This window comes from Colobus angolensis, unplaced genomic scaffold (assembly GCF_000951035.1).
Source record: "Colobus angolensis palliatus isolate OR3802 unplaced genomic scaffold, Cang.pa_1.0 Scaffold369, whole genome shotgun sequence".
NCBI lineage: Eukaryota > Metazoa > Chordata > Mammalia > Primates > Cercopithecidae > Colobus > Colobus angolensis.
In genome coordinates this window covers 420843-492931 of record NW_012117032.1, presented here as the reverse complement: position 1 = coordinate 492931, position 72089 = coordinate 420843, and the positions used below count along the sequence as shown (strand labels likewise).

General features: G+C 38.9%; 1 protein-coding gene across 3 annotated transcripts; it reads left to right on the top strand.

Annotated features, from left to right (window-relative positions):
• Positions 1 to 36097: 36097 nt before the first annotated feature.
• Positions 36098 to 57673, top strand: SERPINB11 (serpin peptidase inhibitor, clade B (ovalbumin), member 11). Of its 3 annotated transcripts, XM_011953580.1 has the most exons (9): positions 36098 to 36171; positions 36638 to 36793; positions 43978 to 44163; positions 45113 to 45172; positions 46345 to 46473; positions 49792 to 49909; positions 53810 to 53952; positions 54641 to 54796; positions 56783 to 57673. In XM_011953580.1, the coding sequence occupies exons 3-9, from the start codon at positions 43996 to 43998 to the stop codon at positions 57185 to 57187; spliced, it is 1179 nt and encodes a 392-aa protein (XP_011808970.1). In that variant the 5' UTR covers positions 36098 to 36171; positions 36638 to 36793; positions 43978 to 43995; the 3' UTR covers positions 57188 to 57673. The 3 variants fall into 3 exon arrangements, with proteins under 3 accessions (XP_011808970.1, XP_011808972.1, XP_011808971.1); XM_011953582.1 differs by lacking the exons at positions 36098 to 36171; positions 49792 to 49909 and having other exon boundaries at positions 36746 to 36793; XM_011953581.1 differs by lacking the exons at positions 36098 to 36171; positions 49792 to 49909; positions 53810 to 53952 and having other exon boundaries at positions 36752 to 36793.
• The last annotated feature ends 14416 nt before the right edge of the window (positions 57674 to 72089 follow it).

Here is a 72089-nt window from a genome sequence, read left to right as displayed (position 1 = left end):
GCCGGACTCGGGGTCCCTGCCGGGTGATGTGGGGCTGGTTTCCCCAACACCTCTTCCCATCATCTATGCTGCTCCTTCATAGTCACTAGGTAATCTGTTGCCTCTCCACTCTTTATTCGAACTGCTTCAATTATTCTCAGTGACTTCAAAGCTTTCATTTGATTGACAACAGATAGCCAATGTTATTTTACTTCTCTTTTCTAGTTGAATTTTCTTTTTTGTGAATTGTCTTTCTTTTAACCTTTTGTTCATTGGAATCCTGGTGTTTCGTGTACTTGAATTTTTTTTTACATAAAATATTTAATTATTGTTGATGCTTGTCTCTGGAGTACCAATGGAGGTGTGAAGTTCTAGAGACATAAAGAAATTTGCCCTCATGGGGATGTGGCTGTGCTGGGTATCTTATTTTGCTTCTTCAGTTACATCTTTCATTCTTCTCTACCTCCTGTGAGTTCCAAGAAGCTGAGTTGGACAGAGACATAATAAGGCTCCTGTGCCCTCTGGCATCCAGTTAGATTTGGTCAATGACAGGCACCAAGAGTAGGTCAGCATCTAGGTGAAGACAGGGTGCTTAGCCAACTGACTGCCTCTCTGTGAGGGTCAAAAGAGATGTTTGCATTACTTTACCAAAGGCTACAGAGCTTATTGGGCTACATTTTCCAAAACTACATCTACTTTCTCTGGGGTTTGGTAATGACTTCACCATTTGCCTTCAGGAGCAGGGTTAGAATAGTCTCTTCTCTGTTGCTAGATCTTGGATATTTCACCATCCTTTGTACTTCCTCTTAGTCTGAATCCTACTGTTGTAAATAGTCTCTCTACTTCATTACAGATTTGATGGAGCCCTTTGTTTTCTCTAGTGACCCCGATTAATAGCAAGTACTTGGTATCAGGAATAGCTCTAGAAAACAGTTGTGCAAATGGAATTATGAGACTGAGTTGTTCACATGCTGAGAAACACACCGTGGAAGGAAATGGGACTCTTGTATATGGCATATGGTAGCATCAAAATATCACTGATGGAGACAAAACATGAAGGGCAAGTGCAAGCCAAGGTGTTAAGATTGTGGTGTTTAGTTGCTATTGTGACAAATGTGATTGTAAAGATTATGAGCTCAGCCGCTTTGTTTTCATGCCTTGAGAAATTCACTTCCATTCAAAATCCCCAAGGCATTTTTCATAGACCTTGACAAGTAAATCCTAAAGCAATATGGAAGTTTACAGTGGAAAGATTTTTACTCTTTTTAGGTTGGGAAAATACATTTAAAAAAACAGAGAGGTTCACACCAGTAATACTAACTATTGTTTTTTAAATTTTATTTTTAATTTTACTTTAAGTTCTGGGGATACAAATGCAGAAAGTGTAGGTTTGTTACATGTGTATACATATGCCATGGTGGTTTGCTGCACCGACCAACCCATCATCTAGGTTTTATGCCCTGCATGCATTAGCTATTTGTCCTAATGCTCTCCCTTCCCTTGCCCCCCATCCCCCAACTGGCCCCAGTATGTGTTGTTCCCCTCCCTGTATCCATGTTCTCATTGTTCAACTCCCACTTGTGTGCAAGAACATGCAGTGTTTAGATTTCTGTTAATGTGTTAGTTTGCTGAGGATGATGGCTTTCAGCTTCATCCATGTCCCTGCAAAGGACATGATCTCATTCCTTTTCATGGCTGCATGGTATTCTGTGGTGTATGTGTACCACATTTTCTTTATCCAGTCTGTCATTGATGGGCATTTGCGTTGGTTCTATGTCTTTGTTATTGTAACTAATACTAACTATTCTTAAATATTTAGGGCTGGTGTGATGTGGACAACTAAAATTGATAAATATGTTGCTGAAAATGTTTATTGGTACAACTATTTTGGAAAAACTTGGCAATATCTGGTTATTTTGGTAATTCTATGTTTAAATACATACCCTAGGCCACGTGCAGTGGATGTTGCCTATAATCCCAACAATTTGGGAGGTTGAGAGGGCAGATCACTTGAGGTCAGGAGTTTGAGACCAGCCTGGCCAACATGGTGAAACCCTGTCTCTACTAAAATTACAAAAAACAAAAATAAAAATAAATTAGCCAGGCATGGCGGTGCATGCCTGTAATCCTAGCTACTCAGGAGGCTGAGGTGGGGGGATCCCTTGAACCTGGGAGGTAGAGGTTGCAGTGGGCTGAGATTGTGCCACTGTCCTCCAGCCTGGCTGACTGAGACTCTGTCTCAAAGAAAAAAACCTCTTTCTTTCTATACATAGTCTAGATGAACCCATCTACTATGTTGCACAGGACACGTATAAAGGCATGAATTGCAACATTCTTGACAATGGAGAAGAGTTAGAAACAGCTTAAATGTATATCAAAAGAAGAATGAGGAAAAATTAAGTTATGTTTATACAGTGGACTATTCTACAGCAGTGAATATAAATGAGGTGGATAATCATGTCAAAGAGAATAAATCTCTAGACATAATAGCAAGGAACTGGAAATCAAATGGAAAAGAATGTGTAAATATCACTTATGAAACATTTTAAAAGCACCTATTACATATATCTGTAATGTATTGTGTTTTAACATAGGAATGACAACATATTAACTTGTGTCAAATTTAGGTAGTAGGCATATGAAGTTCTTAAATTGTTTTCAAAACCTTTTTTTTAACAGTTAATTTAAAAAAATGGTAAATAAAAATTGTATATATCAATGGTATGCAACATAAAGTTTTGACATATGCACACATTGTAGAAAGGCTAAATTAAGCTAATGAACATATCCATTACCTCATATAATTATCATTTTTGTAGCTGGAACACTTAAAATCTACTTCCTCAGCAATTTTCAAGTATACAATATAACAGTATTAAATATAGTCATGATGATGTAAAATAGATGCCTTGTACTTACTCCTCTTGTTTAACTGAAATTTCATATCCTTTACCAACATCTTCCCAACCCCTCCACCCCACCACCCTCATGTAACCACCATTCTACTCTCTGTTTCTATGAGTTCAACGTTTTTAGATTTCACATATAATTGAGGTTATTTAGTATTTGTCTTTCTGTGTCTTGCTTACTTCACTTAACACAATATCCTACAGATTCATCCATGTTGTTGCGAATGACAGAACTGTCTTTTTTTTTATGGTGGAATAGTATTTCATTGTGTACATATATCATATTTTCTTTATTTATTCATTCGTTGGTGGACACAGGCTGATTTCATGTCTTGGCTATTGTGAATAATGCTGCAATGAACATGAGATACAAATAATTCTTTGACACACAGATTTCATACCCTTTGGATATATTCCAAGAAGTGGGATTGCTGAGTCATATGTTAGATCTGTTCTTAAAATTCTGAGGAATCTCCATAAGGTTTTCTAAATGGCTGTACAAATTTTATTCCCACCAACAATGTACCAGGGTTCCCTTTTCTCCACATCCTCACAAACACTTGTTATCTTTTGACTCTTTGATAATAGCCATCCTATTGGGTGTAAGATGGTATCTCATTGTGGTTCTGATTTGCATTTCCCTGAGGATTAGTGAAGTTAAGCAGTTTTCTATGTAACTGTTGGTAATTTGTATATCTTCTTTTGAAAAATGTCTATTCAGTTCCTTTGCTCATTTTAAATATGTATATGTATATGTATATATTTTGCTGTTCCAGATCATTTTTTCCCATTTGGTAGGTCACCTCATCTCTCTGTTGATTGTGAATTCTTCACTTCTTGGCTGTGCAGAAGCTTTTCAGTTTTATGTAATCACATTTGTCTATTTTTACTTTTGTGGCCTGTGCTTTTGGAATCATATCTAAAAAATCATTGTCCGGACCAATGTCATGAAGCTTTCCTCTATGTTTTCTTTTAGTAGTTCTACATTTTCATTTCTTACATTTAAGCCTTCAATCTGTTTTCAGTTGATTTTTGTGTATGGTGTGAGATGAGGATCTAATTTCCTTTTTATCCATATGGATATCCAATTTGTTTTCAACACCCTTTATTGAAAAGACTGTCCTTTCTTGATTGTGTGTCCTTGGCATCTTTGTTGAAAATCAATTCACTGTATATGCATGGATTTATTTCTGAGTCTTCTGTTTCCTTGGTCTATATGTCTGTTTTTAGACAGTACCATGCTGTTTGATTCCTATAGCTTTGTAGAATATTTTGCAGTCAGGTAGGGTGATGCCTCCCGCTATTTTTCAAGGTTGCTTTGGCCACTGGGGGTCTTTTTTCATTCCATGAACATTTTAGGATTTTTTCTTATATTTATAGGAATTGGATTGAAATGAATCTGTGGATCCCTTTTGGTGGTGTGGACATGTTAACAATATTAATTCCTCCAAACCGTGAACACAAGATATCTTTTATTTATCTGTGTTTTCTTCAGTTTCTTTCATCAATGTTTTGGTTTTCAGTGTGTAGATCTTTCACTTCATTGGTTAAATTTATTTCCAAGTATTTCACTTTTTAGTGGCCATTGCAAATGGGAGTGTTTTCTTGATTTCTTTTTTATATAGTTAATTGTTAGTACATAAAAACAGTAGTAATTTTTGTATGTTGGTTTTGTATCCTGCAGCTTTGTAGAATTCATTTATTAGTTCTAACATATTTTTGGTAGCTGCTTTAGGGTTTTCTATACATAAGATCATGTCATCTCAAACAGATTGTTTAACTCTTCCTTTCTGATTTGAATATCTTTTATCTTTTTCTGTTGCCTAATTGCTCTGGCTAGAACCTCCAGTGCTATGTTGAACACAAGCGATGAGAGTAAGCATCCTTGTCTTGTTTCTGATTTTAGAGGAAAAAGTTTCAAAATCTCATCATTGAATATAATTTTAGCTGTGCATTGGGCTTTATTTTGTTGAGGTATGTATTTTTTGTGCCTAATATCTTGCAAATTTTTATCATGAAAAAATGTTAAATGTTTTCAAATGCTGTTTCTGTATCTGTTGAGATGGTTACATGGTTTTTGCCCTTCATTCTGTTAATGTGGTATATCAAATTTATTGATTTGCATATATTGAACCACCCTTGCATCCCCGGGATAAATTCCACTTCATGATGTTGAATGATCCTTTTGATATGCTGTTGAATTTGGTTTGCTAGTACTTTTTTGAAGATTTTTGCATCTATGTTCATCAGCGATATTGGCCTGTAATTTTCTTTTCTTATAGTGTCCTTGTGTGATATTGGTATCATGGTAATTCTTGCTTCCTAAAATAAGTTTGGAAGGATTCCTCACTCTTTGTTTATTTGGAAGAGTTTGAGAAGAATTGGTATTACTTCTTCTTTAAATGCTTAGCAGAATTAAACTATGTTTGTGAATTAAAAGACTTAATATTGTTAAGATGACAATATCACCCAAAGCTACCTACAGATTTTTTTGTAAAGATAGAAAAACTCATCCTAAAATTAATATGGAATTTCAACACACCTTAAATAGCCAAAACCATCTTGAAAAAGAAAAAAATTTGGAGGTTTCACATTTCCTGTTTTCAAAACCTATTACAAAGTTACAGTAATCCAAATGATGTGGTATTGGCAAAAGACAGATATATAGACCAATGGAATAGAATAGAGATCCCATAAATTAACGCTTCTATAAATGGTCAAAAGATTTTGACGAGCGTTTCAAGACCATTCAATGGGGGAAATTACAGTCTTTTCAACAAATGGTGCTGGAAAATCTAGAATCTACATGCCAGTGAACGAATTTGGACCCTTACCTTAAAGCATATATAAAAGTTAACTCAAAAGGATTAAAGACCTAATTGTTAGAATCAAAATGATAACTTTAGAAATAAAGATAGGCAAGAGGCTTCATAATATTGGACTTAACAATGACTTCTTGAATATGACACCAAAAGCACCATTACCAAAAGAGAAAATAGATTAATTTGACTTCATTAAGATTAATAACTCTTGTGCATCAAAGGACACTATCAAGACATAGTTAAAAAGTAACATACAGAATGAGAGAAAATACTTACAAATAATAATTTGATATATAATTCATATCCAAAATATATAAAGCACTCAACTCTACAACAACAAACAACCCAATTTAATAGAGAGAAAAAGGACTTTAATAGGCATTTTTCCAAAGATACAGGTGTCCAGTGATTACATGAAAAGATGCTGAACTTCAAAACCACATTGAGAATCAGAAAACAGCAAGCGATGGTGATGATGTAGAGAAATTGGAACTCTAGAAATTGCATTGCTGGTGGGAATGTAAATTGGTGAAGTAGCTGTGGACATCAATACAGCAGCTCCTCAAATAATTAAATATAGAATTAATGTATAATCCAGCAATCCTACTTCCAGGTGCATACACAAAAGAATTGAAAACGGGCGTTCGAATATATATTTGCACACCAATGTTCATTGTGACGCTGTTCAAAATAAACAAAAGGTGTAAACAACCCAAACGTCCATGGTATATACTATGGTATATACTGATAATAGAATACTATTCAGCCTTAAAAAGAAATAACATCCTGATACATGCTACAACAGGGACTAACCCTCAAAACGTTATGCTGAGTGAAATAAGCCAGAAACAGAAGGACACATATTGCCCGAAACAAAAGGACACATGATTCCACTTATGTGAGGGACCTAGAATAGAAAAATTTACGGACACATAAAGTAAAATAGTGGTTATCATGGTCTGGGGGAATGGGAGAATAGGAAGATGCTGTGTAATGGATACAGAGATTCTATTATTATTATTATTAATACAAAGAGTTAGGGTCTCACTACGATGCCCAGGCTGGTCTCGAACTTGTGGCCTCAGGCGATCCTCCTGGCTCGGACTTCCAAAGTGCTGGGATTACAGGAGTGGGCCACCACATCCAGATGATACAGAGTTTCAGTTTGAGACAATAAAGAAGTTCAGGAGATGGATGGTGGTGATGGTTACACAACATGTGTATGTACTTAAGACCACACTGAATGTACACTTAAAAATGGTTAAAAGGTGAATTTTATGTTCTGCATATGTTACCAAAATTTTAAAAACTTATGGAAGACAATCTCTTTGGTGACTTACTAATAGCCTCCTAATAATAACTTCTGTGCATCAAAAGTTATTGTCCCTCACTGAATTTTTGAACTTATTTGTCTCTGTTGGGCCCTCTTCCTCGGAATTCTGTATTTTGCTCTCCTGCACATCTCTGACTTTCGGTCTTCAATTCCTTCTCCACTGCCACTCCTTACTTGCCGACATTTCCCAGGCATCTATCCCAGACATTCTCCTCTCATTCTCCTTGGATGATCTAATGGCTTCAACCTGGAAGTTCTGTCATCTGTTTCTCTCAGCTTTGCCCTCTTCCCTTCCGTCTCTCCCAGCTCTGTGCTGAAACCCTTCTCTGACATCTCCCATTTCCATTCCCTTGATTCAACCTTTCTCTTCCATTTGCTTTGGATCGATATTTAACATTTTTAAATTGATTGATATTTTACATTATTTTTATCAATCCTTAGTGAAAAACGTATTCTGTAACTTTTTATCATATCAGAACAATTACCCTGCCTCCTCCCTCTTCTGTTACATGGCTCTGCGAATATTTCTGTAGAACAAGTGCTGTTCTTTGGAACGCCTTCACGTAACCACAGAGCTACATTATCCTCTATGCATCAAGTCCAGATGCAACCAGGAATCATTTTTGGCTGCTTGACGTTTTGATGAATGCTTCTTGAGGACGAAATGGGATCCAGAGATGGTTACATACTATGTTTGATTGTCTATTTTCAAGGGCTCTTCAGTGATTTTTTCTTTATAAAATGGATTCTTAGTTATTGTCCATGCCTAAATGGTGGGCTAAGTGAGAAGTCTCTAGCACCTTGCCTGAAGTAGGGACTTACTGATAAAAGAGGTTTACCAAGGTCCATTTTAGGTGAGAGGTGACTTGTTAAGCACCATCCGCTGAGCCAAATTTCCAAGCCAATCCCCTCATCACACCCTTCCCATCTCATTGCCTCTAGAACCAGCCTCTGCTTTCCTGGAAATGGTCATGCCTTTAACATACCTTTCTCCAGGACTTCCAGGAGAAGTCACCGTTACCCACTTCTTCAGTCCTCAGTTGCCCAAGCCAGGTGAAACCTACTCCTGTACTTACAAGTACTTCTCTGTTGCTGCACAAGAAAACTCCTGTCCTTGACCTTGCCCCGGGGTGTCGTCTCTAACATCATGTACATTAATTATAATTTATGTTAAAAAATTGTTCCGGAAAACCACTGCATTAAAATGAATATTTGATCAATATTTGTTTTGATTTATAATATTACTCCAGGGATGCTTAGCTTTGCTTCTTTAAAAGTTACTATTTAAAAAAAATTACCAAAATACTAGAAGCTTACCATAGTAAACTAAAACTGCAGAAAAGTATGTAGGAAAATGTGAGAGGGGAATCCTCTCCAACAGGGCAGTGGTGGGAGTAATGACAGTTTTCCATTCATACCTCAGCCTCCTCCAAGCCTTGACTTTTGTCAAATTTCATTTCTCCGCAAACCAAAGCAAAAGTACATCTGCAAGAGTTACTGAATACATGGTGTTTTTTTTTTTTTTTTTTGCCAATGAATTCCTTTCTACTCTTCTTAATACTTAACCCTAGTGTAAGAAAAATACCCAATCAGATAAAGCAGTATATGTTATGTGACTGATTATTTTAAATTTAACTGGAATGTTTTAATGAGTATATATTTTTAAGCTACATTGAATAAAACTCATTACATTCTGTAATTTCTTTCAAGTGTGCTGTGTATTATTTAATAAATATATAAGAACTATTTTATCAAATAAGATAGTTTTTATTCATTTATTTATTATTATTTTTATTTTACTTTAAGTTCTGGACTACATGTACAGAACATGCAGGTTTGTTACACAGGTATACATGTGCCATGGTGGTTTGCTGCACCTATCAACCCATCATCTAGGTTTTAAGACCTGCCTACATTAGGTATTTGTCCTAATGCTCAGGTAAGATAGTTTTTACCATGAAATGTTTACTCCTATCACAGGCCATCTTCATTCTATTTTATCTTATATAAAATGATTAATGTTTTAATCTCCTATTATTAAGATCTGAGTCTAAGATGCAGAGTCAATACATTTTAAAAATTATTTTGCCTACCAAATTGTTGTCCTGAATGAAAGACCACAGAAAATTTTTGTTCTCATCCATTAAGAGATGCAACTACAGTAAAAATTAGTTTTTATGTTTAATGATTACTTACCAAAAGTTAAGTATGTATATTTTCAACTGTATACTAACAACAAGTTATTATACAATAACTGAATCCAGATGAAACTTTTTAAACATTTAGAACAATGACCATGGGCCATAAGAACATTTTGTATTTTAAATGCATGTACATGCTTTCATTTCAGAGAAATATGGCAAGGTTATCAATAAAGTACTTTCAAATGTAAAAGTATATTAAATTAGGAGAAAATTCTTTGGAGGAAATGAAGTGGAAATATAACACCAAGGTAAAAGGAATGATGTAAAATATCTGAAAGTTCAAGAGGTTTTTCATGTGTATTTCATAGGTTTTTCATGTGTATTTATTAGTGATGGTGGATCTCACATGGTTAGATTTCACTGCATGCATGTAAAGAATGATGGAACTGTTTTATTTTAAAACAACAGCGTTCACAATTTGCCTGAATTAAATCATCTGCAATTATTTAGATTACGGGCAACATTTTAGCTATCAGCTTGGAAATGTGCAAGGAATATATACTTTTTTAAAAAAAGAAAAAAGTTATAGCATGTTCCTGGGCAAAGGTTTCAGAGATCACCGGTACCTTGTTGGTGTTGTGCAGCACATTGCCGGCCACACCACCTGTGACACCGTGTGGCAGTGGCTGCAATAGCACTTCAACAGCACAAGACTTCTGGGGACAAGAAAGGCTTTTTCACTTTAATGCAACAGCAAGGCCGAAGATGCCTCTCCTCATCCCTAAAGTTATTAAGGGGGAGAAGATCATGGGAGAGAGAATAACATCGTTCCTCAATAGGATGGGGAAGGAAGCGATGTCATGAGATTATGAAAAAGGATGTGGACTTATTTAGTGATACAGTTTTTGCGTAAGTTCTCCCTCTTTCCGATCAGAGATTCTCCATGTGTGATCTGTGGATCCCTAAGAGTTTCTGAGACCACAAGATCACAACCAATTTTATAATAATACTAAAACACTTTTGCCTTTTCCACTGTGTTGCGATTTGTGCTGATGGTGCAAAAGTGATGGATAGGACTACTGTAATTTAGCATGAGGTAGGCTCCAAACTGGGCTGGTAGTCATGGATTCCTCACTGCCACACATACAGGAAAATGTTATTTTTCACTTCTGAATGTCTTGATGAAGCAATAAGTATCGTAGATTTTATTACATTTCAACACTTGAATACACATCTTCTAATATTTGGTGTGATAAACTGGTAAGTATCTATAAAGCATCTTTACAAAAACTTGGAAATACTTGTAAGTTTGCAGGAAATTGCCAAAAAATGTATAAGGAAATTTTCTACCAGTTTTCCCCAATAACAATATTTTGCACAACTATATACAAACAGAAACACCAGGAACTGACATTGGTGCAATCCAAAAGACTCTTCAGAGGAAGAGAAGACCTTCTCAGGGTTTAAAGGATGAATCAACAAGTGGCTCAACAAGTGGCTAAGTCTGAGATGGCGTGCATTACAGCAAAGGGAGGAGAGACACAAATTGTGTTAGGGGAAAAACAAATAACTGCGTTTTGTTAAAGTAAGAAACGCGGGAAGAGACACAAGGGTGATGAGACTGGGAAGGAAGAATTGCCTAATGATGAAGGCCTCTTGTGTCATGATGAAAGACCTGAGTTTTTTTCTGAAGGCCCTGGGGAACTATTGAAGGGTTTTAAGCATGTGGGTGGTATGACTAGATTTCAGGACAGTGTCTATGGGCTTTTTTTTGAGAAATGAAGGACCAGTAACAGGAAGTAATAGGAAGCCCATTAGGAAGGTTTACAATAATGTATCTAGGTCATGAGATTTTGAGCTAACTTAATCCACGGAGGGGGAAATACTTAGGAAGTAAAAACTACAAGGCTTGGTAGTAGATGAGGGAGGTAGGGGCAAAAGGAATCTAGGATGACTCACAGATCTCTGACTTACATGGCAGGATTTAATGATGGTACTATTCACTCACACGCTCAGTTTGGGAATATTTGAGTTTAGCTTTTTAAGAAACATCAAGATGTAGATAGCTGGTTTTGCTGGCACAGAGTATGGTAAAATAATCAGGTTACAGATACATATTTGGATGTCATCTATTTGGGACGTTGTTAAAATAATGTGAGTGGTTGAGGTCATCCAGAGAGAGAGAGAGAAGACATAATATAATAATAAGGAAGCAAAGGATGAAAACTAGGGGAAAACCAGATGGTGGAAAGAGGAAAATAAGTTGGAATGGTGCACTGAGGAAGACGAGAGAAGAGAAATGAAAGCTAGAAGAGAATGTTCAGCATACTAAATGCAGCAGAAATGTATGGTACAGTGCATACCCAGACATTTTGGTTTCAGGACCACTTTAAACTCTTCTGAATTATTAAGGAAATCTCAAAGAACTTTTGTTTATGCGCATTTTTCTAATGATATTTACTACATCAGAAATTTAAATGGAAAAAGTTTAAACATAAAATTATAAAATAACATCTTAGTATTAAAAAATAATACAACCGTTGCATGTTAATATAAATGACACATTTTTATTTTAAAAAGTTATGTTTTCCAGTATACAAAAAATAGTGATAAAAAAGGCATTGTTTTACATTTTTACGAATCTTTTCAATGTTTGATTTAGTGTAATTATGTCTGGTTAGATTTATGTACCTGCATGTGCATTCAATCTGTTGCAATACGTTGTTTTGGTTGAAGAATATATGGCTTCATATAGATATGTGGTTTCAAAATAAAGGAGTTTTTTTTTTTTTTTTTTTTTTTGAGACGGAGTCTTGCTCTGTTGCCATGCTGGAGTGCAGTGGCACGATCATGGCTCACTGCAACCTCCACCTCCCAGGTTAAAGCAATTCTCCTGCCTCAGCCTCCTGAATAGCTGGTACTATAGGCACAAAACAGAGACAAAACGTGCCAACACGCCAAGCTAATTTTTGTATTTTTCATAGAGATGTGGTTTCACCATGTTGGCCAGCATGGTCTCAATCTCTTGTCCTTGTGATCTGCCTGCCTCAGCCTCCCAAAATGCTGGGATTACAGGTGTGAGCCACTGCACTGGGCCTAAAGGAGAATGTTCATAGCCTCTTCAATTAAATGTGATTCTTTCTTTCTTCCTTCCTTCCTTCCTTCCTTCCTTCCTTCCTTCCTTCCTTCCTTCCTTCCTTCCTTCTTTCCTCTTTCCTTTTTTTTTTTTAATGACAGAGTCTCACTCTGGTGCTGAGGCTGGAGTGCAGTGGTGTGATCTGGGTTCACTGCAATCTCTGCCTCCTGGGCTCAAGTGATCTACCCGCCTCAGCCTCCTAAGTAGCTGGGACTACAGGTGTGCGCCACCACACCCAGCTAATTTTTGTATTATTATTATTTGTAGAGACAAGATTTCACTGTGTTGCCCAGGCTGGTCTCTAACTTATGAGCTCAAGTGATCTACCTGCTTCAGTCTCCCAAAGTACTGGGATTACAGGTGTAAGCCACTGTGCCTTGCAGATATTTCTTTTTTATACCACACCAAAATTCAAAAAGTGGTCTATGAGGTGAATTGTTGGAACAGAGAAACTGCATGATACTGGACCCTTTAATGAGCAACATGCTTGGTGAAATGTTGGATTAGGAAAATAATTTAACCACATGGAAGAAAGATTTAAAGAGCACACTATTATCTTGGCCTGGCCTTTAAATTAATAATAATAATAATAATAAATTACATCTATGGGCCTGTAATATCATGGTTTTCAATTTATATTACTGAGTTAATCTGAGAACTGCCAAGCTAAGAAACTGACATAAAAAACAGTATGATATACCCCCCGAGTTCCTGACAAAAACAGAGACAAAACTCCTCCGAAGAGCATTTCCTCAGGCTGGATTGCACAGAATTCTTCCTCTGAAGATAAGCTTCCAAAAGTAATACTGCAAAACACTGGAGGAGGCAACCTCCCAAGACTTAGAGTCAGTAAGCAGAGCAAAGAGAAAGATTCAACTTTCCCACAGCTTCAGATAAAAGAATGTAATATTTTCATTCACGTAAGTAACAGGGCTAGAGTTAACAAAATGATTAAACATGTAAAAGACATTAATGATTAAGTAACTAAATATAGAAAAGGTAGAATCAAAACCACAAGAAACTCCAAGACTGGGTAGCAGGAAGCACAGTGATGGATGCCCAGTGAAGAGGAGACTGAAGGTGAAAGGCGAGCAGGAGGGGAGCAAGTAGGTAATTTACCCTATTGAGTCCTCATCTGTGTGAGAACCGGCAGCAGAAGGATGAGAGGGCAAAGGTGCCTCATTGCACATGGCCCCATATGTCTTAACTGTGCTTGAGAGTGCATGGACAGTCTAGTCCAGAGATGAGTCCAAACTTAATCCACAGTTTATCTGTATCCAACAGAAAATAACCTTCCTGAGACTTGTCCTTCCCATCCTGAGTCAGCCTGTCTTTATATAGCTATTGAAAGTGGAGGTGGTATATCCTCTGAAGAGCAGTCTTAAACCAAAATATTCAAAAGTTTGACCTAAGAAAAGATCAGCTTGCAATATCAGAACATACTGAAATATACTTGATTCTTTGAATGACGGATGAGAAAAGGCTTCTGAGTCACCTCCTTTGAAGTTTCCCAAATGAAGAAAGCATTCAGGTTTGAGTGCAAGAAAAGCCAGAAGGGAAGGCTTATGTAACACTCTTTTCATTTGTGTTAGTTAAAATTTTTGCTTTGGTGAATACTTGTCCAAAAGAAGGAAATCAGTGCATCAAAGAGATGTCTACACACCTGTATTATTGCAGCACTATTCACAATAGCTAAGATGCGTAATCACCCTAATCGTCCATCAATAGATGAATGGATAAAGAAAATGTGGTAACTGTACACAATGGAATACTATTCAGCCTTAAAAAAGAATATTCACAGCAACATGGATGAACCTGGAGGATGTTATGTTAAGTGAAATAAGTCAGGCACTGAAAGACAAACGCCACATGTTTTCACTTGTGTGTGAGAGCTAAAAAAATGGAGGTCAGTGAAGTAGAGAGTAGAATTGTGATTATTAGAGGCTGAGAAGGATAGGAGATAGGCGAGGATAGGGAGAGGTTGGTTAACAGGTACAAAATATCAGCTAGATGGGTAGAATAAGTCTAGTGTTCTATAGCACTGTAGAGTGAATATGGTCACCAATCATTTAGTGCATATTTTTAAAAAGCTAGAGGAGAGGATTTTGAATGTTCTCAACACAAAGAAATGACAAAGGTTGGAGGTGACGAATGTTAGCCAGAATGGATCATTACACATTGTACACATGTATTAAAGTATCACTAATTAATCAAGTCTGTTTTGTACACTACCCTATACCAGTACAGTTCTAGGGTATGTAAAAGATAAAAAGTAAAATGAGGCCAGATTCCATGCTCATGGTGCTCAGCCACTTATTTGGTAATATCTCCCAATACATACACATTAAATAAGTAAATTCAGAGGCCAAGACATCAAGTATGTTTAGTCAATGTGCAAATATCAACATTGATTCTGTGTGAAGGTGCCCAGGAAATCTGAGACTATTATTTAAACACAATAAATCTCAAAACCTTGGCAGTCTTTGCATTATTTTGCCTCCATGGGCAAATTCCAGTGATTCTGTGAGCTTTTGTTCTTTAATAAATTGAGCAAATATGAACTACAAATGCTGTCATCTTGTCTCTATTCATTGTGCTATGTAATTGGAAGAAGAAATTCTGTTTGTTTCTTCCCTGTGAAACAGACGAGCAACAGACCAGTCTTCTGACATTTGTACCTGGGACAGTTGCAGAATCTCATGATTCAATGCTTTATAGACTCTTGCTTGCTTAATAGCACAGTGTCTCATTTCCTGCAGTCTATGGGCTGACATTAAAAGCTGTGAGAAGCAGGTAATCAGATAGCTGTTGGTTCCAGAATCACAGACTCTTGGACCCAAAAAGGACCTCAGAAGAAAAAGCAGCAAGCGTAAATTACAAAATATACTTTGAGGGAGAAAAAAAAAAGCTAATTAATTATATAGCAGAACAAACAGCAGTATAAGTGCTCTCATGGGTCTGCTAAAGTTTGGGCACTCACAGGGCCACCTTTAGGCCTCACAGATGGGGCAAGGCCAGGTCAGAGAAGTGACTCCAGCAAATCGTTAGATACAACTGCCTTGATTTGCAGCTGAAAAATATGAGGCCAGGAGGATTTTCCCAAAATTGCCCAGAAAACAGGACTAGTGTTCTGGCCTCGATAAAATCAATCATGGAGGACATGCTTGATCTCCCACAACCCTGCTCCTGCTGGAGCCTGTTGTTCGACACACTTTTTCTTTCCTGTTAGCTCTTGCATCTTCATTTCCTCTGCCTTCGTCCTTCTCCTCCCTCCCTGCCCATCTCTTTATGCTTCCATTTTGATCCCTCCACATTGATTTCTTTCCTCTTCCTTCTTTGGTATATTATATACATTTTTAGTATTTCTATATTTATTAAATCAAGTACTCTGTTTTGAATTATTTTTATGAATGGATTTGTTAAATATTTTATATTTATCTCTCTAAACAAGAGAACACTAATAGTTGTGTCACCCAGCATTTACTCTGTGATCTGGATACCACCTCACTACCCCGCCAAAATAAGAAATAACAAAAACTAACATTTTTTTTCCCTCCCTGTTCCAGATTCTCCCTCTTGCATCTCAGCATTGGAAAAGTCCTCCTTCCCTCTCTCCCTCCCTCCCTGCCTTTCTCCCTCCCTGCCTTCCTTCCTGCCTGCCTGCCTGTCTTCCTTCCTGCCTTCCTGCCTTCCTCCCTCCCTCCCTCTTTCTCTCCCTTCCTCCCTCTCTTCCTTCCTTCCTCCTCTCCTTCCTTTCTTTCTTCCTTCCTTTCTTTCTTTCTTTCTTTCTCTTTTCTTTCTCTTTCTTTCTTTCTTTTCTTCCTTTCTTTCTTTCTTTCTTTCTTTCTTTCTTTCTTTCTTTCTTTCTCTTTTCTTTCTCTTTCTTTCTTTCTTTTCTTCCTTTCTTCTTTCTTTTCTTTCTTTTTCTTTCTCCCTTCCTTCCTTCCCTCCCTCCTTCTCTCCCTTCTTTCTCTCTCTCTTTCTTTTTTCTTTCTTTTTCTCTCTTTCTTTCTTTCTTTCCTTTCTTTCTTTCTTTTCCTTCTCTTTTTTCTTTCTTCTTTCTCTCTCTCTCTTTTCTTTTTCTCTCAATTAAATTCTCCAGATAAGACTCTATTGTACACACAAACCTCAGATAATAGCAACATATCATGTTCACTATTTACTGTTCTCAGCATTATTCAGTACACAGGTTGTAAAAACAACAAGGCAAATGGATAGGAACTCCCAACAGTTGATCTGTGCATTCTCTGAGTAAGCCTTTCTTTGAGAGGCTGAACCTTGCCTCTCCACCCCATTAATGCAAACACTGTGGAATGCAGTCTTTAAGGAGCATGGGAACACAGAGGGTGGTGCCAGGCTAGGGTGGAGAGGTGGTGATTTTTTGCAAGATTGAGAAACCCAGGAAGCTGATCAGCCTTGGTAAGTCAAACCAGCAAGGCTGTTTTAAAACCCAGGATCTGTGGCTATTAGAGGAGGAGTCTAATGGGGTTCCATTTATCAGAGATGCCTAATTTGGGCACACGGGCTTTCCATTTCATTACAGACTCAATCTCCTGCTGCCTAGCCAATATATAGGCAAAAAGGCAGCGGAGTGAGAAACTGTTTCCCAGATAGAAGCTTCAGGGTCTGTAGGTGACAAGAGAACGGTTTCCTAGGACAAAGGGTAACTAGCCGTAGAGATTGGACAGCTGTGGAAGACAGTTTAGGGAGACACTGTATTAAAAATCTGAATTGCAGACAGAAACTCAGAATTTTCTATAATAAATGAGTAATATGGACTTCTCAATTTTAATTTTTATTATTTAGTTATTTTTATAACAGCAGCATTAGGACCCCTCTGAAACTGAGGCAAAAGAGGGTTTATAAAGCCTGCATGTCACAAAATCGATCTGATCCAGCCCAGCCCAGCCCAGCCCACCACTTCCCACATGATCCATGCAGGGAAGATCCCAATGGTGGGGACTTTGCTGTATTCCTTGCTGTATGCACCATGCTAGTGCAAAGCAGTCACTCACTGCTTGCAGAGTCCAGCGCACAAGAACAAGGTCTGGTATAAAGAACATGACTTTTTATTCCAAAGCTAGCTTAGGGGAAGAAGTATAGGCTTCCTGCCTTAAGGGTACTGCTTCACTTTTGGAGCAGAAAGCAGGGGCTTTTAAAAAGGAATGTGGCATGAATGGCATGCAGGGGAGGGAATGAGCTGGTGCAGAGTCCGCGTGACTTGCTTTGGTGTTTGACCTACTGGGTGGTTGAGCTGGCACCATCATGGTCAGAACTAGATTGTAGAGTGGTCTTGTCTCCAGATTCTGTCCAGGTGGGACAGAATTTTGTAGCAGGCATACTTTTGGTTATAAATTGACTGTTGTCTCTCAAGGCAATCTCCTGGTGGGAGAGATTTCTGCCCTGGAGCTTTTAAGAAAGCACACAGTTAGATAATTTTGCCTGTCGAAGGGAAGATAAGTGGTTTCAATTGCATTTCTAAAGAGCTAAGTAAGAAGTGGGGGAATGGGGAAAAGGGAGGAAAGAGAAAAGAAGAGAACAAAAACTTCATTCTATATCTCTTAGAAAAATTGGGATACTCAGTTACACTAGAACAGTAGCTTGCGTGTTATAGATGATCAATTAATATTGGTTGGCTACCGAACTAAGGCTTTTGATGAATTTATAGTAAGAAAGAATTAGGAATGAAGGCTGGAAACCACTATGTATCATCCCTTGTTTCTTGTGCACAGGTATGTTGTCAACTAAACATGCTCATTCCACAGAATGAGATCAGCTAATCCTTGATTTCCCTCATAAAGTTCTAATGTAGGATTTTTCTTCTTGGTTGCTTTGCAAGCTGAAGATCTCTGGCTGGCAATGCTCCACATGGGCCCCACTCGGCCATGCTGGCATGTCCCAGCTTGCCTGTGTTATAGCTTGTACCCACATTCAGTGATCCCTGAGCTCTTGTACCATACTCAAGAAGAATGAGGATACACAGGACATTGAAGAGTGAGGAGGATGGAAAATAATCTTATTGAGCGATGAAACAGCTTTCAGTGGAGAGGGAACGTGGGGGTGGTCTCCCTACCTCAAGGTGTGAAAGTCCCTCTGTGACTGGGTCCGGGGCCTTTCGTGGACTCAGAATGGGGAATGCATGCTGATTGGTTTGTGAGTATGCAAAAATGTTTAAAGTGAAGACACCACTCAAAGGTGGCCATGACAATGTAGAAAATCAATTAGGAAAGGGTAGGTATATGTAAAATAGGTTAAGGGTGGGGACCAATCAGAGGAAAGCATGCCAAATAGGAAGACAAGTTCTCAATCTGGTCTGAGGATTTAACTTGTAGCTTGGCTTTCGGGCTTTAAACTGTCTTTGGCTTGGACGTGGAGTTTCAGCAGGGACCTGTCCCTATCTGCCTAGGCATTTGACTGCCTGCTGCCACCCTCTGTTCCATATTAAAAGATTTTATAAGAGTACTTATCTCAACTAGGTACACCTTTCCTAATGAATTCGGTTAAAATTCTGGCAGAATGGACAGAACACAGAAGCGCACACCTTTTTTCCACTTGCATAGAGCCAAACATTATAGGGAAGAGAAACAAAAGGAAATGTCAGCTTTTCTTGAACATTTAAAAAAATTGACTTGGTGTTTCACATACCGGCTGCTGCATAATAAACAACGTTAACACTAAATAGCTTAAAAATAACAACCATTTTACTTGTATGCAATTCCGTGGGTCAGGGATTCAAAAGGAACAGTGGAGATGGCTCGTTTCTGCCCTGCGTTGTGTCTGCTAGGGCTAGAAGGTCCAAGAAGGCTCCTTCACTCACTTACATGCCTGTTGCCTCTACTAGAATGTCTGGAATAGTTTAGGGCTGGCTGCAATGACTCAACTGGGAAAATGAGCGGGCTCTACTTCTCCCTATCGACTTGTTTCTTTGACTCTTCTCTGTTGTATCAGGACCTCTTCCTTTCCACTTGCTCCCTCCTTGTGGTTTTTTCACATGCTTTCCCCAGCGAGACTCAAATGGTGACTATAGACTCCTAAGAGCCTGAGTTGAAATGATCAGATCTTCTTAAGACTTAGGTTCAGATGGCCAGGTGTGGTGGCTCACGCCTGTAATCCCAGCACTTTGGGAGGCTGAGGCAGGCAGATCACCTGACATCAGGAGCTTGAGACCAACCTAACCAACATGGTGAAACCCTGTCTCTACTGAAAATACAAAAATTAGCCAAGTGTGGTGGTGCATGCCTGTAGTCCTGGCTACTTGAGAGGCTGAGGCAGAAGAATTGCTTGAACCTGGGTGGTGGAAGCCGCAGTGAGCTGAGATCCTGCCACTGTACTCCAGCCTGAGCGATGAAGAAAGACGCTGTTTCAAAAAAATAAAAAATATTAAAAAAATAAAAAAACTTAAGCCCAGAAAAAAGCACAGCATTATTATTATTTTTAAACTAAGCTGTTTAAGTTTATAGAACAGTGGAATAGAAAGTATAGAGCATTCCTATACCGTACCTCCACCCTGCCCAGCCACAGTTTTCTCTATTATTAACATCTTGCATTATAGTGGTACATTTGTTACATCCATATGATATCTGATTATTAACTAAAGTCCATAGTTTACATTAAATTCACTCCTTGTGTCATACACTCCTATGGGCTTTGATACGTGCAAAATGACTTCTATCCACCATTAATTATAGTGTCACACAGAAAAGTTTCACTGCCCTAAATGTTCCCTGTGCTCCACCTGTTTATCCCTTCCCAATCCATTTCCGTTCCTTTGTGAACGTTGCAGATACCAGAAAGAAATCACTTTCTTTTTTTTTTGAGACGGAGTCTCGCTCTGTCGCCCAGGCTGGAGCACAGTGGCCGGATCTCAGCTCACTGCAAGCTCCGCCTCCCGGGTTTACGCCATTCTCCTGCCTCAGCCTCCCGAGTAGCTGGGGCTACAGGCGCCCGCCACCGCGCCCGGCTAGGTTTTTGGTATTTTTAGTAGAGACGGGGTTTCACCGTGTTAGCCAGGATGGTCTCGATCTCCTGACCTCGTGATCCGCCCGTCTCAGCCTCCCAAAGTGCTGGGATTACAGGCTTGAGCCAGCGTGCCTGGCCAGAAATCACTTTCGTCAGATCCGGACAAATCAGATCTGGGAAGACCCAAAAGAGGGGAGACTCATGCTGACACATCTGAGAGAAGAACTGTTTCCAAGGACTTTCTAAAAACTCTTTCTCATCCTTCATACATCTCCTGCTTTGATAAGGTTTATCACTAGAAATTCTTTATGATGCACTAATTCAGGCAAGATGTTCTTAAAGGAACACTTTCCCAGCATCTCCAACAATGAACTGACAACAACTCCAGCTTTGAACCTCTGGAACAAATGAACCCTATTTCTAAGTGGCTTATGTAAATCTCTTTTCGCTAAAAAGCTTCTCTTAACCTTCCCCCTTTGAAGGCACTGGTGGCTTGCCGTTCCATGCATTCCAGGCTATAATCTTTATTTCTTTCCCCAAGTAAACCCAACATATTTAAAGAATAATTTTCTCTAGCATGTGTGTGTTTCTTTTTTAGGCTGACACTTTAAACCCTTGGCAACTACTGATCTTTGTACTCTCTCTATAGTTTTGCTTTTTCCAAAATGTTACATAGTTTGAATCACACAGTATGCAGCCACAGGTTGGCTTCTTTCACTTAACAATATGCATTTAAGGTTTCTCCATATCTTTTCATGCCTTGACGGATCATTTTTGTAGTGCCGAATAATACTCCATTGTGTGGATGTACCACAGTTTGTGTACCCGTTCAACTATTAAAGGACATTTTTGTTAGTTCCAATTTTTGACAATAAATAAAGCTTCCATAAATACTTGTGTGCAGGTATTTGTGTGGCATAAATTTAAACTTATTTGAGTGGACATGAATTTCAGCCTATTCAGATAAATACCTAGGAATGCAATTGCTGGATTGCATAGTAACACTATGGTTGGGTTCGTTAAAGAGATCAGCAAACTGGGGCCAAGTTGGCTGAATAGAAACTGCTCTGGCCTTCAGCTCCCAGCGAGACCAGTGTAGAATGTGGGTGACTTCTGCATTTCCAGCTGAGGTGCACAGTTCATCTCATCGGGACTGGCTAGGCGGTGGGTGCAACCCACTGAGAGCAAGCCCAAGCAGGGTGGAGCATTGCTTCACCTGGGAAGTGCACGAAGTTGGGGGCCTTGCTCCCCCAGCCAAGGGAAGTGGTGAGGGGCTGTGCTACCCACAAGAAGTATGAAGCTTTTCCCATGGATTTTTGCAATCTATGAATCAAGAGATTCCCTTGTGAGCCTACACCACTAGGGCCCTGGGTTTCAAGTACAAAACAGGGTGACTGTTTGGGCAGGTACTGAGCTGCAGGAGTTTTTACATACTCTAGCGGTGCCTAGAACTCCAGTGGGACAGGAGAACTGTCCACTCCCATGGAAAGGGGGCTGAAGCCAGGGAGCCAAGCAGTCTCGCTCAGTGGATCCCACTCCCATGGAGCCCAGCAAGCTAAGCACCCTGGCCTGAAATTCCCATGATCAGAGCAGCAGTCTGGAATCTGCCTAGGATGATAGAGTTCCCAGGGGGTAGGGGAAGGGGAAGGGGCGACCACTATTACTGTGGCTTTAGTAGGTGATTTTCCCCTGACATTGCTAAGGAGACTGGGAGGTTTGGACTTGGTGGACTTTCCCACAGCATAGCAAAGTGGCTGTGGCCAGACTGCTTCTCTAGATCCCTCCTCACCAGGCAGGGCCTCCCTGCAGGAAGTCTACCAGCTCCAATAAGGAGCTTACAGACAGAACTCTCATCTCCCTGGGACAGAGCACCTGTGGGGAGGGGTGGCCATGGTCCCAGGTTCAGCAGACTTAATCTTTCCTACCTGCTGACTCTGAAGAGATTGGCTGAATCTGACGAGGGACACTCCTCCAGCACAGAACACTAGCTCTGCTAAGGGACAGAATTATTCCTCAAGAGGGTTGCTGACCCCATGCCTCCTGTCTGGGTGAGACCTCCCAACAGGGGTTGGCAGACACCTCATACAAGATAGCTCTGTCTGGCTTCAGGTTGGTGTCTCTCTGAGACGAAGCTTCCAGAGGAAGGAGCAGGCAGGAATCTTTGCCATTCTGAAAGCTCTGCTGGTGATACCCAGGCCAACAGGGTCTGGAGTGGACCCCCAGCAAACTGCAGCAGAGCTGCATAAGAGGGGCCTGACTGTTAGAAGAAAAAACAAACAGAAAGCAACAACAACAATATCAACAAAAAAGATCCCACAAAAGCTCCATCCAAAGGCCATCAGCCTCAGAGATCAAAGGTAGATAAATCCATGAAGAGGAGGAAAAACCAACACAAAAACGATGAAAATCCCAAAAACCAGAATGCCTCTCCTCCTCCAAATGATTGCAACACATCTCCAGCAGGGATACAGAAGAGGCCTGAAGCCGAGACGGAGAAACTGACAGAAGCAGGGTTTAGAAAGTGGGTAATAATGAATTTCACTGAGCTAAAAGATTATGTTCTAACCCAATGCAAAGAAACTAAGAACTATAGTAAAAGATTACAGGAGCTGGTTAACCAGAATAACCAGTCTAGAGAGGAACATAAATGACCTCATGGAACTGAAAAACACAGCATGAGAACTTCATGAGGCAAACACGAAGTACCAATAGCCAAATCAATCAAGTAGAAGAGGGAATATCAGTGCTTGAAGACTATCTTGCTGAAATAAGGCAGGCAGATAAGATTAGAGAAAAAAAGAATGAAAAATAATGAACAAAATCTTCAAGAATTATGAGACTATGTAGAAAGACCGAACTGGTGACTGATTGGAGTACCTGAAAGATGGGGAGAATGGAACCAAATTGGAAAACACACTTCAGGATATCATCCAGGAGAATTTCCCCAACCTAGAAAGACAGGACAATATTCAAATTCAGAAAATCTAGAGAACCCCAATAAGATACTCCATGAAAAGATCTATCCCAAGACACAAAATCATCAGATTCTCTGAGGTTGAAATGAAGGAAAAAATGTTAAGGGGAGCAAGAGAGAAAGGCCAGGTCACCTATGAAGGGAAGCCCATCAGACTAACAGTGGACCTCTCAGTAGAAACTCTGCAAGCCAGAAGAGATTGGGGACTAATGTCCAACATTCTTAAATAAAATAAATTCCAACCCAGAGTTTCATATCTGGCCAAATTGAGCTTCATAAGTGAAGGAGAAATAAATTATTTTTCAGACAAGCAAATGCTGAGGGATTTTTGTCACCACCAGGCCTGCCTTGCAAGAGCGCCTGAAGGAAGCACTAAACATGGATGGGAAAAACTGTTACCAGCCACTACAAAAACACACTGAAGTACACAGACCAATGACACTATGAAGCAACTACATTAACAAGTCTGTAAAATTAACTGGCCAGCATCATGATGACAGGATCAAATTCAAGCATAACAATATGAACTTTAGGCCGGGCGCGGTGGCTCAAGCCTGTAATCCCAGCACTTTGGGAGGCCGAGACGGGCGGATCACGAGGTCAGGAGATCGAGACCATCCTGGCTAACACAGTGAAACCCCGTCTCTACTAAAAAAAAAAAACACAAAAAACTAGCCGGGTGAGGTGGCGGGCGCCTGTAGTCCCAGCTACTTGGGAGGCTGAGGCAGGAGAATGGCTAAACCCAGGAGGCGGAGCTTGCAGTGAGCTGAGATCCGGCCACTGCACTCCAGCCTGGGTGACAGAGCGAGACTCCATCTCAAAAAAAAAAAAAAAAAAAATATGAACTTTAAATGTAGATGGGCTAAATGCTCCAATTAAAAGACACAGAATGGCAAGCTGGATACAAAGACAACATTCATTGGTGTACTGTATTCACGAGACACATCTCATGTGCAAAGATGCACATAGACTCAAATAAAGGGTTGGTGGCAAATTTACCAAGCAAATGGGAAGCAGGAAAAAGCAAGATTTGCAATCCTAGTTTCTGACAAAATAGACTTTAAACCAACAAGGTCAAAAAAGACAAAGAAGGGCCTTACATAATGTTAAAGGGTTCAATTCAACAAGAAAAGCTAAATATCCTTGATATATATGCACCTAATACAGGAACACCCAGATTCATAAAACAAGTTCTTAGAGACCTACAGAGAGACTTATACTCCCACACAATAATAGTTGAAGACTTAAAACCCCATTGCCAGTATTAGACAAATCATTGAGAGAGAAAGTTAGCAAATATATTCAGGACTTGAACTTAGTTCTAGACCAAGTGGACCTGATAGATACCTACAGAACTCTCCACCCAAAAACAATAGAATATACATTGTTTTGGTGCCCTGTGACACTTACTCTAAAATGGATCACATAATTGGAAGTAAAACACTCCTCAGCAAATGCAAAAGAACTGAAATCTTAACAGTCTCTCAGACGACAGTGCAATCAAATTAGATCTCAAGATTTAACAGTCCACTCAAAACCACACAACTACATGGAAATTGAGCAAGCTGCTCCTGAATCACTCCTGGGTAAATAGTGAAATTAAGGCAGAAATCAATAAGTTATTTGAAACCAATGAAAACAAAGAGACAATGTATTAGAATCTCTGGGATGCAGCTAAGGCAGTGCTAAGAGGGAAATTTATAGCACTAAATGACCATATCAAAAAGCTAGAAAGATCTCAAATTGACACCTTAACATCTCAAGTAAAAGAACTAGAGAACCAAGAGCAAATAAACCCCAGAGCTAGCAGAAGACAGGAAATAACCAAGGTCAGAATGGAACTGAAGGAGATAGAGACACGAGCAACCCTTCAAAAAAATCATTGAATCTGGGAGCTGGTTTTTTGAAAAAATCAATAAAATAGACAGACCATTAACAAGACTAATAAAGAAGAAAAGAGAGAAGACTCAAACAAACACAGTCAGAAGCCATAAGGGGGATAGCACCACTAACCCCACAGAAATACAAACCATCAGATAATACTATAAACACATCTATGCAAATAAACTGAAAAATCTAGAAGAAATAGAAAAATTCCTGGACAAATACACTCTCCCAAGACTGAACCAGGAAGAGGTTGAATCCCTGAATAGATTAGTAACAAGTTCTGAAATTGAGGCAGAAATCAAGAAGCCTATCAACCATAAAAAGCTCAGGTCCAGATGGATTTATCACTGCATTCTACCAGAGGTGCAAAGAGGAGCTGGTACCATTTCTTCTGAAACTATTTCATACAATTGAAAAGGAGGGACTCCTCTCTACCTTATTTTATAAGGCCAGCATAATCCTGATACCAAAACCTGGCAGAGATACAACAACAAAAAGGGAAACTTCAGGCCAATATCCCTGATGAACATCAGTGCAAAAATCCTCAATAAAATACTGGCAAACCAAATCCAGCAGCACATCAAAAAGCTTATCCACCATGATCAAGTTTGCTTCATCCCCAGGATGCAAGGCTGGTTCAACATATGCAAATGTAATTCATCACATAAGCAGACCTAAAGACAAAAATCACATGATTATCAATAGATGCAGAAAAGGCCTTTGATAAAATTCAACATCCCTTCATGTTAAAAACTCTCAATAAACTAGCTATTAAAGGAACATACCTCAAAATAATAAGAGCCTTTTATGACAAACCCACAGCCAATATCATGGCTAACGAATGGGCAAAAGCTAGAGGCAAGCTCCTTGAAAACTGGCACAAGGCAAGGATGCCCTCTCACTACTTTTATTCAACCTATTGTCAGAAGTTCTGGCCAAGGCAATCAGGAAAGAGAAAGAAATAAAGGTTATTCAAATAGGAAGAGAGGAAGTCAAATTGTCTTTGTTTGCAGAAGACATGATCCTATATCTAGAATACCCCATCATCTCAGCCCAAAAGCTTCTTATGCTGGATAAGCAACTTTAGCAAAGTCTCAGGATACAAAATCACTGTGCATAAATCACAAGCATTCCAATACACCAACAACAGACAAGCAGAAACCGAAATCATGAATGAACTCCCATTCACAATTGCCACAAAGAGAATAAAATACCTAGGAATACAGATAACAAGGGAAGTGAAGGACCTCTTTAAGAAGAAATATAAACCACTGCTCAAGGAAATCAGAAGGGACACAAGCAGATTAAAAACATTCCATGCTCATGGATAGGAAGAATCAATATTGTGAAAATTGTCATACTGCCCAAAGCAATTTATAGATTCAATGCTATTCCCATCAGACTACCATTGACATTCTTCACAGTACTAGAAAAAACTATTTTAAAGTTTATATGAAACCAAAAAAGAGCTTGCATAGCCAAGACAATCCTAAGCAAAATCAACAAAGCTGGAGCTCATGGTACCTGACTTCAAGCTGCACTACAAGGCCACAGTAACCAAACAGCATAGTACTGGTACAAAAACAGACACATAGACCAATGGAACAAAATAGAGAACTCAGAAATAAAACTGCACATCTGCAACCATCTGATCTTCAATAAACCCAACAAAAACAAGCAATGTAGAAAAGATTCCCTGTTTAATAAATGGTACTGGGAGAACAGGTTAGCTATATGCAGAAAATTGAAACTGGATCCCTTTCTTACACCTTATACAAAAATTAACTCAAGATAGATTAAAGATTTAAATGTAAAACCCAAAACTATAAAACCCTGGAAGAAAATCTAGGCAATGCTATTCAGGACATAGGCATGGGTGAAGACTTTATGATGAAATCACCAAAAGCAATAGCAACAAAAGCAAAACGGGATCTAATCAAACGAAAGAGCTTCTGCACAGTGAACAAAACTATCAGCAGAATGAGCAGACAACCTGAGTGGGGAGAAGATTTTTGCAACCTGTCCATCTGACAAAGGTCTGATATCCAGAATCTATGAGGAACTTAAGCAAATTTACAAGAAAAAAACAAACAACCCCATTAAAAAGTGGGCAAAACATACGAACAGACACTTTTCAAAAAAAAAAAAAAAAAAGACATACATGTGGTCAACAAACACAAAAATAGCTCAACATCAGTGATCATTAGAGAAATGCAAATCAAAATCACAATTAGAAACCATTTCACGTCAGTCAGAATGGCAATTATTAAAAAGTCAGAAAACAACAGATGCTGGCAAAGTTGTGGAGAAATAGGAATGCTTTTACACTGCTGGTGGTAATGTAAATTAGTTCAACCATTGTGGAAGACAGGGTGGTGATTCCTCAAAGATTTAGAACCATAAATACCATTTGACCCAGAAATCCCCTTACTGGGTATATATCCAAAGGAATATAAATCATTCTATTATGAAGATACATGCACATGTATGTTCATTGCAGCACTACTCACAATAGCAAAGACTTGGAATCAACCCGAATGCCCATCAATGATAGACTGGATAAAGAAAATGTGGTGCATATACACCATGGGATACTATGCAACCATAAAAAGGAATAAGATCATTTCCTTTTCAGGGACGTGGTTGAAGCTGGAAGCCATTATCCTCAGCAAATTAATGCAGGAACAGAAAACCAAAGACCTCATGTTTTCACTTCTAAGTGGGAGCTGAACAATGAGAACACAGTAACACAGGGAGGGGAACAACACTTACTGGGGCCTGTTGGGGGAGGGCAGGAGTGGGAGAGCATTAGGGAAAAAAGCTGATGAGTGCTGGGCTTAATACCTAGCTGATAAGTTGATAGGTTTAGCAAACGGTATGGCATATGTTTACCTATGTAACAAACCTGCACTTCCTGCACATATAGCTCAGAACTAAAAGCCAATAAAAAATATAAAAAATTACGTAAAAAGCTAATAAAATATAAAAAACCAATAAACATAAAAAATCCATTAAAAACCAATAAAACATCAATAAAACAATAAAAAAAGAGATTGCCAAACTGTCTTTCAAAGTGGCAATATTATTTTGCATCCCTCCCAATAACACCCCAATAACAAGTGAGAGTTCATGTTGCTTTGTATCCTCAGCAGCATTTGGTATTGTCAGAGCTTTGGATTTTAGCCAATTCAAACAGACATAAAGGTATCTCAGCGTTGTCTTAATTTGAAACTCCCTAAGGATATATAATGTTTAACACCTTTTCATATGCTTACTTTCCATTCATATGTCTTTTTTGGTGAGGTGTCTCTTCAGATGTTTTGCTTACTTTTTTTTTATTGGGTTGTTTGATTTCTTATTGTTGAATTTTGAGAGTTTCTTCCTTGTTTTGGATACAAATCCTCTATGTGATGTGTATTGTGCAAATATTTTCTCCTAGTCTGTGGCATTGTCTTTTCATTCTCTCAACAGTGTCTTTTGTAGCATAGAAGTTTGCAATTTTAATTAAGTCTAACATCAACTTTTTCTTTCTTGGATCATTCTTTGGGTATTGTATCTAAAAACTCATCAAGAAACCTAAAGTCACCTAGATTTTTTCATGGATCGTTTTCTAGAAATTTTATAGCTTTGGATTTGACATTCAAGTCCATGGTCATTTTTGAGTTAATTTTTGTAAAAGGTATAAGGTTAGTGCCTAGATTGATTTTTTTTTTTTGTATGTGGTTGTCCAGTTGTTCCAGAATTATTTGTTGAAAAGACTATCCTTTCTTCAGTGAGTTTGCTCTTTGTCAAAGATCAGCTGTCTATACTTGTTAAGGTCTCGTATTAGTCTGTTCTCACACTGCTGTAAAGAACTACCTGAGACTGGTAATTGATGAAGAAAAAAAGGTTTAATTGGCTCACAATCCTGTGGACTGTACAGAAAACATGATTGGGAGGCCTCAGGAAATTTCCAATCATGGTGGAAGGTGAAGGGGAAGTAAGCATGTCTTATCATGGCAGAGCAGGAGAGACAGTGCAAAGACAGAAGTGATACACACTAAAAAACAAAACAAAACAAAACAAAACAGATTTCATGAGAATTCTATCATGAGATGGTGCTAGGGGAATGGTGCTACGCCATTAGAAAACACCCCCACGATCCAATCACCTCCCTCTAGGCTTCACCTCTAATAATGAAGGATTACAGTTCAACACGAGATTTGGGTGGAGACACAAGCCAAACCATATCAGGTCTGTTTCTGGGATTGTTTTTTTCTATTCTATTGATCCACTTGTCCATTCCTTCACCAATAACACACGTCTTGATTAATATAGCTTTACAGTATGTTTTGAAGTCAGGTAGTATCTGCCCTCAACCAAAAAATACTTTTCTTTTTTCTATAATATTATATCAGTTAATCTGAGTATTTTGCTCTTCTATATAAATTTTAGAATTAGCTCTCAGATATCCATGAAGCAATTTGCTGGGACTCTGATTGGGAAAATGTTGAATCTACAAACCAAGTTGGAAAGAAATGACATTGTAACATGATTGAATGTTCTTATCCATGAACATAAAACATAATTCCATTTATTTAGATCTTTGATTTCTTTGATCAAAATTTTGCGATTTTCTTCATCTAGGTCTTATACATACTTTGTTAGATTTATATCTAAGTATTTCTTTTTGGGGATACTGATATAAACAATGCTATGTTTTCAATTTCAAATTCCAAGTGTACATTGCTAGTATATAGGAAAGCAATTGACTTTTGTATGTTGACAAAACATCATTTTTGACACATTCTAGTGTTTAAAACAGGTAAGAACACTGCACAAGGTGTAAATACTCAGAGGTTCATTGGGATCAACAAATGTAGGAGACCACCACATTGGAGAGGTAATTTATACACACAAAACTATTAAAGAACCACAAGAACCTCCTTCCATTCATTGTCTAACTGTGTGGTGCTGACCTCAGTCCTACAAGAAATCTTTTAAGTAACTTTTAGTGTGAGCAGAGGGAGACTTTGTGGATGAAATCTAAAAAGACTAGTGCCAACCTCCAAATCCTCCCCATGCTCAGAGAGCTAAGACTCGCAAGCTTTTCCCCAGGAGCTTCTTGACTGTGTATCTTGACTTTGTTAATGTCAATATCCTGGTTGTGACTATGTACTATAGTTTTGCAGTACGTTACCATTGTGAGAAGTTGACTAAACAGTACACAGCATCTCTGTATTAATTTTCACAATGGCACCTGAGTGCATCTTCAATTTTACCTCAAAATAAAAAGCTTAATTTAAAATAAAACACCTTTCTCTATAAGATCCTCTGGAAAAAAAGGACAAAAACCCCACCATATTGATATATAATTGATTGAAATGCTCAAATCAATCAGTTCAGTCAATTTTGACACTGATACATGCATGCATGTAACCCATTCCCCTACCAGAAAATGAAACATTTCTATTGCTACAGAAAGCTTCTTCTAACCATTTCCAGTCAACCCTCCCCCAAGAGCAACTACCACCAATCTGGTTTTCATATTCATGTATTATTTTTGCTAAAAAGTATCTACTTGTTTGTGTCCTGGCTTCTTTCACTCAGCATGATGCTTTTTATATTTGTCTATGCTGTTGTGTGTATCAGTAGTCTGGGGCTTTTTAATGTTCTGTATGTTCCATTGTATGGATATGATGGAGTTTATTCACGCTTTTTCCTCTTGGTGGATATCCAGTGTGTGGCCCTTACGTCTATCATCATTCTTGTAGAAGACTTATTGTGGACATATGCCATTTCTCTTAGCCTGTGACTTGCTTAGTTTCTTAACTGCATCTCTTGATGAGTTTTATAGTTTTTTAAAAAATAAATAGCCCTTTTTCTTTTAGTTTATTTCAACTAGAAGATTCCTCTTGACTTATTTGAGGAAAATTCTCCAAGTGTGTAGATGAAAGTAATGAGGGCTATGCAAGTCTTGAAACACCCACGCTTCCTGTACTTAGAAATGTTCATCGTAGTTGAAAGACTCTTTGAAGGAATTGTTAGTTCATAGAGTAGATGTATATTTCACTTTTTTAAAGAATCTGGCAGTTTTCCAAAGTGGTTGAACACTGCAGTGGTATTCTCGTTGCTCCATATCTTTGTCTACATTTGGTGTAGTCAGTCTTTCTTCTTTCCTCATTCTAATTGGTGTGAAGTGGAAAGTGTGTGTGTTTTTAATTCGCACTTCTCTGCTGACTAATGATGTTGGACACATTGTTATGTGCTTATTGACTATTCACATGTATTCTTTAGTGAAGTGCCTATACAAATATTTTGCCTACTTATATTTAACTTTTCGAGTTGTAATTTTTGTGTATTCTGTATACAAATACATTTTTTAGGCCTGCATTGTGAATATTTTCTCCCAGCCTGTGGCTTGCTTAGTTTCTTAACTGCATCTCTTGATGACTTTTATAGTTTTTTTTTTTTAAATAAATAGCCCTTTTTCTTTTAGTTTGTTTCAAGTAGCAGATTCCTCTTGACTTACCTGAGGAAAATTTTCCAAGTGTATAGACTAAAGTAAAGAGGCCTATGCAAGACTTGGAGCATCCACGCTTCCTGTACTTAGAATTGTTCATTATAGTTGAAAGGCTCTCTCTCTACCTCCTGAAAAGTAAAAGAGAATCATTGTTGATGGTTTTTCTTGGGTCTGTGCTTCACGTTTTCCATTTCATTGCATATCTGGGTCTCTATCAAGAGCTAGTCTGACCAATGGAAAGTGCTCTGGGTGTTGTTTGAAAAATTCTTGGTATTCACATGACGTGACTGCTTTTGGAAGAATTGCTTTATGTCTGGGAAAGTAAGAATTACGGCTTCTTATTGAAAAATGCTGTGTTTTTGAAAATGTGCTGTCAGAAAATTGTGAAAGTTTTGCAAAAAATGGAAGTTGGTTGTAGCGACCACATTCCAAGGATCTGAGAATCCTGGTAGGTGGGAATGTTGCAAACTACAGCAAAATGCAGTTGCTAGCATATCCTTCTCACTTTACATTACTGATAATGCGTGGCTCCAGCCTTTGCAGGTAGTCAGTGAGGAAGCCTTTCGTCTGTTCTTGATCAGTTCCTTTTGAATTTTCAAATTGCCATTCTAAATCTTCATCTCTTGCCTCATTCCAACCTAAAACACAACCCCAACCTCATAAAAAGATGCTCAGTTCAGTTTAGCAAATGGCAATTGAGTGCTTACTAAATGCCAGAAACTTAGCAAAAAGCACAATACTTGTCCATGAGAAATTGATTATCCAGGGAAAACTTTGAAATCTCCTATATAAAAATGTATTTAAATATGTATCCAAACTTCTCTACTCTTATGTTTGGAAAGAGTTATCTTTCATTTTGGGGAAAGTTGGTTCTTCCACCTGCATTGTTCTTGCTCCCTTAATCTCTTAGGGAAACTTTTCTCCATCAATTGTCCCATTTCTTACCTATAACACCAGGCACCTGTGGTCCATTTTCTTCCTTTCCGCATATAAATTTAGCATACAGCTTAATGTTGAGCTGCTTTATAGACTTTTCTTAATTCTTGTGTTTGGATCAAAGAAATGTAAGCAAATATAAGTATTTACCACAATCTCTCAAGAAAATGCCAAAGAGGTAAGGTTGTCAGATAAAATACAGAACACCCAGTTAAATTTGAATTTCAGATAAACAATGAATACTTTCTTCATATAAATATGCTCCTTATACAGTATAAATCTGTCTCATACAATATTTGGGATATATTTATCCATATATGCCAGTAAAAACTCCTGAAAGTCATCATTCTCTACCCTTTTCAATCTCCCACTCATAGGGCAGATGCTTCCAGAGTCTTCTTTATCCCCACTCCCACCCCAAGCTCCCAAGAACAGCTAATGCTGTCTAAACAGATTTCTCTTTGTCCAATTCTATTCTTAAAAAATCTGCTAGAATATCTTGATTCTACAGTAAATTTTTTTCTTTTCCCTTTTGTACGCACACCTTCCCTTTACTCATCACCCCTAATTGTATTAGTTCATTTTCATACCGCCATAAAGAATACCACCTGAGACTTGGTAATTTACAAAGGAAAGAAGTTTAATTGACTCACATTTCCACATGGCTGGGGAGACCTCAGGAAACACAATTATGGCAGAAAGGGAAGCAGGAACATCTCACATGGAGGCAGATTAGAAAGAGAGAGAGAGTGAAGCGAGAAGAGCCCCTTATAAAACCGTCAGATCTCATGAGAACTCACTCACTATTGCGATAACAGCACAGGGGAAACCATGCCCATGATCCAATCACCTCCCACCTGGTCCCTTCCTCAACATATGGGGATTATGGGGATTACAATTCGAGAGGAGATTTGGGTGGGGACACAGCGCCAAACAATATCACTAATGAAACCACAGAGGTGGTCTTGGATCTTCAGCTCTTGTGATCTCCTTCCTCTGAGAGGGCAGGGGAAGTGGTCACATTGTGAATACACATTGTCCATTGCTTTTCCCTGTAAGAGTAAAGTCATGCTTAACAGGATTCTTCAACTTGGCTTCCTCTAACATCATCTATGTCACGACTTTACTGGCAAACTCTGGGAAAGGGTTTGTTCTTCTGTAGTGTGTTCTATGATGCACTGTAGTCTAGATTTTTCCCTCAGTACCCCACTAAAGCAACTTCTGCTAAGATTACTTATTCGCCCAGATTGCCTCCAGGTTCTTCCTTGAAATCCTCCTCCTCCTCTAACTTGTGACAAGGGCCATCAGTTACAGGTGATGTAAGTGTCCTACCCAAGACAAGGTGGGTGGCTAGGGGCAGTAATTAGTGCATCCTCTGCTCTCCAGCCCATGATCACTGTCCTAGGTTATGAAGTCCCTAATAAATAACTCCCCTCACCTCACCTGAGTCCTGAAAAAATGAAGATAAAATCAAATAAATCAGACAGATAGAGAATACAAATATATATTACATAACGATAGATTGGAGTCTGGGGATTAGGCATGAGCCAATAATAGGTTTTCTAATTCTTTGATGTACAACCTAGTCACAGGGATTACTGGAGTTTCAAAATCAGGCTTGGCCCTGGGAAAACTTAAGGCATAAGGAATAGATGAGAATCCATACTTCCTTTGGACGCTTGGCTGCCTATAAAAACAAAACAAAACAAGACAAGACAAAACAAGACAAAACAAAACAAAACTTGAGGGCATTTCTTCTCCAAACCCACCAACACAGGTTAGATGTGTTAGATGCCTTTTGTTAGTCACTTCATGTTCTGCCACCCTACCTCTTCATCTAGCTGCTGCTGAGGCCACCACCAGTTCTGCATAGGCTTTAAACAACTTTGTGCATTGCAATCCGGCAGCACTTCCTCTCACACCTTGCTTCCAGCTCCAGGGCTTTGTGATGATGCTTTGGTGTGAATGTGCATACTTGACACTCAGGTGCCATCTGAGTTAACACCCATGGGACCTTCCTTGACTAATGGGGATACAAGCCTGGAGATACATGCTTCCCCTCTTCTTCCTCTGGGTGGATAGCTCTGAGGTACATTTTGTAAGATTCTCCCAAAAGTCCATGGATTCAGGTACCAGTGGCCAATTTTGTAAGAATCGTGTTAACTTTCTTTCCATCTCTGTTCCACTCCTCTGTCTCTTCTGCTTTTTTTCCCTGATACCACTTCCTGAATAAACTACATGCATGTGAACCTTTATCCAGGGCTCTGCTTTCAGGGAATCCAGGCTAAGACACTGGGGAGCAGGAGTAAATTCGAGGGTGAAGACAGGCAGAGTGTTATGCTAACGGATGTCCTTCCAACTGGAAGGAAACACCAGAAATAAGTACTTCCTCTCCGACAGGGAAAATAACAGGAATACAATCTAGATCAAAGGCATAAAAATACCTTCTTTGATTACCCCAATGCTTAGACAGAAATAAAGAAAAAAAAAAGCTACGAAATTCAACTCCCTTTTCACGGAATCTAAAGAGAGATGAAAACAAAGTTGAAAGGTGGAAGATCAGCCCTAATGGTAGATACGAGGTTTTTAAGCCCTGAAAGCCCCCAGCTGGAATTGATTCATGTCAGAAAACATGTGCTCTGAGCAGAAAAAGACTGGACAGATTTGGGATCCCTTTTAGTTCTGTATGATTGGTTGTGTACAGTTATTTTTATGAGAGCCTTGTGGGCAAAATGGGTATTAGGACTATAATTTTAGAACCATGTGTTTTGGTTCTCTTGTCTTGTAGAACGGTTTAGTCTGAAATAAGAGAAGAAATATTCTGTGCTGAAAATGAAGAGAAAATCACTGGCCATAAAGGAATTTCTTCTATCGTAAGTGTGGTGTAGTCTGCCATCATTAATTGGCAGGGATATCAACCTGGGGAGGCTGGGCTGTGGATTGCATGGTCAAGACTGGTCTTTGGGAAGCTGGGCTTTTCTCAGAATACTGATTCTGCCTACTACACACCCCATACATGATCTGTCTCTAACTCTCATTCCTACTGCTAATCTGTAATTTTTCTTCCCCACTCCTGAATCATAACTCGGCCTCTGAATTCACTTTGAGTAGGGCTGGCTTGTTGCTCCCACCAAGCTTTTAAACTGAAACCACAGAATAACTCTTGCTTGAGTTATTACTAACTCAATAACTCTTGTGTTTTTTTATGGGACAGGATTTACCTGCTAGTAGATTGCTGAAGTTCCACATAAAAACATATGCTCCATGCAAGAGAGCCCAGAAGATCTTAGGATGAGTCTTCCTCAGGCCAGGAAGCATCTGCCACAGCTGGGATCTTTCCTATTGAGTAGCTTTGCACCATGTACACGGACACTGGAGATCCCTGGAATTTTGCATATGGCACTGCCAACTTGTTGGGTTGATGGCAATCTCTTTGATAGACAGCTTGTTCTTCTTGAATAGAGGCCAGGCTTGTCAATGCTTTCCCTTAGTAAAACAGAAGGAGGTTAAGAACTGGGTGCAGGGTCAGGCATGGTGGTTCACGCCTGTAATCCCAGCACTTTGGGAGGTTGAGGCAGGGAGATCATGAGGTCAGGAGTTCGAGACCAGCCTGACCAACATGGTGAAACCCTGTCTCCACTATAAATACAAAAATTGCCTATGTGCTTGCCTATAATCCTAGCTACTCAGGAGGCGGAGGTTGCTGTGAGCCGAGATAGCGCCACTGCACTCCAGCCTGTGAGACTCCATCTCAAGATAAATAAATAAATAAATAAATAAATAAATAAATAAATAAATAGAAAAAGAACTGGGTGCTTCTCTAAAAAGCACTGGCCATCTTGGGAGTCTCTGGGGGATCTCATTAAAAATTTTATTTTTATTTTTTAATTTTTAAAATAGAGATCAGGGTCTCACTATGTTGCCCAGGCTGGCCTCAAACTCCTAGACTCAAGAAACCCTCCCACCTCGGCCTTCCAAAGTGCTGGGATTACAGGAATGAGCCACCATGCTGGGCTCTGGGGATTTAAAGAAGCTCTTGATGGACTTCCTTTTCAGGGCTGTACTTTCCAACCAGCAGGTGAAGAGCTGAATCACTAAGGACACAAATGAAAAGGGAGGGGCAAAATATGAAGGCTTTATATTTCCTTTTGAGGGACGCAGCTCCAGTCTAACTTGCCACACTGTGAACTTCACCACTGGAAAGTAACAAAGGTAAGAGAAATGTTTCTGTACTTTATTATCTCAACTGTGCTTGTTGTCAAAGGGGACAATAAATAAGAGTAAACCATAGCATTTGGACAGGTTGCGTAATGAACCAAATGAAGGGGCAACTAACTTATTATTTAATTGAGTATGACTTTTGCTGATCCCTTGATAAATACATTAGCATATTTTGATGTCATTGATAGTGTGCATTTAAAAATCTTGAGGCAGGCTGACTTGATTTCAGATCTTTGTTTAGTAAAATGGAACTCTGTTGATATTTTCTACTTACTAATCTTCATTCAAAACACAAGCTAGTTATGCATGCTGTGGCCTCTGTGTATTGAAACACTTCTTAGCTCCTTAGAAGCTCCTTAGAAGATCTTTTTTTTTTTTTTTTTTTTTCAGACGGAGTCTCACTCTGTCGCCCAGGCTGAACAGTGGCGCGATCTTGGCTCACTGCAAGCTCCGCCTCCCGGGTTTACGCCATTCTCCTGCCTCAGCCTTCCGAGTAGCTGGGACTACAGGCGCCCGCCACCACGCCTGGCTAGTTTTTTTGTATTTTTAGTAGAGACGGGATTTCACCGTGTTAGCCAGGATGGTCTCGATCGCCTGACCTCTTGATCCGCCCGCCTCCGCCTGCTAAAGTGCTGGGATTACAGGCCTGAGCCACCGCGCCCGGCCAGAAGATCTTAACTTACTATGCTAGCCTTATTAATCACTATGTGTTGGAGACAATTTCTTTCTTTTCCTATCTCTCAGTTTCCTCTTATAGCTTTAAAATTAGTCTCCTAAGTAATATATGTATTCTGTACATGCAGGTAAAATATCATGGTTTATGTTTATATGAACATTCTGAAATTTCTACTATTTTTAGGAATGAGCATATGTGAAATTCACAAAGTTGTAGGGCAGAGAGTGAGACTAAAAGAATAGCTCTGATTTAGGGAAGGAGAAGTAGGTGCTAGACAAGTGGTCATGAGAGAAGAGTCTTGCCAGAGGGGAAGAATGTACCTAGGGTATGGTACAGATTGTAAGATGTGGTGCCTTAGCCACCCTTGGAGATTATTTCCCCCAAGAGGACAGAACCAGACCCTCTGTCTGTTGCAGTCCTTTAGTGTTAGTATCCCTTCAGATAAGACAAGATGTGTTCCCTTCCACACATATCCCAAATAGAGTTCTCTTCTGGAAATCCCTCTTCTCAACCTTGAAGGGCTACAGCGACAGATATCCTTCCTTTCTTCATTTCTGTCATAACAACTTCCAGATGGCACACCTCATTTGCTTGAAGAAGATTTTTTTCTTCCCAAGACACAGCCAACTTTCCCTTATCACGTGAGTGGGCTGTTTTGGGGGTCCATATAGATCTTTGATAAAATTCTGGGAGACTTGGGGCTTCTGCCTTCCATGAGTTCTGCTTCCCTGAAATGGACTAGGCAACATTAATTAGACTTGAAGTTGTAAAATATCCAGAATATTGGTTTCCCTAACAAGTATTGATTCCTGGGTGAATGTGGAAGACACTGACAATTTCACAGATGAATTTTCAATGTAATTCAATTACATTGATTAAGAATATTCAATGTAGTGAGGAAGACCAACATATTAAATGAACCAAAATCTGTCAATCCATCCATGTACACCTCTGCATGTGCAAAGACAATCACCCAGATGTAGAGGGAATTGTCAATAAAACTAGTTAAATATATGATTAACATAGAAATTCCATTGTGAAAGATCTCTGCAAACAGCTAGAAAGGTAGAATTTTGGAAAATGAATGAGGAAAGCCCATTCACTTTGGCACTACATTAATAATACAGTTAAAACTCTGTCTTGCCAATAAACAAAGTTCATTTGATATTTAGCATGTCTATTGGCAAGACAGAGTTTTAATATTATTGATTAGAATTTGAATTATTCTAATTCAAACTATAATTAATACAAAGTTCATTTGAATTAATTATAATTATGTATTGCCAATGATTTTTGAGAAAAACCTGAACCTGAAGTATTCCTTCTTGGTACTATGAGCTCAATGCTTGAAGAGCTGTAAGATCTAACTGTGAAGTGAGGCGAACATTATCACTCACCCTGAAAGACTCAAGATTCTGAATAATACACACGTAGTACCTGGCACATACATGAACCCTGTAAGTTAGCCATTTCCTTTACAAAGAAATTCTCACACAGCTGTGTGAGGGAGTAGATGTGCTGATGCTCATCATGGCACTGTTAGTGGTGGCACGAAGAAGAAAACCATTTGAGTATCTGTCATTGGCAAATGAATGGGCAAATGAATATGGTGGAAGCGAAAGAATGGAGCAGTTAGAAGGTATGGACCATATTCCCAGAATAACATGGATGAATCTTAAAGATGTAGTACTAAGTGAAAAGTATGTGAAAACTTGTATTTTTTTGTTTTGCTTTGTTTTGTTTTGAGACAGAGTCTTACTCTGTCTCCCAGGCTGGAGTACAGTGGTGCAATCACTGCTCATAGCAGCCTTGACCTCCTGGGTTGAAGCAATCCTCCCACCTTAGCCTCCTGAGTAGCTGGGACTGCAGGCATGTGCCACCATGACTGGCTATTTTTAAAACTTTTTTGTAGAGATGGAGTTTTTGCCACATTGCCCAGGCTGGCTTCAGACTCCTGGGCTCAAGGGATCCACCTGCCTCGGCCTCCTGAAGCTTATGTTCAGTATTATCTAACACAACTTCATTTATGAAAATTTAAAAATGCATAAGATGAGGAAATCAATGTTTTACAGAAGCACATATAAATAAAAGAATATGCTTTAAACAAATTATAAGTGGTGTCTGTGGTGGTGGAGAAGAAAGGAAATGAACTGGGTCAAAGGCCATAAGTAAAGAAAAGAATGGCCTTGTAATCCAGTGATGGCTTTTGCCAAGAACCAGAGTATGTGATGACGTCAACCTTGTGTACTTGTGGTTATAAAAGAAGAAACAAACAAATAGACAGACTAATAAAAGTGTCTGCCACACAGTAAGTGGCCTATCAGCGTATTCCAAACTCTTTTCTTAGGTGCTCTAGTTACTGCAGGGCTACAATAGCTGTGATATGTGAATAGGCGATTTTATAACAACAACATGATATAAATTTAAGATAAATACATTTGCATTACATTCCAGAATACAACTCCACTAGCTTACTTAATTCACTAAAATGCAGAACATAGTGTGAAGAGCAATTGACTTGGATATACTTCACGATCAGAAGTGCTTTCATTATTAAAGTAACTAAACAAAGGGCTGTCAAAGACACTGTCATTACCACATGTAATCCAGAGAGCTGTATTAAAATCACCTTGAAGGAAAACATTCTGCCAGAGGTACATAGTTGTATTTTAGCAAAATAATATTAGTAAAACCCTTCTGTCATATTTTTAAAAAACTGTCAAGAGCAAAGAAAAGTGTGGTCCAGGCTTGGTGTAGTATAACTGCTGGGTCCTATTACACTGTGTTGGGCTGTCTGAGAACTGAAACGCACAGCATCTACTCCTTAATGATTATTTTAGGGCAACTGGTTTTGATTACAGGATTTGTGAATTTTCCTATGTAAATGTCATGGGCCATTATTTTGAAAGTCCACAAGTGACATATATTCAGTCCCTTTTAGTCTCTCTCTGCCTGATAAAGGATGCAAAGCATAATGTAAATGTCTAAATTGATGGCAAACAAGGACATATCCCAGAGAACACATCTCCAGAAAGCTCAGCTCAGGTATGTACTGACTGGAAATAATATCATTAGTAACTGGGATAAATACGTATTGGCCGGGAAATGTATTGGCCTTTGTCATAGTGTCCTATAGCATATATGCTTAGACTTGGATTCCAAAAGAGGGCAAAGCTGTAGTCTAGAAGATGGAAGGTAAAAGAACCAAATATTTCTGTATCCCAGGTGGACTAAACAAGGGAATAATGCAACTATGCTACAGAATGGTGAATGTGGAGTAAGTGGGCTAATTGGCCCTAGTGAACTAGGGTGTATAGAAAAACCCTTGAAGTGAGTTAGAATTCTTTTAGCTGCAAGTAGCAGAAGACTCAACTAAAATGACTTAAACAATAAGAAAAAATTATTATTTCACATGAAAAGAAATCTCAAGCTAGGGCAGATCCAGGATTGGGTAATCCATTCACTCAATGATGCGTCATCGAGAACGCAAGTTCTGTCCATCCTTCCTCTCTGAAATCCTGGCTTATCCTCTTAAACTACCTTCCTTGTGGTCACAAAATAGCAGCTGCAGTAGTAGACACATGCAGATAACCCAACTGTGAGAGGAAGAAGAGGGATGGTTTCCTCTTGTGGATCTCTTCTTATCGCAAGTCTTTTCCAGAAGCCCTCCAGCAACCTCTCCCGTCTTTCTTGTACGAATTATGGCACCTTCTGACTCCTACGCTAGAAACTTGGGACATAGAATTCCCTCAATTGGCTTAGACTAATCCAGGTTTGCTCTTGGGGCCTGAGGAAGGGTGAAGCCTCCTCTGAAGCACATGGCTGCATGAAATCTGCATCAAAGGAAGTTCTCTTAGCACAAAACAAGGGAGTGAAAGGGAAGGGCTGAATGGTGGGCAGCCAACCTGCTTTTTTTTTAATATGTTGTCCAGGAAGAGAGAAGAAGAGAGGGAAAGAGATTTATAAATTGATGATCAGAAAGATGATATGAACTTCTGACTAGGTGACATAAAGACCCAACTCTATCATGAGCTATGTGGGGTGTGATCTCTGATTTCTCATCAAGGGTCATGCCAGGCTTCTAAGGCCATAGTCATGCCTATATTTGGCCCTACTGACCACCACTTTTGGACTCTTATTTCATGCACTTATAATATAAAATTTATCTTTCAGGTGTTTGAGTCTCTGCTTATGCTATTCCTTCTGACAGGAGTGCTCTTCTTACATGTATATACATGGGTGATGCTTATTTCATTCTTCTAGAAGTAGCAGGGATATTATCTCCTCCAGGAAGGCTGACTATAACTCTCAGTTTGGTTCTGTGTCTCTCCTCTCTACTTGATTATGTGCATACCAGCATATCACATAGTACTTATTGGATTGAAATTCTTTTCTTCATTTCTTCCTTCTGCAAACATGTACTGGGTCACTGTTCTATGGATAGGACTTGTCTGGATGCTGGAATAAAACATAAAACCAAAACGAAATCCTTGCTCTAATGTACTATAGAGCAAAGGGAATCAGAAAATAAATACATATGTAGTAAGCCAGGTGGTGGTATGTGCTACGGTAATGGAATGGTGGGATGTGGGCTGAGATTTCAAACAGAATGAATGGTCAGGGACAGCCTTAGTAACGAGATGCTATCTGAACAGATATGATTAAACTGCTGGAATGAACCATTCAAATATCTTTGGGAAGAACATCATGGAAGAGGAATAGAAAGTGCAAATGCCCTGAGTTTGAATGTGCTTGTTATGTTGAAGGTATGCAAGGAGGTGACATGGCTAAATTGGAGTGAGCTGGTGGAAGAGTGGTAGGAGATGAGGTCTGACAGGTGGCCAGGGCCAGATCACAGAGGGCCTTGTTGGTCACAGTAAGGACTTTGGCTTCCTCCCTGAGTAAAAGGGAAGACAGTGGAGTTTTTGAGCAGAGGAGTACCTAACTAACTGATACTTAAAAAATACTAGTCTATCAAAGATATCATGGAGAAGGATAAAGACTGGAGTAGAAAGAAGATAGGAGATTATTTAAGCAATTCAGGAGCACCTTTATGCTGTTAAAACTGGGGAGCATGAGAAATGTGCAGATGGGGAATATTTCCAAAGATGGGGAAAACAGGATTTTTTTCACTGATTGAATAAGAATGAGAAAGTACTTAAGGATGATCCCAAGGTTTTTAGCTTGAGAAACTGGAAGAATAGAATTGCCATTTACAGAGGTAAAGAAGGCTGTGAGGGACGCAGGCTGGAGAGAGGAGTTAGAAAACCAAGGATTTGCTTTTGGACATGTTCAGTTTGAGATATATATTAGGCATCCAAGTGGGGATGTTGAGTAGGCAGTTGGACATATGGGTTTGGAATTCAACGCAAGCATAAATGCAGGAGCTAATAGCATATTAGTGACATTAGGACATTCCTCCTAATTAGATATTAGGAGGAATGAGGTTGGATGAGATCACCTGGAGTATGAGTGTTCATAGAGAAGAGGTTCAAGATCTGAATTCTGCTTTATTGTGATGTCTAGAGGTTCAAAATTGAGAACGATTCTGCAAAAGAGACTGAGAAGGAGCAGTCAAGGAGGCAGGCTGTGGACCAAGAGAGAATGATGATTCCAAAGTTAAAAGAAGGAAGTGTTTGATGGCAATGAGGCTCCTGAAGAATGAAGTCTACCTGAGAGCAGAAACTATTCTTGATCATTCTTATATCCATAGCCCTCTACAGTGAGCAATGCTCAATTAATGTTTGTGGAGCTGAATAGAATGAACTCTTCTTTCCTGACATATTTTTGTCCTGAGATAACACATATTCCAGCATCATCTTTTCTTCTCTTGGATTTTTCTTTTCCATTTCTATTTTCATAAACATGATGGCTATGGCCTCCAGGCTGAGAGCTCTGACCACTTTCTTATGGCAGGACCTACTTGTTAGTATTGTCTTACATTCATGGAGGGATATAGGAAATGAGGTCCCACTGAGGAGATAAAAACATGCTGGAAATTCTGCAAGTGCTGTCAACTTGTTTGTACAAAAATGACTGAGATGGAGATATTCTCCTCCTGTGACACTGCAAAAGTGGGTAGTCTAGTGGGAAAATATCTTGATTGGCTGATCATGTGTAGCTCAAGATTTTTTTCTGCACAAATTCCAGGGTGAGGAATGTCTTAAAGTATGGAAATTCAAAATGCAAAGATCCAATTCCTTTTAATCTTTCGCTCCAGAACAATTATAGATTATTTAAAAATGTACACAAATGATAGTAAGATAGATTTTAACCACTGGCTGAAGGAATAGTAAATCTTCTGTTCATTGGAATGTAAAACTAATGTGAATTCCCCTCTCTAGCATTTATGAATTTCTCAGAATTGTGATAAAGGTATGTAATTTTTCATGAAGCAGTGTGCCCTGATACTTAAACTCATGAAATGCAATAACTGAACTCCAGATACTATCTGTAACTTCAAGTGATGTTCTGAGAATTTTTTTCCTTCTGTTCTCAGGCAGTCATTGGCATAAAAATGGATTCTCTCAGCACAGCTAACGTTGAATTTTGCCTTGATGTGTTCAAAGAGCTGAACAGTAACAACATAGGAGATAACATCTTCTTTTCTCCGCTAAGTCTGCTTTATGCTCTAAGCATGGTCCTCCTTGGTGCCAGGGGAGAGAGTGCAGAGCAATTGGAGAAGGTATGGAATTCCACAGAAATTTGCCCAGGGCCCAGAAGTCTTTCATGCACCCACTCTGGGTCAGCCAAATTAATTCTATCTTTATACCAATAAAATTGCCATCTTGAGAGAGAGAAAAAAAAAACACATTGAGTAAATCATATTTCTTAAAATTTGATAATGGTTTGATTAATGGAGTATGCTATAGTGCAAGCAATGTAATACAAGCAACACGTGGTCTCTTTTTTACTATCAGTGGTATCACAAATAAATCTCTGCAGTTTACTTTTAGGGTCTCTTCATTCAGTGATTTAAACGTGACAGAGTTACTATCACTGTCCTGTAGAAGGTTAAATTTACAATAAATGTAAGGCTATTTTAGACATTACCAAGTTAAAAAAATTTTCATGATTATGTTTCAAATTCATAACAGTTAGGAATTGGTATCCACACTTTACAGATTGAAAACTGAGACTCAGAAAGGAAAGGTGACTTTTCAGGTTATATAGGCTAACATTAGAGATTTTCCCATTACATATATTTTTATTGCAGTGGAAAGTCTAGAAGAATATCACTTAACAACTCTTAGGATACTTGCAAATCTTATTATTGTTTGTGCTGGGTACTGTCTTAGTTATCAGCCTAAGAACAGTAGGGACAGAAGGGTCTAGCGAATAAGAGATTAGTCCCTGGAGCCTGACAGTGGTCTGAGGCAAGCTGCTTGATCTCTCTTAAACTTATAGTTTCCCTAACATAAAATGAGGGTAATAGTATCTACTTATAAAGTTTTTGGGAAGGTTAAATAAGATATGTAAAGACTTAGTTCAGGATTTGGAACACAACATTATTAAATTTAGCTATCACTATTGGTCTTGATCTAAAATAGAAAAATAGATCCTTACAACTGTCAACCTTTATAGACTGTACATTGCTTCTGATGCCAATGGATCCTTTTTTTTCTTTTTTCTAGGTGCTTCATTTTCATCATACTGTAGACTCATTAAAACCAGCGTTCAAGGACTCACCTAAGGTATGATAATATTGCTGAGTTGTCAAATGCTCTTTAACCTAAGAGAAGGATGAAATAATTGTCTGAGTGTTGAGTAGAAGAGCTCCTTCTTTTGTCCATGAGGGAACCAGCTATGTGTCCCCCTTTAACCTTCCTGATGATAACTACAGCCTGTGGAGTTTAATATAATAATGATAACGATAATAACAATAGTAAAGTTTCTTAGATTTTATTACCTGATTTATTGCCATCCTTACTGAAGCTTTTTTGTTCCTTTATGGAGGATGCCCTACGTTGAGTCTGCCAGTCTTGTCTATGTGGTGTTAGATTTTTCTGTCTAGAGTGGGGACTGAGAAAGGACCCTGATGCTTGGCCATATAATTATGTGCTGGGAAAATATGGCCTGATGCTTCTCAATCCACACACTGTGGGACTATGGTCTCTAGTTTTTTCCAGTAGAAGGATTCATTTTGACATCAAAATTATATAGAACTCCTACACGAAAATAGTTCTGTTTGATTGTGATTGGTTGAGAAAATACACAAATGCATATAGACTCACAGAACACCAACTTCACGGAACCCAGCTGACTATTAAAAGTTCGAAGTCCATAGTTTAGGAACATTTGCTTTAGGGAACGCTTTAGGGAATATAGGCATATTCCCTATAATGTCCATAAATTTTTAGCCATCTTTCAAATGCAACAAAGCTGCAGCTTAGCAGAATTGCTACCACTGAGAAGCAAATTAGTGTGTGAACTAAGTTCAGTGAAGGGCTGAGGTATTTGATCAAATGACCACATGAAAAATGGAGACGTAGAAAAAAGTGTGAAAGAGAAGAGAAACGATTCTGTAAGTACAAGGGCAGCAATGACACTGGAATTATTGCCCTGAATACCCCACTAGGATCTGTTTATTTATGAAAACTGCCTTTGAATTAAAGCATTAGGACCACAAGTACACATGTATTATGCAGTAACTTACAATTCTGCACACAGACTGCAACTAAAGTTACAGAGTGGTGAAATTAATGTGCTAGCGAAAATCCAAAGAAGAAAATGCTTTAAACTAATTTCCTTGTATTCACAGCCCTTTTATTCAGAGGCAAACACCTTGCTCTCTGGATAGTTATCATTCTCCAATGGCAAAAATCAAGCAATTTAATACACCATTCTTTGTTTACTAATGCTTCAGTGCAGCCAAGCCAGAAGAATTCATTCCGAGTTCGGTGTCTTATTCTCTCAAATCAACCAGCCAGACTCTAACTATACCCTCAGCATTGCCAACAGTCTCTACGGGACAAAGACAATGGCATTCCATCAGGTAAGTCCATTTGGAAGAATGGTCAACAACTTTCTTGGCATCCTCTGAATTTCATACCACAAAACTGATGAAGAGTGAGAACAGTCACATGATGTTTATCATTAAGAGACTGAATTTAAGCTGACTTACAGTTTCAGTGAAATGGATTTATTGAAACTCTCATGTAAAGTTATAAAATATTACATAAAAATGGCTTCTTCAAGATCGCTAATGCTGTCTAAGAACCAAGGTCAGGGATGAAGCACAAAACAAAGTAGGTAAGAATCATCCCTGTGGACCAGAAGAAAAACAAAACCAATTTTTCATATCATTTTCAGAGGTTCTTAATAGTGGAGTATCAAGAAGTAGTCAAAATTACATTGGACTGTGAGCCAAGAGACAGGAGTTCTGTTTCCATTTAGAATACATAACTTTGGGCAAGTCACTTCTATCTTTAAAATGAGAGGATTAGGCTTAGTTCTTTGTAGCTCCAATATTCTAACACCATTTATGCCCTTTCCCAACACCATGATCCTATGTAGTTTTATTGAGTATTTACTCTGTGCCAGTCATTCTGCTTAGCTCATTACAGGCATTATCTCCTATAATCCTCACATTGTGCTAAGATATGGGTATAAAATTTCCATTAATTCTGCAGACAGTGAAGCAGATTCTGAAAAGTCAGGCTGACAAGAATCACAGAGATATTTGAATGGCAAAACCTGGATTTGACCCCTATCCAAATCCATCTTCCTGTTTTTAATTGCTACAACATCCTGCTGTGATTGAGGTGAAATGCAAGCTTTTGTCTGACTAGGGTTATTTAAATGCCGTCTGTGTGAAGCTGGATGAAACCATGAGTTTCTAATGTTCTTCCCTGGCCTGGTAGATCAGGTTATGTCTTGGATGTGACGAGCTTCTGATAGTCAGAATATTTGCAACTTGTGGTAGGTATTATAGACATTTAGAGGGTATTTTCTTTTACTGCCCTGGAAGCATATAGGGAATGATGTATGGAGAGTGTCTAGAGTGGCAGGGATTAACAATCATGGTCCTTCGAGTTGGGATGCCCACTCTTGTGACTTTGCCTTCTCAGAACAGTGACCCAGACATAACAGTAGACAAATGTGGATTTGGGATGATCATTATGACATCTGTTCCTGAAGTGAGAAGGTCCTCATTAGCATCATGAAGATTGTCTTGAACTATGTCATGAGAGGGACCTTGTTATTTCAGGATTCCGGCTGGAAAAACATCCATCTCCTGGGCTATGGAGAGTTACTTAAGGTTGTTTCAACCACAGTTGGATCCAGCTCAGGACAAGATTCATTCTGAGGCCCAGATTTTGCACGTAGTTTATCAGAGGAACGTACCCCCAATAATTCAACATAGGTTCTTTTCTGTTTTCCCTAAGTGTTGGGTGGTCTGAGAAATAAAGGGAAAGAGGACAAAAGAGAGAAATTTTAAAGCTGGGTGTCTGGAGGAGACATCACATGTTGGTAGGTCTGTGAAGCCCCCAAAGCTGCAAAACCAGCAATTTTTTATTACTGATTTTCAAAGGGGAGGGAATGTACGAATAGGGTGTGGGTCACAGAGATCACATGCTTCACAAGGCAATAAAATATCACGAGGTAAATGAGGGCAGAGCACCGGGGCGAAATTAAAATTGCTAATGAAGTTTCAGGCATGCATTGCCGTTGACAACATCTTATCAGGAGACAGAGTTTGAGAGCAGACGACCGGTCTGACTAAAATTTACTAGGCGGGAATTTCCTCATCCTGACAGGCCTGGGCTTATTTCATCTCTTATCTGCAACCATATAAGACAGACATTCCCAGAGCGGCCATTTCAGAGACCTCCCCCAGGAATACATTCTCTTTCTCAGGGCTGTTCCTTGCCGAGAAAGAGAATTCAGCAATATTTCTCCTATTCGGTTTTGAAAGAAGAGAAATATGACTCTGTTCCTCCCGGCTTCCAGGCAGCCAGACCTAATGGTTATCTCCCTTGTTCCCTGAACATCGCTGTTATCCCGTTCTTTTTTCAAGGTGCCCAGATTTCATATTGTTTAAACACACATGCTTTATGAACAATTTGTGCAGTTAAATCAATCATCACAGGGTCCTGAGGCGACATACATCCTCAGCTCACGAAGAAGATGGGATTAAGAGATTAAAGTAAAGACAGGCACAGGAAATCACAAGAGTATTGATCAGGAAAGTGATAAATGTCCATGAAATCTTCACAATTTATGTTCAGAGATTGCAGTAAAGACAGGCATAAGATATTATAGAAGTATTAATTTGGGGGAACTAATAAATGTCCATGAAATCTTCACAATTTATGTTCTTCTGTCACAGTTTCAGCAGGTCCCTCCATTCCGGGTCCCTGCCTTCCCACAACATTAGTTAAGCTTTGTTTTTCTTCTATACTAGGCACATCTTCCATATTTCGAAGTCTTGTATCATTCTATTCAGTTCATGTTGGGGCATCGGGTCCCACTGTGCTGTGGAGGTATGCTCCTAAGGTCTCAGGAATTGCATCATGGTAAACTCATTTGGGTCCATGTAGATATCACTGTGGTCTTGACAGAAAGACAACAGAAAGTCTCCAGTTCTATAGAAATCTAGGGCCATGGGTGGTCATCAATAGTTGCTCCAGAATGCTACATAGGAGGGGCTTGGGAGTAAGGAATTTTGTTTAAAAGAAAGGGTAAGTTCTTTATACTGAGTTTGCACACCACTTTCACTTGGATAATATGTTATAGGTGAACAAAATAATAAATTCCTTAAGATATTTTTGCTCACACTTTATATAAATTTGACAGAAATGCCAACTATTTACATCAGAGAATGTTTTTATTATTAATTATATTTATGGCAGCTTGTGAGGAGATTGATACATATCATGGGAACAACCTTCTGTTAGACCTCAGGAAAGCAAGTCACTTAACCACTCTTCTTCTCAGTTTTCCTGTCTATAATCTGAGAGCAGTAGCTTCCATGTCTACTTTGAAGAGGAAAGAGTAGGAATAGAGTCAGAAGGTGCTCATTGTATTGCAATTTGTCATTTTACTTTGAACACTTTAAAACTAAGACAGCCAATCATGTGACAGAAGTAACAACAAAACATTTCTGAACATTCTTTTTGGAAGGGTTTCAGATTTTGTTAAATTTATTTATTTCATTAAAAATAAGTACATATGCATTCTGCTTCCTCTCAGACTTATTTATAGGAACTGCTTTTTTCTCTGCATTAGAATTTTAGAATACATCAAGCTATAGATTTTGTTTTCCTTACACTGCTTTTGAATTGTTGTTCAATTATCATGTCTTTTATAGCAATATTTAAGCTGTTCTGAGAAATGGTATCAAGCCAGGTTGCAAACTGTGGATTTTGAACAGTCTACAGAAGAAACGAGGAAAACAATTAATGCTTGGGTTGAAAACAAAACTAATGGTAAGGATAAGTCAATAGGTGTCTCTAAATTCTGTGTTGTATTGATAAGCAATCTGAGTCCACTTGCTAACGAGGAAGCTGGCTGAAGTCTGCACCTGACATAGGCAGATCAGCAAGAAAGGAATGGTGCCATATTTTGGAGTACCCTTTACAATCAGTTGTTCTAGAATATATACAAAGTGACTCTGAATGAAACCATTTCTATTTCATAAATGTGTGGTGCATTCTGCCATTAAAATTAATTAAATTTAAATTTACTTTTCACAATTAAAAACCCATATATATTGCTAAATTGCTAAATATTTCTTAAGTGGCACATTTAATATTTGATACCAAGGATAGATTCATTTTTATTTAGAAACATTTGGTTAAGGAAAAATTTAAGGATATACAAAAGTAGAGAGAATACATAGTGAACCCTATATACCCCTCACTCAATTGCAACATTTCTCACTAATGGCTGGCCTTATTCATGTAATCTTTCATCCTTTCTCCAACACCTCTTTAAGATTATATTGCAGCAAATTCTAGATATTATATCATTTTCCTACACATACTTCACTTTGTTTTTCTGAAAAATATGGACAATTTTAGTACAACCACTACAGTATTATTACATCTGAAAAATTAAAAATAATCATTTCATGTTAAATATTCAGTGTGTTTTCATTTTTCCCCAGCTGGCTCTTTTTTTTTCTTGTTTGAATCAGGAACCAAATAACATTGACATATCACAATTAGTTAATACATCCCTTAAATCTTGATTTTAAAAATAAACTTTATGATTTAAATATACATACATATAGAAAAGTAAATTATTGTATGTGTGCTGTTTGATAAATTATCACAAAGTGAATATACTCATGATTCACTACTCAGGTCAGCAAAATAAGACATTAGTTATCAGAAAGAGGCACTGCAAGGGCCCCCTTAAATCCTCTTCTAGAAATAAGCCCTTTTTTCCCCAAACATTAAGGTTTCTCTGACTTCTGTTACCACTTACTAGTTCTGCCTGTTTTTAAATCTCATGTAATTGGAATCATAAATTATGTGGGTTTTTTAAGGCCAATATATGTTTGTAAGATTCATCCACATAGTTACACATTGCATGATTTGTTCATTTTTATTAGTATGTATTTCATTCTCAGAATATTCTAAATATACTTACCCATTTTACTGTTAATAAATACTTAGGACATTTTTAGTTTGGATCCCTTATCAATAGTGCTGCTGTGAATATTTTTGATACATATCTCTGATATACATATGTATGCACTTTTATTGGGTGTATACCTTGGAATGGAATTGCTGGTCATAAGGCATATATACATTCAATTGTAGTAGATGCCAAGTAACTTTCTTAAGTGATTGTGTCAATTTATTTGCCCAAACAAGAAATGAGAATTTCAATTGTTCCTCCTCCTTGCCAACATTTGGTAATGTAAGGCTTGTTAACTTTAGCCACTGTAAATTTTAATTTGCATTTCCTTTATGAATTACATGGTTGAATAATTTTTCATATGCTGCATATCCTCCTTTGTGAAGTTTCTGTTTAAATCTTTTGCCCACCTGTAAGAATGGTTTGTTTCTATTTCTTTTTTTCTGATAAATTTTTAGGAGTTCTTTGCACATACTGGATACCTATGTTGCAAGTAACTTCTACTATTTTGCATCTTATCTTTCCCATCTCTTAGTGACGTCTTAGATGAATGGAAGTTTATAATTTCAAAGGAATAAAATTTATGATCTTTTCCTTTGTAGTTAGTGTCTTTGCACACATTTTTTGGATGATTTTAAAGAAATCTTGTCGTGAAAATATTTTCTAGTTCATGAAAATATTTTCATATGTTATTTTCTAGAAGTTTTATTGTTTTATTAAAGTCAGGATTCATTTTAAAATTAGTTTCATTCCACGTGGACATCTAATTTATATGGCATTATTTACTGAATAAAGAATTGTTTCATTATTACACTGCAATGTAAATTTTATCATAAATTAGATGACCATATCTGTGTGAATCTGCTCCTGGGTTTTCCATTCTCTTTCATTCGTCAATTTGTTTATTGTCATGATGATGCCACAATTATAGTAGCTTTATAAGTCTTGGAAGCTGGAAGTATAATTCCTCCAGTGTTGATCCTCTTCTAGGGTTGCCTTGCCAAATCTTGATCCTTCGTATTTCCATATACATTTTAAAATTAGCTTGTTAACTTCCATAGAATGTATCAGTTGAAAAACATAGAATCTATAGATTTGGAGAGAAAATACATCTTTATTCAAACTCTAATCCATGACCATGAAATTTACCTCTACACAGGTCTTCTTTAATTTTTTCTTTTGGTAACATTTTGTATTTTCCTATGTTGAAGTTTTGTGCATTTTTTGATAAACTGATTCTAGGTGGTATTTGAGGTGTTTGGTGAATTTTAGCTGGTATCTATTACTTTGGTTTATTTGTTGTTGATGTATAAGTATATACTTTACTTTTGTATATTAACATTGCTGAATTCACTTAATAATTCTTGTTTAGCTTTATATTATTTTAGATTTCTTTTAGCATAAAGAAAATGTTTTCTAATATATTTGTCTCCCATTATATCACTTAACAATGATGAGCTCTCAATAGTATCTTTTTGATTGAGGAACTGACAGATGTCAAGTTTAGTAATAGGTGACCAGATTAACATACGTATCTATTCTATTATTCATATTAAGTCAGAAAATGCTTTGAAAGGTGTATGTATTTTTTCATATCTGTCAATTTACTTAGCAAAGTGGTGTAAAAATATGCCTCATCTCTTGTGCTAACTCTAATCCACTGGTAGTCGCTGCTTGGAAAATCTGTATTGAGAGTCTGAGGCTTAAACTTAGGTTACTCGAAAAAGCTCACAGTTGAGGTGGTAGACACTAACTTTGTGACAGTAGAGATTTTTTTCTGTTTAGTTTTGTGTTATAGTCTGAGTTTAGTGCTACAGTGTCTAGAACAGTGCCCAGAATCTAGAAAATGCCTAAATTCTTTTGGCATGAATGAAAAGATGATTAGTGTTGTCTGCCATGGGTGTGCATTAGGGATTCACATGTTATATATTTATGTAGAATATTAATGTTATTTCATCATTTGTTTATATCTTTATTTATTGTTTCAACCAAAAATATACATTGTACACTTAAGATTAGGTATTGCTATCACATGCTAGGATTGTGTTAGGCCTAGAAGTTCAATGAAAATTAAAACTTTCATGAAGCTTAAAGCTGATGTTCAGATATTCCTGTGTTTCATATTGTATAACAGATTACATTCCAAAAAGGTTTTATAAATTGCAATATACCAAAATGCACCAAGAGGGCTGGATGTTTAATTTTGATCAGTTTTATTTACCAAGCAATTCCTGGCATAATTTTATGAATCTTGATTTTCAGATATGTGTTTACTTCAAGTGCTTTTGTATACATATTTCTAATACACTAATTGTAGTGCATTGAAAGAATAAGTATTTTAAAATACTTAACATATTTGCATGTAGTGAAGTGCTGGTAAGCATAAAGTCTTGTAAATATTAAAAGTAAGTCACAAGAAATTATTACATAATATTTAAATAAGTAGTAATATATAAGAAATCACTCGATATAATGAGGCGTAAGACAAATTGATCCATCGTGAATATACTGGCTACTTCCTGGATGCTGTCTTCTGGTTAAATAACAAAGCATTAAATATTCCCTGAAATAAACTTCATTTGACAAAGAAGGCTCCATGGCCAGGATATGAAAGGAGTTCTGGTATCTCAAATTTACAATTAGTCTTAAAAAAGAAATGGCTCTAAATTTCTCATGACTCTTCACCTCTCTATCATCAGGAAGTTCAAATCCAAATACAATTATCTTATTTTTTACACAAGGAAAAGTCACAAATCTCTTTGGAAAGGGCACAATTGACCCTTCGTCTGTAATGGTCCTGGTGAATGCCATATATTTCAAAGGACAATGGCAAAGTAAATTTCAAGAAAGAGAGACAGTTAAAAGTCCTTTTCAGCTAAGTGAGGTAAGTATTTTATTTTCAGACTGATGACAAATGTTGGAGAATACAGTATTCATTTAAGGACAACTTAGAAAGATTTAGTGATTTAGTGAAAATATTGGTCTAGAAATCTGTTGGTTCTTTTATTGTATTTTCTACACATTTTAATTTTTCCTCTATTAAGTGACAATAACTTTTATCACAGAGCACCCAACTGGAGACTTGGGATACTAAGATTCTCTGGCAGAGAAGAAAACCCATTCTTTTCTTAATGTTCTATTGGTTTATTCTTTCCATGTACACTGTGGTTATTTTCTCCAGCAGCACCCTAAAGTTATCTGTGTTATTTTTTTTTTTTCTAGAGAGTTTCTTGAGGAAAGATTAAAAAGAAAATGATTTAATGATGTATCCTTTTTTTTTCCCACTAAAATCATGTTAGCTAGAAATCCTGACTTTGCTTTTGGTAGACCAAGCTATCTATATATATTATTAGAACAATTCAGTCTCTAACCATGACTTATTTTAAATTTAAAAAATGGATAATTTTTGCAAAGGGAAATAATAAGGAATCTACTTTGTAGTTTCTATTTTACCCATGCCTTTAGAGTGTTCATGTAGATATTCATGTTATGCAAGGTAATCAGTATACACACGTGCGCTCACATATGTAACTATATATACTACCTAATTATAATCCTTTTCTTCTTCACAGGGTAAAAATGTAACTGTGGAAATGATGTATCAAATTGGAACATTTAAACTGGCCTTCCTAAAGGAGCCGCAGATGCAAGTTCTTGAGCTGCCCTACGTTAACAACAAATTAAGCATGATTATTCTGCTTCCAGTAGGCACAGCTAATGTGAAAGAGGTAAAATTATAAGAATGCTAGAATGCAGTTAAAGCATGTGTGCATGTTCACACACACACATGCACACACACACACACAGTGTATCATGACATTAGTGTAGTCATTGATTCACAACCTAGGCCTCAGTAGGATTGCCCCAGGGGCTGCGAAAGTAGCAGGGAGACACATGGCCTCTGCCTTTCAGGACAATGTGTTTATGGAGAACAAGCTATTCTTACATGAGAAAGGCACATGGAGGCGGAAGTGATGTTTTGTACAAATACACACAAGTACTGGTTGGTTGATAGTCGGGGGACACCTTTCTACAGTAATGAAGTTATAATACTATTTGGGCTCCTACTGTGCAGAAATCTGATTAAGCCAGTTTACCCGCAGGGGCAGTATTTCTCAGCCAATTGTAATGTACTTTCACGGGCTAACCATTTTTTAACATATCAGCTTTGTGGAGAAATGGGCCTCACACCCATTAAGTAGTGGTCATGGCAGTGAAAGGAGTTTGGATCCATCCCCCTTTCCCCAGCTGCAGCCAAAGCTGCCCAGGACAGAGCAGGCTGGCAGGCTGTGCTTCTAACAGCTAAACTTCTGGGAGCCTGCAAAGCTGTTACACATGTGGATGATATGGCCCAACAGTTAGGGGCTTCTAAGCCAGGGAGTGCTGGCTTGAGACGAAAACACTATGGCACAGATGAGCAAGGTGTGGGTGTGTGTCGGGTGGTAGGGAAGGCTTCTGGGAAGAGCAGGGTCAGGATGTACGCATTTGGCTTCAGAAGTGAGACGGGCGCCAACTGAGAGGGCGCTGTAGTAACAGAAGTGCAGCTGTGGCCATGAGAACAGGTATGCTTATGGTTGTGGCCAAGTCAGAGGGAATTAGGTCTCTGAGGGCCTGTGGTTGACTGGAGTGAAAGACATTTGGAGGCATAAAGCAGTTTGGGAGCAGTTTAGACTCTGCAGAAAGTTTTCTGGAAGTAGACTTTGGGATTAGAATGAAGGGGTCAGAAAGGATTTCCTAGTAGAGCAATTTCAGTCTGAGCCTTGCTGGATGAACAGGAGAATCATAGGGGCCCTGCTAAACTAAGCAGAGCAAAGAGCAGTACAAATGCCTGAGAAGAAGGGCAGCGTGAGCTGTGGCATGAAGTCATGGTCTCTTGGATACGGGCAGAAAAGGACAAAAGGAAAAGACACTCTGGAAGAAAAACCACATTTATTTTATGGTGGATTATATATTGTCATGGTAGGCAGCGGTTGTCAAAACTGTTTTACATTATCAGATTAAAAAGATGGGATGTGACACAGCATGGTGGTTTGGAGCTGTGGACAGGGCTGGCTGGAGAGTTCAATGCCCAAGGGAGGCATTTGAAAGATTCAGAAACAAATGATGAAACTGGATGGAGAAAATGAGAAAATGAGAAGTCAGCGTGCTGAGGCTGCTTTGGGAAACCTGAGCATTGATGTGGGAGCTGACATGCTGGGCAGAGACACAGGTGGCCCAGAGTTCAGCCTCAGGAGCAGCTACAAGAGACAGAGACAGAGAAGGGCACGAGAAGATGAAAGCTATCAGAATTCACGGGGATCCTGGCATCAGGGATGCCAAACGAGAATCACACTCATAAAGGAGGGTGTCGTGAAATGTTTCAGATATGAGAACCAAGAAGAAATGGTTGAGTCCATCCACGAAACAGGACCATGACAACTTCACAGGCAATAGTGGGAAAAGTGCAGTGAAGCATGTGTGCTGAGGGAATTGAGGGAAAAGACTGTAGGATACCTACTTGAGAAGCTTAATTATGAAATTTACAGCAGAAACAGATGACAGAAAAGGGAAAATGTGGCTAACGGTATAATTTTGTCCCCAGGTAAGTAGACTGTATTAAACGTAGAAAAAGTGATGAAGTTGAAACACTCACACTGAGAATTATAAAAACATATGGCATTTAATGTAGAGGTCATGTGTTTGACTCGTGGGATTGTCTGTGTTTTGTCTCTTAGATAGAAAAGCAGCTGAATTCAAGCACGTTTCATGAGTGGACCAGCTCTTCTAACATGATGGAAAGAGAAGTTGAAGTACATCTCCCCCGATTCAAACTTGAAATTAAGTATGAGCTAAATTCCCTGTTAAAATCTCTAGGGGTGACAGATCTCTTCAACCAGGTCAAAGCTGATCTTTCTGGAATGTCACCAACCAAGGGTCTATATTTATCAAAAGCCATCCACAAGTCATACCTGGATGTCAGCGAAGAGGGCACGGAGGCAGCAGCCGCCACTGGGGACAGCATCGCTGTAAAAAGCCTGCCCATGCGAGCTCAGTTCAAGGCGAACCACCCCTTCTTGTTCTTTATAAGGCACACTCATACCAATGTAATTCTATTCTGTGGCAAGCTTGCCTCTCCCTGATCAGATGGGGGTGAGCAAGTGTCAGAGTTGTAGACGAGGTGCAGAGACAATCCTGTGACTTTCCCATGGCCAAAAAGCTCACATCTCACACACCTCTGTGCCTCAGTTTGCTCATCTGCAAAACAGGTGTAGGATCTCTTCCAATAATTTCATGAGTTGTGAAGCTAAGGCTTTGTTAATCATAGAATAAGGTGGATTTATGCAGAAAGCTTTCTGGCTTTCTTATCTGTGGTGTCTCGTTTGATTGCTGTCCAGTGACATGATCAAGTCAATGAGTAAAATTTTAAGGGAATAGATTTTCTTGACTTATATATATTTGTGAGATCTTGAATAAGTGACCTGACATCTCTGCTTAAAGAAATCCAGCTGAAGGGCTTCAACTTTGCTTGGATTTTTAAATATTTTCCTTACATGTGTAAATAGAATGTGGTGAGTTTTAGTTCAAAATTCTGTGTTGAGAATAATAAATGCATGGAATACCTTAAAGCTCTGTGAAGACTTGTAACATATGGCAGCAATCAAATGGCTTATAAAAAGATACTTTGAACGTGGAGAAGTCTAATTCAGTCAATATTTCAGTGGAATTTTTGGCCAATTGCTTGAATTGAATTGAATTGAATTATACTACTGAATTGAACAATAGATTTTCTCCTCCTCCTTCTCCTCCTCTTCCTTATTCCTTCTCCTCCTCTTCATCCTTTTCCCCTTCTTTCCCTTTTTCCCCCTCTTCCCCCTCTTCACCCTCTTCTCCCTTCTTCTCCTCCTCCTCCTCCTTTTTCCACTTCTTCTTCTTCCTCTTCCTCCTCCTCTTCCTCCCCTCCTTTTCTTCTTCTTCTTCTTCCTCCTCCTCCTCCTCCTCCTGTTCTTCCTCCTCCTCCTCTCTCCAATCCTCCTCATCCTTCTGCTCCTCCTTCTCTCCCTCCTTTTCCTACCCACCTTTGTCTTCAGCAAGTAAAGGTTCACAACAGAAAAAGGCATAAGTCAATCAGAAGATTTTTGTTTTAAACGAAGCCTCCTTTTATACTCAGGATAACATGGAGCAATAATCGGATAAAAAGTGTCTATAAAGTATTTACTGCCTTCTCAGTGCCTTCTTGGTGAATATTTTCTCCTGGAACTTCCTCAGAAGTCTTAGTAGAGCAGGAGTCCCCCCACACTTCTAAATTCCCTAGCCTCATCTTAGAAGAGGTGGCTGGAGGTCAGCCACTGCTTCCCTCCTAGGTGATAGGCAATATTCTTTTAGGATAGACAGTGCTGGCAGCTAATGAAATCTTTTCCCTTCTCCTTGGGGCATTGAAGAATATGGTTTACTTTAATCTTCAATATAGATATTATAAAATTGCAAACAAGCAACAATCTTAGCAAAGTGTAAGACTGAAGAATATCTACTTATAATAGCATGCAACTTCCTTGCTGCACTGAATGGCTGTTATGTTGCATGTGGTTGTCCCAGTGATTGTCTACCAGGCCCATCTGTCACATGGCATAAAGACAAGAAGTTGCCTTGGCTAACGTCACAGGATAATCCAAGAGTCCACAGGCACAGTGGGTTTAATTGTGGTAACATGGAGAGACATGAAACAACAATGATGGGTGTAGGAAAAATAAGAATGGTTTTTTGGTATCTACTTTTCACCCTCAACATTGTGAGGTTGTTACCTGGAAGTGTGGGGGTCCTCTGTTTCTGTCATTTTTGAGAGAAAGAATTTGGCCAAGAGACAATTTAGCTAAGACAGCAGAGAGTTTATTGAATGAGAGTACACGCCAAGAGAGATATGGGTTGTCCTGACTCGAAAACAGCCCATAGAGTCCTGTCTTGTGGTTTTTATTATGTTAGACTTTTTCTTAATGTTCCCACTATATATATGTTCACCAGTGTCAATTATAAAATATACATATATCTATCTTTATATAATCTATCTATTTATCTATCCATCTATCTATCTATCTATCTATGTCTCTCCATATATTAGGGGTTGGGGGAGAGAGAGAGAGAGAGAGAGTTTAATTAAAGGAATTGGCTCATGCAATTGTGGAGGTTGGCAAGTGCAAAATCTGCAGAGCAAGCCTGAGACCCAGGGAAGAATTGATACTGCAGCTTGAGTCTGAAGGCCGTCTGGAGGCAGAGTGTCCTCTTCCTCATGAGACCTTGATCTATCTTCTCTTAAGGCTTTTAACTGATTGCATGAGGTCTACCCACATTATGAAGTGTAATCTGCTTTACTCAAAGTGTACTGATTTAAATGTTAATTTTATCTAAAATTGCCTTCACAGCAACATCCAGACTGGTGTTTGACCAAACACCTGTGGGCCTAGCCAAGTTGACACATGGAATTAACCATCACAGGCACGGAGGGGGCAGGGAGGCGAATTTTCACCCTTCAAAGAGCTAACAGAAACTCTGCCTCTGCCAGTATGAACAATGTAACAAAGCAGCAAGACTCATGGAAATAAGCCACAAAAACAGCCTTGTATTCCCCTCCTATTGTCCCTGTAGAGCTGCTTAGAGGGAGATCCATCCCTAGCCCCAGCATGAAAACTCTGGCAGTCCTCATGGCTTTCTGGTTACACCTAAAATCTAGAAAATCTGTGATTGTTCCACATCACAAACATAATCAGATTCAGGAATTAAAAGATTTGGGCCCAGATAGTAATCTAAACCCTTACCATTCCTCGGGTGGTCTGGGGACCACAGTACTGGTCTCATGGGAGCTTGTTAGAAATGGAAAGGCAAAGTCTCTGGCTCCAACCCAAACCCACGGAAGGAATCAGAGCCTGCAGTTTAACAAGCTCCCCAGTTGATTTGTGTGCATATGACAGTTTGAGAAGCACTGATCCTAACTATAAGCCTAATTTAGTAGTATATCTTCTTCCCGCCCACCAGCTGCAACAGGTGCAGGGAGAAGCCTGGGATCTAGAAGAGAGGAGTAGTTGTTCCCTCACCCACCTGCTATTTCTGACTCCTAAGGAGAAGCAGTAAGGGAGAAACTGACAAGGGAATGAGACAGTCCTGCAGATTTACAAGCTGGTGTCATGCTCTGGACCTGACATTTTGCCTGTAGGAGCTGTTGTGGGTTCCCTGGACAGAGGGCCCCTCTGCTCCCTCCCATGGGCAGTGCTCTTCCTGCTGGTGAGCTGCTGGCCCCAGTAACATTCCCCATGACCATAATGATTAAATTCCCTTCCCTTTTTGTCAGGATCTCTTCTTCTTGCTTGAGATTTTTTAAATTTCTTGGCATTACTGGTTAATATTTTTTATTGGATTTTAGCGTGTTCAGTCATTATTTCTTTAAATATATTCATGTGTGTGTATGTACATATGTTTTTGCTAAAGGGAAAAATCACAATTACTTTTGCACCAAACTAAATATATTTTTCTTTTTAAAAATATTTTACTGGCAACAGAGCCTGATCCCATGGAAGCATGGTTCTGGGGCTTCGCTACGGTGGATCTAGATTAGCTCTTATTCGAGGGCCGTGGCCAGCACACTGCAACCTGAGGGCCAAGTCCTGCCTTCCACCTAGTTTTGTATGGTTTTGAAGTTACCACTGGTTTTGTGTGGCCAGTCGTCAGCACTTGGAAGGAGTAGCACTTTGAGCCGCTAAGACACACTCTGGTGTTCCCTCCACTCTCAGTTCTCCTCTGCTTCCCGTCCTCAGTGCCTGCTTCCTCAGGCACCACATTACGGGGCAGAATCTCAGTCCATGAATCAGTGACTTAGCAGAGACAGCCACACCCTCCAGGAGGAGAAAAAATCTGAGTGTTGTTGGGGCTGAGAGAGAAACTGACCCAGGTGGTCGCACCCCTTCCCACCTGCCTACCTGGCCCACCTGGACCCTCCTCCTTGGGCAGGTCATTCTTCATTCCAAAAATGTTTCCAGCTGGTGGCAGCTAGGCACAAAGTGGGTCACCTCCCAAGATGGCCTATGGGCAAACGGGGAGGGACAAGGTAAGAGTTTATTGAAGTATGTTTTGCCTTATGATCTGCACAAGTTTTAAAGAGTCTCTTACCCAGTTTTGTTGGATCATCTACATATAGTCTAATATCTCATTTGGAAGGCAGCACCTAATTTATTTTGATGCCTCGCTTAAATTTAATTTGGCATCACATTAGACTTGGCATTAGGCTGCATACTGCTGTTTACTTTTGTGGCAGACATATCAAAATTGTTAGTAACAATGATATCTCATGCTGATTGGAATCTCTGACCAGAAGTTATAGATATCTTTGATGAAGCAAATCTGTGAAACAAAGGCAGTTTTGTGGATAAAATATTTTAAAATATGAAAGAAAAATGATAGAAATGGGGAAAAATTAAGAAATCACTCATGTGTCTAGATGCCACTGGCCTGAGTTCGTGACAAGAGAAGTGGAGGACTGAGAAAAGAGACTCCTAAATATCCTCACTTGTGTTATTGAGTTAAAGGGAAGCTGAGAAACATTCAGAATAGCCCACACAATAAATATTGAAGAAGAAGAAGAAAGTCAGAGGATGTCTACCACCTGATTTCAAGACTTACATAAAGCCACAGTAATCAAGACAGTGTCATATTGTTGAAAGAATAACAAATAGATCAGTGGAACAGAATAAAGAGCCCAGAAAGAGACCCACACAAACAAAATCAATTGGTCTTTGGTAAAGGTGCAAAACCAATTCCATGGAGAAAGAATAATCTTTTCAACAAATGGTGGTAGAACAACTGGATATCCACATGTCAAAAATAATCTAGAATCTGATTTTACATGCTTCACAAAAAATATCTCAAAATTGATCATTCACCTAAGTATAACATGCAAAACTACAAAACTTCTAGAAGATGACATGGGAGAAAATCTAGGTGACCTTTGGTTTAGCAATGCCTTTTTAGATACAATACCAAAGGTATGATCCATTAAAAAATGGATAATTTGGACTTAATTAAAATTAAAAACTTCTGCTCTCAAAAGACACAGGATAAAAACACAAGCCACAGAGTGGAAAAAATATTTACAAAATATATGTCTGATAAAAACAAAGCTGGTATTAAAATATACAAAGAATTCTTAAAAGTCAACAATAAGAGGCCAGGCATGGTGGCTTATGCCTATAACCTCAGCACTTTGGGAGGTTAAGGCAGGCAAATTGCTGGAGCTCAGGAGTTTGAGACCATCCTGGGCAAGCAGAAAAATGCTGTCTCCCATCCTCTGCCCCCCACCAAAAAAAATTAGCCAGGCATGGTGGCACCTGCCTTAGTCCTAGCTGCTTGGGGGACTGAGGTGGGAGGATGAGTTGAGCCCAGGAAGTAGGGGCTGCAGTGAACTAAGATAACAGCACACAGCACTGCACTTCAGCCCAGGAGACAGAGAAAGACTCTGTTCACCCTAACCCGCCCCCCCCCACACAATTAACAATAAGAAAACAGCTAGTTAAAACTGGGCAAAATATACACACACCATATCAGAGAAGGTACATAGATAGCAAATAAGCAAATGAAAATGTGCTGTACATTATCTGTCATTAGAGAATTGCAAATTAAAACCTATTAGGATGGCTAAAATCCAAAGCACTGACAACATCAAATGCTGTTGAGGATGTGGAGCAACCGAAACTATGTCACTCATTGCTTATGGGTATAAAAAGTGGTATTTTGGGGCAGTCTTATAAAACTAAACATTCTATTGCTATACAATCCAGCAGTTGCACTCTTTGGTATTTACCCAAATGACCTGAAAATTTATATCTATACAAAAACCTGCACACAAATGTTTGTAGCAGCTTTATTCATTATTGCCAAAAACTTGGAAGCAACCAAATGTCCTTCAATGCATTAATGATTAAAAAACTGTAGTACATTTATGCAATGGAATATTATTCAGCAGTAAAAAGAAATGAACTATCCAGACATGAAAAGACATGGAGGAACTTAAATGCATATTACTAAGTAAAAGAAGCCAGTCTGAAAAGCTGCATACTATATGATCCCAATTTAAAACATTCTGGGAAGGACAAAACTATGGAAACAATATAAAGATTAGTGGTTGTCAGGCGACTGGGGAGAGGAAGGGAGGGATGAATAGGTGAAGCACAGAGGATTTCTAGGGCAGTGAAACTATTTTCTATGATACTGTAATGGAAAATGCATGCCATTGTACATTTGTTAAAACCCATAGGATATACAACAGAAAGATTGAACTCTAATGTAAACTACAGAATTTAGTCAACAATACTCTATCTAGTTAATAACTATCTAAATTAATAATAATATTAGTTCATCAATTATAACAAATGTACAACACTAATGCAAAATGTTAATAGCAGGAAATACTGGGAGGGAGGGACTAAGGGCGTATATGGGAACCCTATATTCTCTGCTCTATTTTTCTTTAAAACTAAAACTTCTTCAAAAAAATTAAGAATGCTAATCTTTTCTTTTTTTTTTTGAGATGGAGTCTCACTCTGTCACCCAGTCTGGAGTGCAGTGGCATGATTCTTGGCTCACTGCAAGCTCCGCCTCCCAGGTTCAAGTGATTCTCCTGCCTCAGCCTCCAAGTAGCTGGGATTACAGGAGTGTACCACTGTGCCTGGCTAACTTTTCTGTATTTTTAGTAGAGACAGGGTTTCACCATGTTGGTCAGATTGGTCTCAAACTCCTGACCTCAAATGATCCACTCTCCTCGGCCTCCCAAAGTACTGGGATTACAGGCGTGAGCCACCATGCCTGGACAAGAATATTGATTTTTAAAGAAGGAAATTGGGAGTTTTGTGTGGGCAGAGTAAGATGGCAATAAGAACAAGAAGCCTATACCACTTGTTTCCCCTGCTGGAACACCACATTTTGATAACTATCTGCATATAGAAAAGCACTGTCATGGCTGGGCGTGGTGGCTCACAACTGTAATCCCAGTACTTTGGGAGGCTCAGGCGGGTGGATCACCTGAGGTCAGGAGTTCGAGACCAGCCTGGCCAATATGGTGAAACCCTGTCTCTACTAAAAATACACAAAATTAGTTGGGTATAGTAGTGGGCACCTGTAATCCCAGCTACTCGGGAGGCTGAGGCAGGAAAATCTCTTGAATCCAGGAGGTGGAGATTGCAGTTAGCCAAGATCACACCATTGCACTCCAGCCTGGGTGACATGAGTGAAACTTGGTCTAAAAAAATAAAAATAAAAAAGCACTGTCACAAGAACCAAAAATCAGGTGAGCAATCACAGTAACTGGTTTTAACTTCATATCTTGGAAAGAGGAAATGAGGGGGGCAGGAGAGACAATCTTGAATCGCCGATGCCACCCTTTCCCCATCTCTTCCGCAGTGGCCATGCAACATGGAGAAAGAGTCTATGCCCTTGAGGGAAGGAGAGCGCAGCAACTTGGGATTTTACATTGAATTCAGTACTGCTCTATCACAGCAGAGAATAAGGCCGTGCTGGGCTCAGCCAGCTCACCCTTGCACGAAGTGAGCATTTGGACCAGCCCTAGCCAGAGGGGATTCACCCATCCCAGTGGTTGGAACTAGAGTTTCTTGGCAAAACCTTGCCACCACCGGCTAAAGTGCTTTGGGGCTTTAGGTAAGCTTGAAAGACAATGTAGGACACAAGGACTTCGATTCCTAGGAAATTCCTAGTGCTAGGCTGGGCTCAGAGCCAGAGGTCTAGGGTGGCACGTGACCTAGGGAGACACTTGCTTCTAAGGGAGAGCTGGTGTCACCCCTCCCCCGACCCCAGGCAGAGCAGCAACACAAGTGATTCTTTCCTTCTATTTAACAAGAGGAGAACCAAAGAGCAAAGAGGACTTTGTCTTGCATCTTGGATACCAGCTCAGCCACAGTAAGATAGGGCACCAGGCAGAGTTGTGAGGCCCCCATTCCAGGACCTGGCTCCTGGACATTTCTAGAGACAACCTGAGCCAAAAGGAAACCTGCTACCTTGAAAAGAAGGACCCACTCCTGGCAGAATTCATCATCTGCTGACTAAGGAGCCCTTGGTTCCTGAATAACCAGCAGCAATACTCAGGTAGTACGCTGTGGGCCTTGGGCTCTGAAACGTGCTGACTTCAGGTGAGCCCAAGCACGTCCAACTGTGGTGGCTATAGTGAAAGGCTCCGTCTGTTTGAGAAGCAGAGGGAAAAGTAAAGGGGGACTTTGTCTTGCACCTTAGATACCAACTTGGCCACAGTGGAGTAGAACAACAAGTAGGCTCTTGGGGTCCCTGAGTCCAGGCCTAAGCTCTTGGACACTGTTTCTGGATCCGCCCTAAGACAGACAGGATCTGACTGCCCTGAAAGGTGAGTCCCAGGCTTGGCAGCATTTATCACAAGTGGACAAATGAGCCCTTGGGCTTTAAGTAAACATCAGCAGTGGCCTAGCAGAACCTGTGTGGATCAGCGTGGTGGTGACCACAGGGAGAGGCTCCTCCTCTGCCTGTGGAAAGGGGAGGGAAGAGCAAGAAAGTCTTTGTATTGTAATCTGAATGACAGCTTAGCAGCAGTAGAATATCAAGTAAGTTGGTAAGGTTTTTCACTCTAATCTCTGGCTCTAAGACAGCATCTATGGACATGCCTGCATCTTGGAGGAACTTGTTGCTGTGAAGGAAAGGGCCTTGGGTAATATCCAGTGCTATGTTGGCTTCAGGTGCTGACCCACCACAGTCTCAGTGGTGGTGGCCACAGGGATGCTTGCATCACCACACCCTCAGTTTAAGATGGCTCAGTACAAAGAGAGAGAAAGAGAGACACACACAGAGAGAGAGAGAGACAGATAGATAGAGAGAGAAACAGAGAGACAGAGAGACACACACAGACAGATAGAGAGACAGATAGATAGAGAGAGAAACAGAGAGACAGAGAGACACACACAGACAGAGACTCTGTTTGTTTGGGACTATGTAAGGGAAAAGAACAAAACCTCTGTCTGGTAATTCAGAGAATTCTTCTAGGTCTTATCCAAGACTGCCAGAGTGGTGCCTCTGTGAGTCTTCAAAACTGACAGCGTTATGGGGCTTCAGGTCCAATCCCTTCAAGTACTCTGAAAGCCTTCTCAAGGATAGCCACAAATAAGTTCAGACTGTAAAGAATACAGTAAATACCTAGCTTTTCATTGCTTAGACACTGACAAATATCTATAAAGATCAAGACCATCCAGGAAAGTATAACCTCACCAAATGAACTCAATAATGAACCAGGGACCAATTCTAGAGAAAGAGGCATATGTGAACTCTCAGAGAGATAATTCAAAATAGTTGTTTTGAGGAAACTCAAAGAAATTCAAGATAGCCTAGAAAAGGAATTAAGAATTCTATCCAATAAATTTAACAAAGAGATTGAAATAATGAAAAAGAATCAAGCAGAAATTCTTAAGCTGAAAAATGCAATTGCCATCATGAAGAATGCATCAGAGCCTTTTAATAGAATTGATCAATTTCATAGAAGAAAGAATTGGTGAGCTTGAAGAGAGGCTGCTTGAAAATACACTGTCAGAGGAGACAAAAGTAAAAATGAATAAAAAAGAATGAAGCATGCATACCAATCTAGAAAATAGCCTTAAAAGGGCAATTCTAAGAGTTATTAACCTTAAAGAAAAGGTAGAGAAAGAGATAGGGGTTTATTCAAAGGGATAATATCAGAAAACTTCCCAAATCTACAGAAAGATGTCAACATTCAAGTACAAAGCTATAGAGCACCAAGCAGATTTAACCAAAAGGAAACTATCTCAAAGCGTTTAATAATCAAACTTCCAAATGTCAAGGATAAAGAAAGCATCTTAAAAGCAGCAAGAGTAAAGAAACAAATAACGTACAATAGAGCTCCAAAATATCTGGCAGCAGAGTTTTCAGTGGAAACATTACAGGCTAGGAGAGAGTGGCATGACATATTTAAAGTGCTGAAAGAAAAAAATCTTTTATTCTAGAATAATATATCCAATGAAAATGTCCTTCAGGCACGAGGAGAAATAAAGACCTACCCAGACAAACAAAAGCTGAGGGATTTCATCAAGACCCAACCTGTTCTACAAGAAATACTAAAGGGAGTTCTTCAATGTGAAAGAAATGGATGTTAATGAGCAAGAAGAAATCATCCGAAGGCACAAAACTCACTGGTGATAGTAACCACAAAGAAAAACGGAATAGTGCCCTGCATAGTGGCTCACACGTGTAATCCCAGCACTTTGGGAGGCTGAGGTGGGAGGATCATGAGGTCAGGAGATCGAGACCATCCTGGCTAACACAGTGAAACCCTGTCTCTGCAAAAAATACAAAAAATCAGCCGGGCGTGGTGGCACGTACCTGTAGTCCCAGCTACTTGGTAAGCTGAGGCAAAAAAATCGCTTGAACCTGGGAGGCGGAGGTTGCAGTGAGCTGAGATTGTGCCACTGCACTCCAGCCTGGGCAACAGAGCAAGACTCTGTCTCGAAAAAAAAAAAAGAGAAAAAGAAAAAACAGACTAGTAAAGCACGGTAATTGCGGTGTGTATACCACTCTTCTCTTAAGTAGAAAGATCAAATGATGAAAAAATCAAAAATAGTAACTACTTTTCAATACATAGATGGTACAAAATAAGACATAAATAGAAACAACAAGAAGTTAAAAAGCAGGAGGACAAAGTGAAAGTATAGAGTTTTATTAGTTTTTTTTATGGGTGTTTGTTTATGCAACCAGTTTATGGGTGCTTGTTTATGCAACCAGTGTTGACTTGTCATCAATTTAAAATAATGAGTTATAAGATAGTATTTGCAAGCCTAATGGTAACCTTAAAAAAACAACAACAACAGATACACAAAAAATAAAAATCAGGAAATTAAAGCATACCACAAGAGAAAATCATCTTCACTAAAAGAAGACAGGAAGGAAGGAAGGAAAGAAGGAAGAGAAGAGCACAAAACAACCAGAAAAGAAGTAATGAAATGGTGGGAGTTAAGTCTCTACTTATCAATAATAACATTGAATGTAAAAGAACCAAACTCTTCAATCAAAAAACATAGAGTGGATGAATGGATGAAAAACAAGACCCAATGATCTGTCACCTACAAGAAACACATTTCACCTATAAAGATACATATATACCGAAAGTAAAGGGATGGAAAAAGGTATTGCATGCCAAGGAAAACAAAGAAACAGTAGCAGTAGCTCTACTTATATCAGACAAAATAGACTTCAAGACAAAAACTGTAAGAAGAGACAAAGAAGCTTATTATAAATGGTAAAGGGGTCAATTCAGCAAGAAGATATAAAAACTATATATATATATATGCATCCAACACTGGAGCACCCAGATATATAAAGCTGAAGAGAAAGATAGACTCCAATACAATAATAGCTGGAGACTTCAACACCTCACTTTCAGTGCTGGACAGACTATCAGACAGAAAATCAACAAAGAAATATCGGACTTAATCTGCACTACAGACCAAATGAACCTAATAAATATTTAGAGAACACTTTTTCCAATGGCTTCAGGACATTCTTCTTCTTCTCAGCACATGGATTATTCTCAAGGACAGGCCATATGTTAGGTCACAAAACAAATCTTAAAATATTCAAAAAGATTGAAATAATATCAAACATCTCCTCTGACCACAATGGAACAAAACTAGAAATCAATAATAAGAGAAATTTTGGAAACTATTCAAACACATGGAAGTTAAACAATACACTCCTATGAAACTACTACAAGAAAACATTAGAGAAATGTTCCAGGACATTTGTGTGGGCAAAAATTTCTTGAGTAATACTCCACAACTACAGGCAACCAAAGCAAAAATGGACAAATGGGATCATATCAACTTAAAACAACTACCGCACAGCAAGGGACACAATCAACAAAATGAAGAGATAACCTACAGAATGGGAGAAAATGTTTGCAAACTACCCGCCTGACCAGGGATTAATAACCAGAATATATAAGAAGCTCCAACAGCTCTACAGGAAAAAATCTAATACTCTGATAAAAATTGGGTAAAAGAATTGAACAGATATTTCTCAAAAGAAGACATACCAATGGCAAACAGACATATGAAAAGGTGCTCAACATCCCTGCTCATCAGGGAAATGCAAATCAAATCTCATTCCTGTTAAAATGGCTTTTATTAAAAATTCAGGCAATAACAAACACTGGCCAGGATATGGGGAAAAGGGAATCCTCATACATGCTGGTGGGAATGGAAGTTAGTACAACAATGGAGAATAGTTTGGAGTTTCCTCAAAAAACTAAAAACTGAGCTACCATATGACTTAACAATTCCACTACTGGGTATTTACCCAAAAGAAAGGAGATCAATATATCTAAGAGATATCTGCACTCTCATGTTTGTTGCAGTACTGTTCACAATAGCCAAGATTTGGAAGCTACCTAAGCATTCATCAACGGACAAATGGATAAAGAAAATGTAATGCTTATACATGATGGAATACCATTCACCTATAAAAAAGAATGAGATTCTGTCACTTGCAACAACATGAATGTAACAAGAGGTTACTATGTTAAGTGAAATAAGCCAGGCACAGAAAGACAAACACTGCATGTTCTCAATTATTTGTGGAATCTAAGAGTCAAGACAAGTGAACTTATGGAGAGAGAGAATAGAAGGATGGTGACCAGAGGCTGGGAAGGGTAGTGGGGGGTTGGGGAGGAGGTGGAATGGTTAATAGGTACAAAAATATATAGTTAGAAGAAACAGATAGGACCTGGTATTTGAAAGCATGACAGGGGGACTATAGTCAATAATAATTAAATTGTATATTTTATAATAACTAAAAGAATATAACTGGATTTTTTTGTAAAGCATTTATCCATTATGCATTGAGGGGATAAATGCTTGAAGGAACAGACACCCAATTTTTCATGTTGTGATTTTTACACACTGCATGCTTGCACCAAAATATCACATGCACCCTATAAATACATATGCCTACTGTGTATCCACAATTCTTTTTTTAAATTTAAAACAGGAAGTTGGACAGAAAGTGGAAAGAAGATCTCCTTGACCTGGATTTCAAAAAACAAAAGACAAGTCTTTATTTTTCTCCTCATTTGTTCATGAATAGTATTTGTTTTTTATCTCTAGTGTTCTCATTTCTTCTGACACCTAAAGTTTTTGAGTTTATTAATAAAGTTTTTTCCTTCTTACTGAACAAATACTGAGCCCCCAAATCCATGTTTGGTACCTATGATATCATAGTGACTCACGAAAATTGCTGCTTCCCTGTGACAGCACTCACACCCACACCTCTAATGGACAGGAAGCACGGTGCTCCCCCACAGGCCATCAGTAGCATCAAACCAGATTCTTAGTCACAGGGCACTAGTGGGGCATGGAAAGGGCATAGTGCACACGAAAGACAACTTAAAGACAACTTCAATGAGGTGTTTCTGCTCACAGGCTCCTCCAGGGGTAACCTGATGTAAATTTAAAAGACAAAGTGAAAAGAAGTCACCATTTGGGCAGTGGCACAGTAAGTGTCTGTGTACTTACTGCTCAGTCTAGTTTTTCCTTCTACTTCTTCTAGATCTGTCATCTTTTTTTTTTCTCAGAAATTTTCAGGAAAAGAATGGAATGGCAAAAGTGAGGACTTAATGGGGAGCACTTTCTGGGAACAAAAACCTCAGAAACTCCTGCCTTTGGAAAATCTAGTTTCTTCCCCACATGCTGTCCCTTGAAATATCTGAATTAACAGGTGAATATACGCCTGGGATCCCTGCCTCGGTCCTGGTCTACTCTTGTTGTGCTGGTGTAATGGTCAATAGCTTCGCTGAAATGTGAAAACTCTCAAAAGTGTCTTGATTTGGAGGATAAATGATATGGTCACCTTACCTAAATACTACTGGATATTATGCCATGGATGGAGACTGCTGTATCTATTGGTCATTGGTTACAAAAGGCAGCAGGAAAAAGGGCTGCTAGTAAGACGCCCTAGTTATCTTGGCAACGGCAACCCCCTGACACTCTACTAGTCACCCAATTCTGCGCCGGTGTTTATAAGGAAGCTTTATAGTAAGTTTTGAAATCAGGTTGTGGCATCCTCTGACTTTGCTTTTCTTCAATATTATCTTGGCTATTCTGAATCTTTTCCAACTTCTCTTTAACTCCATAACACAAGTGAGGATATTCAGGAGTCTTTATTTTCTCAGTTCTCCACTTCATTTTGTCATAAACTCAGGCCAGTAGCATCTATACATGAGTGATTTTCTAAATTTTTTCCACTTCTATTATATTCTTCCATGTTTTGAAACATTTTATGCAGAAAACTGATGTAGTTTTACAGATCACACTCTCTTGCCCTCTGTCTTCTTCCTATGGTACCTTAGTTTTGTAGAGGAAGCTTTCCCTTTTATCCTCTCCACTGATGGCACTTGTTCCTTCTTTGTGTCAACAGAAAAAGCAGAGATCAATGAGGTACCCAGCTTGGCCTCAACAGGACCCAAAAAGGAACATACACCTCTAGCCAACAATAGATTTACTGACAAGAGTAAATGACCTTAAAAGATTTTCATTTTAAAAATTCATTGACACCCTTATTCAATTTCATTTATTTTTTGAGACAAGATCTCACAATTTTGTCAAGGCTGGTCTTAAACTGCTGGACTCAAGCTATCCCCCTGCTTCATTCTCCCAAGTAGCTGGGATTACAGGTGTGCACCACCCTACCCAGCAGATTAATTTCTTCAACAAACATTTATGGAGCACCAATTATGGCCCAGATACCATGTTAAGTCACAGAGATATACAGTGAATAACACAAAGCCTCAGTCCTTGTCTTCATAAGGCAGAGCAGACAGCTTTAGGATAGTAATGACAATTGGGTAATTGGTGTCACGAGAAGACTGTTAAACGCAGGGTCCTTTTAGTGGACCCAATTTCAAAGAGTGAGGGCTGTCTTCCTAAGATAGGGACTTGGTGGTTTATTTTGGTTATGTGTATATAGCATCTC

Bases quoted from the DNA above. Each gene is read 5' to 3' on its own strand.
- SERPINB11 (XM_011953580.1), top strand. From the start codon at position 43,996: ATGGATTCTCTCAGCACAGCTAACGTTGAATTTTGCCTTGATGTGTTC. The intron at 49,910-53,809 runs GTAAGGATAAGT...TTTTTACACAAG, and splicing joins GGTTGAAAACAAAACTAATG to GAAAAGTCACAAATCTCTTT. The intron at 53,953-54,640 runs GTAAGTATTTTA...TCTTCTTCACAG, and splicing joins GTCCTTTTCAGCTAAGTGAG to GGTAAAAATGTAACTGTGGA.